We start from the raw sequence: 72,089 nt of genomic DNA on the forward strand, positions 1-72,089 counted from the left end.
GAAACGTCAGGAGAGAATGCTTCCGCAGCATGGCCGAAAACTCACCGCAACCCGTTAAGACAGTTCTTCCACTACTTCAACTGCCTTTAACATGAGCGTTGTGGTTTCACAGAGCCTTTAGCTTTTCCCTGCCAAAGAGTAGAGGGGTGCCTTATCAAACTACAAATCCCATGATTCCATAGCATTGAGCCATGTCGGTTAAAGTGGTATCAAAGTGCATCAGTTCTACAGTATAGATGCACCAACGTTTCCTCAAATCTAGAGGCATAGTACACCATAAATTGAAATGCTTAGCTAAAGCATCTCTCTATATATGTATAGATATATAGATATATAGATATATAGTGCTGTCGAAGGCTTTCATGGCCGGAATCACTGGGTTGCTGCGAATTTCCCCGGCTGTATGGCCATGTTCCAGAAGCATTCTCTCCTGACGTTTCGCCCACATCTATGGCAGGCATCCTCAGAGGTTGTGGGGCATATTGGAAACTAGGCAAGTGGGTTTTATTTATCTGTGGAAGGTCCAGGTTGAGAGAAAGAACTCTTGTCTGTTGGAGGCAATTGGTCACCTTGATTAGCATTTAATGGCCTGGCAGCTTCAAAGCGTGGCTGCATCCTGCCTGGGGGGAATCCTTTATTGGGAGGTGTTAGCTGGCCCTGATTGTTTCATGTCTGGAATTTCCCAATGCTAATCAATGTGACCAATTGCATTCACATTTACCTCCAACAGACAAGAGTTCTTTCTCTCAACATGGACCTTCCACAGATAAATAAAACCCACTTGCCTAGTTTCCAATAGGTCTGGCTGCTTACTGCCCGGGGAATCCTTTATTGGGAGGTGTTAGCTGGCCCTGATTGTTTCATGTCTGGAATTCCCCAACTTTCTGAGTGTTGTTCTTTATATACTGTCCTGATTTTAAAGTTTTTTTTTAAAAAAAATAATAATACTAGTAGCCATATTTTCTTCATTCTCATGGTTTCCTCTTTCTATTGAAATTGTCTACGTGTTTGTGGATTTCAATGGATATATAAGTGGATTTCATATATATATATATATATATATATATATATATATATATATATGATGAAAGACATAGACAAAGGATTAATCAAAGCACATCTGCAATAGTAGCTGAATTTCACCCTATCTCCAGTTATTATACTGAAAATTTACACTTGCAGCAATGGCTAAATGAGGGCCACTCTACAGTAATGGGGGAAAATACACTTATTGACTGTCAATTTATATTATAGGTACTTTACACACTTTTAATGGTAAGACTCACAGGGCTTTCCCAGAAAGTGTGCAAGATTATGGGAGCTGTAGTTCAAAATACCTGGAGGGGTAGAAACCTGGATGAGAAACAACTAATATGTTGGATAAACCCATGTCCTCTCCACCGACACAGGCTGAATCTACACTGCCATATAAAATCCAGAGTATCTGCTTTGAACTGGATTATATGGCAGTAGAGACTCATAATCAAATTCAAAGCAGATAATGTGGATTATCTGCTTTGATAATCTGGATTATATGTCAGTGTAGAAGGGGCCAAAGAGACCCCTTCCACACAGCTGTATAAAATCCACCTTGAACTGGATTATATGGCAGTGTGGACTCAGATAATCCAGTTCAAAGCAGATAATGTGGATTCTATAGCTGTGTGGAAGGGGGCCAGAGATGGATTAGAATGGTCCTTTTGGATCTATTTGTAATTTTTAAAGTCAAGTGCTCAAACCAAATGTCCTTAGCAGGGCCAGCCCAAGGTAATTTTCAAGTATAGGCGAACAGAATTTTGGCGCCCTCCCCCCCAACCAATCACTGAAAAATAAAAGCGTTGGATAAGTGAAAATGTTGGATAATAAGGAGGGATTAAGGAAAAGCCTAAATAAAGAGCAGCCAGAGGCAGGTGGCTGAGGCAGGAGTTGCCTCAATGGCGCCCTCTACAGGATGGCGCCACAGGCAACTGCCTAGTTTGCCTCGCGGTTGAACCGCCCCTGGTCCTTAGGAATGTACTACATACTAATGTGCATATGTACATATGGGTGTGTGTGTGTGTGTGTGTGTGTGTGTGTAGGGACAGCATTATTCTGGAGCTTCCTGAGGAATAATAAATAAAGGCTGCTTACAATCTATGCTATGCATTGGAATGAACAAAAGACACTTTCAGACACACATTCTGCTTCTAAAAGTCCTCATATTTAAGGGTGTTTTTAATGGTAATGGATAGAAAAGTCATCAGCCCTCCCACTGCAAGGACTTTCCCAGTAGGCCACCTGCCCTCCATTTAGAAGACCATTTCTGGTATTTATTCCCTGATGGTCATCCATCCAGGTTCTTAACCAGGCTGGACCCAAACCAGGCTGGGTTTCCAGATGATCATAAATAAAGAAGGCAGGGGAGGTAACCACACTCTTTATCCCCTTCAGGCCCAAGTTAAAGATGCCCCTTTAATTATATCGCCAGCCAGGCAGACTATTCATCTGGGCCATGATTTATTCATCCCCAGCATTAAGGTAATGAAATATGAGCTCACCGGGAGCAAACAGGTCTGAAAAGGAGGGAGATGGAGAGAACAGGGAGCTGGCCAGCCAGGAAAGCCATGGGGAGCATCTCCACTGTAGAATTGATGCAGTTTGACATCACTTGAATGGGCATGGCTCAATCCTGTGCCATGTGCAATCCTGGGAGAAGTAGTTCTACAACAGGCATGGGCAAACTTGGGCCCTCCAGGTGTTTTTGAAGCCTTGCAGCTTCAAAACCTGGCTGTTACCTGCCTGGGGGAATTCTTTGTTGGGAGGTGTTAGCTGGCCCTGATTGCTTCCTGTCTAGAATTCCCTTATGTTCAGAGTGTTGTTCTTTATTTACTGTCCTGATTTTAGAGGTTTTTTTTAAATACTAGTAGACAGATATTGTTCATTTTCATGGTTTCCTCCTTTCTGTTGAAATTGTCCACATGCTTGTGGATTTCAATGGCTTCTCTGTGTAGTCTGACATGTTGGTTGTTAGAGTGGTCCAACTTGTGTCCTCAAATAATATCTCCCACCCTGGACCTTCCACAGATATATACATCTCCCTTCCTTAGTTTCCAACAAACCTCACAACCTTTGAGGATGCCTGACATAGATGTGGGCGAAACGTCAGGAGAGAATGCTTCAGGAACATGGCCATACAGCTTGGAAAACTCACAACAACCCAGTGATCCCGGCCGTGAAAGCCTTCGACAACACAACTAGCTCTGAGTTTAGAAAAGGTTTGAGGGACGAACAATCTCCAAATCTGTGGGTTCTTGAGTTTTCCGGGCTGTATGGTCATGTTCCAGAAGCATTCTCTCCTGACGTTTCGTCCACATCTATGGCAGGCATCCTCACAACAACCCAGTGATTCCGGCCATGAAAGCCTTCGACGACATCTTCCGAATCCCTTCAACCATCCAAATCAGGGTTGTTGTGTGTTGTATGGCCAAGTGTCAGAAGAACATGGCCACACATATTCTTGGAACATGGCCATACAGCCCGGAAAACACACAACAACCCTGTGATTCCGGCCACGGAAGCTTTTGACAACACATCCAAACCAGAGCTTGGGAAGGTGCCTTTTGGAGAAGACACCTCCCAGACCCTTTTTAACGAAGCTTTGGGATTCTGGGAGGGCTCACCACAAAACCTTAACTGTCTGGAATGGAATTGTAGGAGTTTTTGAGGAGTTGTCCTCAATTATTAGGTGGATTGGTGGGGTTCTGGAAGTGGTCATCCGAAAAGTTTAGCTGGCTGGAGGAAATTATTCCAAGAGCTGTCACCCAAGGGATTCAGCTAGCTGTTGGGAGGGTGGGAGTTGTGCCCAAAGCTTAGCTGGCGAGAGGGGATTCTGGGGGTTGGGATCCAAAAAGGTGGCGTTGCCAAACTCTCCTTCTCGCCTTTCTTCCAAGCCACTCGTCCACTCTGCTGCCCGCCTGCCTGGCTGGCTCCTTGTGCGCCTGCGCCCTCCTCTCCTCTCCTCGCCTGCCTGGCTTGAGCTGCTTGGCTTTCTTTCTGTCTGTCCAGCCCTGGAGCGCCTGGCTGGCCCTCCCCCTCCCTCTAGGCGCCAGGGGCAGCCAATCAGCGAGCGCCCTGAGGCGGGGAACCAGGGGGAGGGGGGCGCCTTTAAGCCCGGCTCTGGCAAGACCAGCAACGGGAAAAAACATAAAGTTTCCTCCGGTCGAAGAGGAGACCTCTCCGGCGGCATCTCTTTTCCTGCTGTCGGAGGAGGAGGAGGAGGAAGAGGAAGAGGAGGAGGAGGAGGAGACCTCTCTCCTTGTGGGTCCTGCACTCGGGGGCAAACTCTTCCCCACTGAAGAAGGAGAAGGAAAAGAAGCAGTCTTGGGGAGCTGCTTTCTGTCGGTCTCCAAGGCTGCTCCAAGATCCCTTCTCAAGCCTTGGGAAGCTTCTTTCTCTCGCTCTTTGGAAAGGCAACATCTCCGAGGAGAGCGCACAGCGACAACCCTGGATTCTGGGCTTGATCTTGGCACGTTTGCCTCTCCAAACGGATCTTTCTCCTCGGACACTAAGCTGCTCTCTGGAGCTTGAAGGCTGTTTCGAGACCTCTTTGGAAACTGGCCCTTTGGAAAGGAAAGCTCCACAACAGCACCGGATTGGAGGCTTTACCTTTCCCTTTCTCTCCGAAGACTCTTTCCAAACTGGCTTTTCTCCTCTGAAGAAGAAGCCTTGCCCAGCCTCCCACGGGTGCTGCGAAATCCCTTTCGGAAAGGAAACCTCCCCGAGGAGAGCGCTTCTCAACTCCAGCCCGGCGTGGGGCACTTTCTTTCGCCTTTCTGAACGGATCTTTCTGCTTTGAAGGCGTCTGGGGAAGCCGGCAAGTACTTCAAGATATTCCAAACTGTTTCCTGTGAATAACCCCCGGGAAACGGCTCCGAGGCTGCCGCAAAACCCCTTCCCAATCCGGTCTTTGGGAAGGAAACACCCGCGAGGAGAGCGCATGAGGGCGACAGCTTCGCGCTCGGAACTTGAGCTCGGTTTCATCTTGGGACTCTCGCCTTCCCGAGCTTGTATTTCTCCTTTGAAAGAAGCCTTGGGAAGCTGCTTTATGTGTGGAAGAAACCTTAGAAATCCGCTTTCCCGAAAGCACTGATCTTTGGAAAGAGACGTTCCCAAGGCGAGCGTTTGGGACTCACTCTTCGGACTTCCCAAACTCATTTTTCTCCTTGAAAGTAAGTCCTGGAAAGCTGTATCCTCTGGGTCTAGAAAAGATCGCTTTCCAAACTGATTCCTTCCTTTTCTGAGGAAGTCTTGGGACGCTTCTTTCCCGGGGTGTCCCTCTCCGAAGTGGTTTTGGGGAGATAAGTCTCTCAAGAGTGATCTTTGGAAAGGGAGAACGCACAGCTCGCTCTTGGGACTTCCCAGTTTTCTCCTTGGAAAAAGGTCTTGGAAAGCTGTTTCCTCTGGGTCTGGAAAAGATCCCTCTCCAAACGGATCCCTTTCCTCTCTGAGGAAGCCTTGGGACGTTTCTTTCCCGGAGAGTCCCTTTCCAAAGTGTTTTTGGGGAAGAGAAGTCTCTCTTTGGAAAGGGACGTTCCCAAGGAGGGCGCACAGCTTGCTCTTGGGACTTCCCAGTTTTCTCCTTGGAAGAAGGTCCTGGAAAGTTGTTTCCTCAGGGTCTAGAAAAGATCCCTTTCCAAACTGATCCCGTTCCTCTCTGAGGAAGCCTTGGGGCACTTCTTTCCCGGGGTGTCCCCCTCCGAAGTGGTTTTGGGCGAGAGAAGAAGTCTCTCGAGGAGGAGCGCGCCGGGCTGAGCCGGGACTGCTTGAGGGGCTTGGCGAGGCCTCGCTCCCGTCCGGCCCCTCTTCCTCTTCCTCTCCTACTCCTTCCTCCCCGGGGGCCATGTCGCTCCTGCCCTCCTTCGGCTTCACCCAGGAGCAAGTGGCCTGCGTGTGCGAGGTGCTGCAGCAGGGCGGCAACCTGGAGCGCCTGGGCCGCTTCCTCTGGTCGCTCCCGGCCTGCGACCACCTGCACAAGAACGAGAGCGTCCTCAAGGCCAAGGCCGTGGTGGCCTTCCACCGGGGCAACTTCCGCGAGCTCTACAAGATCCTCGAGAGCCACCAGTTCTCGGCCCACAACCACCCCAAGCTCCAGCAGCTCTGGCTCAAGGCGCACTACGTGGAGGCCGAGAAGCTGCGCGGGAGGCCGCTGGGCGCCGTGGGCAAGTACCGCGTCCGGAGGAAGTTCCCGCTCCCGCGCACCATCTGGGACGGCGAGGAGACCAGCTACTGCTTCAAGGAGAAGTCCCGCGGGGTCCTGCGCGAGTGGTACGCCCACAACCCCTACCCCTCGCCCCGGGAGAAGCGGGAGCTGGCCGAGGCCACCGGGCTGACCACCACCCAGGTCAGCAACTGGTTCAAGAACCGGCGGCAGCGCGACCGGGCCGCGGAGGCCAAGGAGAGGTGGGTGCCACGCATCAGTCACGCTTTCTCCGAGAAGGGAAGCTTGGGGAATGGACCACAAGGCCCAGAATCACCCCCATACAGCGAAGCTGGCTGGGGGAGATTCTGGACCTTGTGGTCCCCCAAACTCTAGCAGAAACCCAAACTACTATCTGGATCCCCTTAAGATGATTTTGGGGATGTTCTGGGTCTTGTGGTCCTCAAAGGTATCTTCCACAAGCTCTAGAAGAAACCCAAACTACTATCTGGATCCCCTTAAGTTGACTTTGGGGACGTTCTGGGCCTTGTTGTCCCCCAAGGTCTCTTCTCCAAGCTCCAGCAGAAACCCAAACTATTTGGAGCCCCACTTGAGGGACGTTCTAGGTCTTGTTGTCCCCCAAGGTCCCTTCTACAAGCTCCAGCAGAAACCCAAACTACTATTTGGATCCCCTTAAGTTGACTTTGGGGACATTCTGGATCTTGTGGTCCCCCAAGGTCTCTTCTCCAAGCTCCAGTAGAAACCCAAATTATTTGGAGCCCCACTTGAGGGATGTTCGAGGTCTTGTGGTCCTCAAAAATAACTTCCCTGAGCTCCAGCAGAAACACAAACTTTTCGGATCCCCTTAAGTTGACTTTGGGGACGTTCTGGGTCTTGTTGTCACTTCCTCAAGCTCTGAGAGAAACTAGCTGGCTGAGGAAGAGTCTTCTGGCACTTGTCTTCCCAAAAGGTCCCATGAAAACTTAAGATGGCTGATAAGAATTCAAGGACTTGTTACAAAAGGCCACTTTCTTCAAACTCAAACAGATTCTGAGATCTGTCATTCCAAAAAGTCACTTCTCCAAGACCCAGCAGAAACTGAGGTCTCTTCTACACTGCCAACTAAGGCCCCATCTACACTGCCATCTACAATCTAGATTAGCTGCTTTGAACTGGATTATATGATTCTCCACTGCCATATAATCCAGATCAAAGCAGATTGTAGATGGCAGTGTAGATGGGGCCTTAGTTGTCTTCACTGTGGCTGAGGAGGATTCTAGGACTTATCTTCCCAAATGGTTCCTTTGCCCCAAGAACCTTAGTTGACTGAGGGAGGGGAGATTCTGGGGCTTGTAGTCCCCAAAGGTCCCTTCCCCAAGCTCCAGCAGAAACCCAAACTATTGTTCCGATCCCCTTGAGTTGACTTTGTGGACATTCTGAGTTTAGTTGTCACTTCTTCAAGCTCTGAGAGAAACTAGCTGGCTGAGGAAGAGTCTTCTGGCACTGGTCCTCCCAAAAGGTCCTATCGAAAGTCAAGTTGGCTGATAAGAATTTGATCACTTGTTCTAAAAAGCCGCTTTCTCAAACTCAGCAATGAGGGAAGATTCTGAGATTTGTCATTCGGAAAAGTCACTTCCCCAAGGCCCAACAGAAACTGAGGCCCCTTCTACACTGCCAGATAAAATCTGGATTATCTGCTTTGAAGTGGATTATATAATAATAATAACAATAATAACAACTTTATTTTTATTTCCCGCCATCATCATCATCATCATCATCATCATCATCTTTATTTGTTTACTGCCCTATCACCCCAAAGGACTGATTTCCAACGTGTAAGGCAAACATTCAATTGCCGCAAAGAAAACTGTACAGACAATACATTGAACTACACACATTCAAGAATATAACACAACTTCATTAACTTAACAATCAAAATATCATCCAAAAACCCGTTTAAACACACTAAAAGTAAAAATAAAATAAAATAAAACACCCATTTCATTGTGGCTCCATCAGTAAAAGGTGTTAACCAAGCCCAGCATAAACAAAATGCCCAAGCTAAACACACAATTAAAAACATGATAACATATAATATAAGGTAAACAAACTGATAAGAATAACATTTAAAAACAACAAAGTATAAAAAGCATCAAAACAACGTAGACAACTAGGAATATGGTGACAGGGCAGGGACTTGTGCAAAACGCAGACTGTAGGGCCAGGATTAAAGTGCTGAATAAACCTTCTCAGTTAATTAGGGCTGGGCAGTCAGGATCAAGGACTGAACCCTCATTCAAATGCACCAGATTTGAGTCTACACTGCTATATAATCTAGCACACAGTAAACAATCTAGATTGTATATGGCAGTGTAAATGGGGCCTGAGTTGACTCTGCTATGGCTAAAGAGGATTTTAGGTCTTATGTTTCCAAATGGTTCCTTCGCTGACTGAGGGAGGGGGGATTCTGGGGCTTGTTGTCCAAAAAGCTCCTTTCCTTCAGTTCTGACAGAAACGTCATTTACTGCGCCATGGAGAGTGCCATTGGAAACGGATCACAGTTAAGGCTCTTCTCTGTGCCTTGCTAGCTTTTATTCCCTTGACCACTTCTGCCCCTCTCCCTTTTCTTTGGGTACCAGAAACTCTGTTTCTAAACACTCAAATTTGCAGCCGGTAGAAATAAGATTCTGGGAGTTGTCGCTCCCAAAGGTCTCTTTTCCAGGCGTTGACAGAAATGGATTGGGTGGATCCCTGCAAAAGCTCTGGACTCAGAGCCGTGTAAAGCAACCCTCGGTTTGTTTTACATGAAGAAGGCCTATTATCTATAATTTTTACCCGCGTTGCCCTTAATGATATTAATAACAGGACAGGGAAGTCATCCGGGGTTTTGCTTCTCTGCTTTTGCCTTCTTCTCAACCGCTTTGTTATAAAACCGAATTGAGGACGACTTACTCATCCATGGATCTTTTTTGGTTTGGAAGTCTCCTTCAACTCGGAAGGGGTTCAGGGGATAATACAGAGCTGGGCTGTAGGATTAGAGGGTTTGAATGGAAACGGGGACCTTTCGGATTTAATTAATCCTCTTTTGGTTCACCCGGGTTTGTGAGTTTGCGCATCGCCAAGTCTACATGAGATAGATATTTCTCTCCTCCAAAACAGACCCTCCAGAAAGGCCACCAAAGCCTCCTTTGTAGTGGGATTCAGTCTCCGTCTTGAGTATAAAATCCAGAACATTGGGTTTTTACTATTTTACAGAGATAGCTAGTCTTATATTATAAAATCCCCAATTCAATCCATCACAGTAAATACTTGGGGTTTGGCTTCCTTCTGAAAGTGAGATACCTCACCTGGTTTCCTCAGACTCAAGCGGAGATGAAATTCGTTCTCTCCCACACTTCCTTGTCTTGCTTGGAAATAAAATGTGGAGTTTTCTTTCCAGCCAAGAGCTGTGGCGGAGGGAGATCTCGGCCTCTTCTACACTGCCATATAAAATCCAGATTATCTGCTTTGAACTGGATTATATGGCAGTGTAGAAGAGGCCTTTCAGAAGGAGAAGAGAAACTCCAAGACCATCCCCGACTGGGTCCCTTTCCTTGCCCCTTATGATCTGCATTGAATTGATAGAGTTTGACACCGATGCTATAGATTCATGGGACCTGTAGTTTTACAAGGCCTTTAGCCTTCTTTGCAAAGAGTTCTGCCAACCCTGGGATTCTATAGCAACGAGCCATGGCAGTTAAAGTCGTACCAAACTGCATTAATTCTACAGTGTAGATGACGTCTTTTTTTGTTTACTTTCCTCCAAAACCCTAGTTCTTTCATCCTCTAGACTCCTCTAGTATAAGATTTTCCTTTTATATCCTTTATTTTCTGAAAGTTCTGATGCCTCACCAAACTGCCAATCCTAGGGTTCCATAGCATCAATCCATGGCCATTAAAGTCGCACCAAACTGCATTAATTATACAGTGTAGATGCCTTTCTGGTTTACTTTCCTCCAAAATCCTGGTTTTTTCACCCTGGACCCCTTAAATATAGGGTTTTCTTTCTATATCCTTTATTTTCTGGAGTTATCGAGTTAAGAGAGGCGAAAAACTAGAGGAGGAAGAGGAGGAATTTTCTTTTTATATCCTTTATTTTCTGAATGTATGGAGTCAAGAGAGGCAAACTGGAGGAGGAAGAGGAGGAGGAATAGTTGTGTCTTTATGTTTGAATGTAGCCGTCTCTTTTTTTATGGTTCCTAAAGGTTTATTGCTTGGTCAAACCGTCTCCAGCTCGCCTTGTTGTGTCTCAGTTTGGGAGGGTTTGGGAAGCCAAAACAAGCGAATGTAGAGTTGAGCCGCAATTCTTCCTTTCTGCATTGCTTTCAAGCCAATAAGAATTGGAGACTGAGCACTGAATTTCCCTTCAGATTTGGAAACCCAAAGGATAGCTGCCGAGGCTCGGAGTTTAGGTTGACAGCCAAGTTCCCCTGAAGCCTCCCTCCTTTCGGGAAGTTATAAGAAGAAAGGTCGGTGGGGCGGTGTGTGTTTTTTTCCTCTCCAAAAAGTGCCACATGGTGTTTATGACTTGAAGTCAGCAAAAGGTTAGGCGGCGAGGTCGCCTTCTGGATAGGCCCCGGGGCGCTTTCCACATCTATACACACATACACAGCCACCCGATTTCTTCCTTTTTTTCCTTCCCTGATCTTTAGGAAAATAAAATAGTGGGATCCAGATGAACCCGGATAACCTCAGCTCCCCAAAGAGCCTTCTTAGTAGGTTGCCTTGGGAAGGGAGGACCATACTTTAAGGCAAATTTCAGGACGCTTGATCTAACAGATCAAGGCGAGGGGGCTGCAGATAATATACTTTTTTCCAAGGGAAACAAATCGCTTGTCTTTCTTACAACCCCGTCACACCCCCGTTAAATGGAAGTACTTGACTTGGAGGCGGTTTACATGTGTTTAGGATTAGGGTGTCAGCCCCCTTGATGGGTCCCAGGCCCAACCCACCCAGGACTGGGTTCAGACTCGACCCTATAATAAATCACAAGGAGAAAGAAGAGAGGAAAGTCCTGCCATGATGGAAACTGGAGGGCATTTGTTTCCATCGGGCCTATAAATAAAACATCATCATCATCATCATTATTATTATTATTATTATTATTATTATTATTATTATTTTATTATGACACAGCAAACAAGATAGATATGCTGGATTTCATATCACAAAATCACAAGTCGAACACTTCCCAAGTGTCTAGGACTGTGTGATGTATTATTATTATTATTATTATTATTATTATTATTATTATTACTTTTTTTGCTTGGCATGAAAGAAATATTACACTGACCAACACACATTTTAGTGTCTCAAATGTTATCTCTGCTAATGGGCATTTTTGACCAGCTGATTCCAAAATTGGCACCAGTTTTCCTCGATCAGCTCTAGCTTTTGAGATACAGAACATATGACATCTACTCGTAGAAAACGGTGACACCCATATCCAGATTATCTGTTTGAACCGGGTTATATGGCAGTCTAGTTCAAAACAGATAGTGTGGATTATCAGCTTTCATAATCTGGATTGTTGGGCAGTGTAGAAGGGGGCTAAGAAACTAGAGCTGAGACAGTCTCTCCAATGCAATTGTGTGAATTGGAGTCCCAAATAACTCCAGGAACAGGCCCCAATACCAAAATAATTTGTTGGGCTGGGAACTATCTACGCAAAGGAATGACAATCAATGCGGTTTGACACCACTTTGAGTCTGAAGAGAGGCATCAGCACTCTTCGGCAGAGAAAGATAAGGCTTGTGATGCCATAAACATTGAGTCATGGCAGCTAAAATCGTGTCCAACTGCATTGTTTCTACAGTGTAGATCAGGGGTCCCCAAACTTTTAAAGCAGAGGGCCGGCCTACAATCCTTCAGACTGTGGAGGGGCCGAATTATCATTTGGAAAAAACCCCGAACAAATTCCTGTGCACACTGCACATGTCTTATTTGTAGTGCAAAACAACAACAACAATGAAAGAACAATACTATATTTAAAAATGAAAACAACTGTAACCAACATAAACCTATCAGGATTTCAATGGGAAGTGTAGGCCTGCTTCTGGCCAATGAGATAGTCAAGTTAATTAGGATTGTTGTTGTTGTTGTTGTTGTTGTGTGCCTTCAAGTCATGTCAGACTTTGGGCGAGCCTAAGTCTAAAATTATTTATTTATTTGCTACATTTATTTATTACATTTATATCCCACCCTTCCTACCCCAAAGGGGACTCAGAGCAGCTGTATGTACATACAATATATGATATTATTAGCAAAGCACAATATTAGCATTATATATTACTATATTGAACTATACCACTATACTGTAATACTATATGTAATATATAACATATAATTAATATTATTATATGGTATTATTATTAGTACTGTATTATATTGTATAACATTATAATATTTTTATCAATATTATATGTATATACAATATATTATATTATTAAAACTGATATAAAAATATATTATAAAACTGAGGGTGGGGGCCAGGTAAATCACCTTGAAGGGCCGTATCCGGCCCCCGGGCCTTAGTTTGGGGACCCCTGGTGTAGATGCAACCACAGAAGTGGAGAAAAGAGGCAGGGTGTGAATGGAGTGAGGGGTAAAGAGAGGCAATGAAAATATTGAGTTGATGTGGGTTTTCCGGACTGGATGGCCATGTTCCAGAAGCATTCTCTCCTGACGTTTCGTCCACATGTATGACAGGCCCTCAGAGGTTGTGAGGTCTGTTGGAAACTGAGCAAGTGGGGTTTATATATCTGTGGAAAGTCTAGGTTGGGAGAAAGAGCTCTTGTCTGTTGGAGACAAGTGTGAACGCAATTGGTCATCTTGATTAGCACTGAATGGCCTGGCAGATTCAAAGCTTTACTGCATCCTGCCTGGGGGAATCCTTTGTTGAGAGGTATTAGCTGGTTTTGATTGTTTCATGCCTGGAATTCCCCTGTTTACAGATTGGTCACCTTAATTGGCAGTTAATGGCCTGGCAGATTCAAAGCTTGGCTGCTTCCTGCCTAGGGGAATCCTTTGTTGGGAGGTGTTAGCTGGCTTTGATTGTTTCTTGCCTGGAATTTTCCTGTTGTTCTTTATTTACTATCCTGATTCTAGAGGTTTTTTTTTAAATTTCGGTGGCCAGATTTTGTTCATTTTCATGGTTTCCTCCTTTCTGTTGAAATTGCCTACATGCTTGTGGATTTCAATGGCTTCTCTGTGTAGTCTGAAGATATTGTTTCCCCAAGAACATTTTCCTTCAGTTCACCACATATATAGCATCGCAGAGAGTGAGGATCCCATACAGAGTAGGCATGGGCAAACTTGGTCCCTCCAGGTGTTTTGGACTTCAACTCCCACCATTCCTAACAGGAATGGTGGGAGTTCAAGTCCAGAACATCTGGAGGGACCAAGTTTGCCCATGTTCTAGAACATTCGATTACACCGAAATAATTTACAATGAAACTTGTAACTCTGATGAAATCTTTCCTATAACATTTACTCTTCAATATCGGTGTGTTTACTCGGCCTTCAAATAATCACCATGGCTACTATCAGCCGCTAAAAGGTGTATACATTTTTCTGGGACAGGCTGTAGTTGGGCAAAGGAAGGGCTTCTTTCTTTTTTTTCCCTTGGGACTATAACTGCCATATAATCCAGTTTCTGAATGTAGATTATCTCCTTTGAACTAGATTACATGGCAGTGTAGACTCCCTAAGGGCACCTCTACACTGAGCCAATAATGCGGGAGGAAATGGGGTTTACACGGGCCCTTATTTCGAAGTATGATTTTGTGTATTCCGGTTTAAAAGGCCTATTATCCTACAGCCTTCAATCCATGGGGCAGCTGTCTAAACAGGCCAAACTGGGCAGCTGCAAAAATGAATCCATCAGGAAACTATGAAGCGCCCTTCTTCGGAGAATTGGAAACCCTTTTCTCTTTCTTCTCTTATTTTATAACAGACCAGAAGGTCACCATCCACTCATCAAAGGGTTTGGGAAGCCACTCATTTTGGGACTGACTCCAGAGGAGACTTAGATTTACAACTCCAGTTATTTCTACAAGCGATTCGCTTTGGGCTCTTCGAAATTCATAGAATAGAAACCAGGAAAAGACCATATATATATATGGCAATGGTGCTGAAAATCTACACTGATAGCCCTGCAGCCATATTTTTTATTTATATATATATAATATGGCTGCAGGGCTATCAGTGTAGATTTTCAGCACCATTGCCTTCTTGGATACTTTCATGATTTTTACAAAAAAGGGAAGAAAAATATTTTGTGCCGCCCTTGGAATTAATAATTTAGCCTCCATTCATTATTCATATAATCATTCATAATTATTTAGTTCCAAGAACAATTTCCACTCCCTTTTGAGCTCCATAGCCGCTTTGAATTTCCTTTATGAAAGGGAAGAGGGATGATAATGATAATAATAATAATTTCCCCCACTTTTTGTACATTTATATATTTGATTCTGGGGTCGGAATGGAGGAAAAGGAAGGTAGGAGATTCAATCCCTTTGATAACCTCTTCTCGGTTGGATATCCAAATAAATAATAATAATAATAATAATAATAATAACAACAGATAATCTCTTCCTGGTTTAATATCCAAATAAATAACAACAACAACAACAACAATCCAAGGTCCTTGAAAAGAGCCTGATATTCAGAGACGAATCTCAAACACTTATTATTATTATTTAATTACTACTGCTATTATTATTATATTTGAAATAATAATGTTGTCATTTAATAATAATAATAGTAATTAAATAATAATAGTAGTAATAATAATATTTTAATATTTATTGGACCCAATGTGCATGTGTGTTGTGTTGTTATGTACATGTAAAAATAATGTTATCATTTAATAATAATAATTAATAATACTTGATGATGATAATAATAGTTTTCCCCACTCTTCTTTGTACATTTACATATCTGATTCTGGGGTCGAATGGAGGAAAAGGAAGGTGGGAGATTCAGTCCCTGTGATAATCTCTTCTCGGTTGGATATCCAAATAAACAACAACTACAACAATCCTAGGTCCTTGGAAAGAGCCTGATATTCAGAGGCGAATCCCAAACACTTGAATCTAATGTGCAAGTGTGTTGTATTGTTATGTACTTTAAATGTACATAACAACACAACACACATGCACATTAGGTCCAATAAATATTAGATTATTATTATTACTACTATTATTATTTAATTACAATTATTATTATTAGATGATAATATTATTATTTTCAATATAATAATGTTATCATTTAGTAATAATAGTAGTAATTAAATAATAATAACAATATTATTAAATATTAAATTATTATTATTTAATTACTATTATTAAAGAATTTTATATTTTAAATGTAATAATGTTATCATTTAATAATAGTAGTAGTAATTAAATAATAATAATAATAACAATATTATTAAATATTAAAGTATTATTATTATTTAATTACTATTATTAAAGAATATTATATATTAAATATAATAATGTTGTCATTTAATAATAGTAGTAGTAATTAAATAATAATAATAATAATAATAATAATAATAATAATAATAATAATAATAATTTAATATTTACTAATATTGTTATTTACACGAAGGCATATTCTAAATGGATTTGGCTGGACCAAACGCGCCTTCTCTAATCCATATATTTTCATTCCTATTTCTTCATCTGGATTAATGTCTGCAATGGGTTTATTTCCACGGAATCCTTAAACCTAATTTACAAAATCGGGGAGAGGATCCATGCCAGGGGATGACTAAAAAGGGAGGTACAAAGCGAAAACGGACCTATCTTCGGAGCATAAACCCATCATTTGTTAAGAATCTCTATAGGTTTGTGACTGTGGGAAAAGCCTCCCATTGAGTTTGATGGGACCCCATCTACATTGATTATTAAATGCAGTTCGAAACTAGCTTCAAACTGCAGCGGCCAAACATCAAGTGCATCAGTGCTCTGTCCAGGCCACAAACTTGTTCCAGGATTTCCTCTGTAATCATCTACTCAGCGAAATCACTTTCTTCAAGAGGAGTTTGAAACTGCATTAAATGCTCAGTGTAGACAGGGTCTGGGTCTCTGTCTACACTGCATTATATGCAGATCCAATCAGTGTAGATACAACCTCCACGGAGCAGGTGCACTACTCTGCTTTTCATTTTATACACTTTTGTATAATCCAGATGATCAAAGCAGAAAACCCATATTACCATCTTTGAACTGGATTATATGAGTCTACACTGACATGTAATCCAGTTCGAAGCAAATAATCTGGATTTTATATGGCAGTGTAGACCCAACCTTAGGCCCTTTCTACACTTCCATATAAAATCCAGATTATCTGCTTTGAACTGGATTATATGACAGTGTGGATTTATATAATCCGGTTCAAAGAAAATAATCTGTATTATCTGCTTTGATAATCTGGATCATCGTAGAAAGGGGCCCATTATTTTACTTGGTGGGTTTACACTACTTTGCTTGGAATTTGAATACAGAAAATCTAATTTTCCCCTCCTGATCTACAACATGTAGTATGTTAGCAAGTGATTTTGGGGGGGGGGGGGGATTTTGTTTTGTTTTGTTTTCCTGAAACCAAATGTAAATCTTTTCTTCTGAGAGGAAGCAAGGAAACTCTCTCCTTTCTGTGGGATTTTCTTCCACCAGAGAAAAACAGCCTGGAGTTGAGTATGGAAGCATTTCCCACTTAAGGACTTAATTCTGAGTTAATTAAGTTAAGGAAGAGGATTTTTATACCTAACCTTACACCTGATCCCTTGTGTGTTTTCTTGAAAGTAAACCCAAGGAGGAAAATGGATCCTTTCCCCGTATTAAACATTGGATTGAGATCGATTCAGAGGAAATTTTCTCAAAAGGACAGTTTATTGGTTCCTTCTGACACAGAATATTCAATCAGTCATATAATCATAATTGGAAGGGACCACAGAGGACATCTAGTCCAACCCCTACCATGTAGGGAAGGCACAATGGTTGTATTTCTGTCTTCTTCTTTTTGTGTTTCTGTTGGAAACTTTTCCTTCAAAAAATGTAACCATCATAAAGGATTGGTATAAGAGAGGTTACATCCTTTCCTACCATTGATGATAATGGTGATGATAATGAGAAAGCTTTCTCAAGAGATGGTGCCTGCTATATTCATTATTCCCAGTCTGTACACCCAAGGATGGAGGGAGTTCTCTTTCTCTGGATGTATTTTAAGAAAAATTTTCAATTAGGTTTCCTTTGGGCAAGTAGCTGCCTTATTACAGGAATCGGGTTGCCCTATAATTGTCATGGCTTCATGATACAAAACCTAGGATTTGTAGTCTGTCTGGTGAGGGAATTCTTAGCCCCTACCTATACTACCATATAAAATCCAGATTATCTGCTTTGAACTGGATTATATAGCAGTGTAGACTCATATAATCTAGTTCAAATCAGATAATAACGATTATCTGCCTTGATAATCTGGATTGCAGTATATATCAGTGTAGATCCATCCTGGATCTCCAAGATGGACCTGTGGAGAGGGACTGCAGTGAAGTTCACTATCCCAATTTATATAGACAATTAAATGATTTATTATCCACTTCGTTTTACTTAGGTGTCATAGCACTCAGGTGCATGGAAATTAAACGATTTTTGCACTATTTGATTATTAAAGTTGGATTTACACTGGCATACAATCCAGATTATCTGCTTTGAATGGGATTATATGAGTCTATAATCCAGTTCAAATAAAATAATCTGGATTTTATGTGGCAGCGTAGAAGAGGTATTAGATCAAAATATAGCAATGATTCTTGTACCTCCTTGGCCCCATCTACACTGTCATATAATACAGTTCCAGGATGCAGATTAACTACATTGAACTGGATTATATAGCAGTATAGACTCAATGATCTCAGATTGTCTGCTTTAAACTGGATTATGTGAGTCTCCACTGCTAGATAATCTGGGATCAGATCTTGGGATATAGGGGCAGTGTGAAAGGGGCCAAGGCAGGCCCTACATCCCAGAATCTGATCCCAGGTTTTCTGTTTATCCCAGATTAACTGACAGTGCAGACTCATATAATCCAGTTCAAAGCAGAAAACCTGGGATTGGATCCTGGGAATAGTTGACTGTACCTCTTTGGTGTGGGAGGAGCTATAGACATGTGATTGTACTGAGCATGTTCAGACTCAGGACTCCATTTTGAATTCAGTGCGATTTTGGACCTCAATGTTATGTGTTTGCTTCAGACTTCAGTGGAAGTGAATGAATGTTGCTTTTTAGAGTCTTCAATGAATGAATGTATGCCTCTTGACTTTAGTGAGTACAACTATACTTAATGACTATGGATTATTGATTAAGAATGATACCCTGTGTACTCAATAAAGAGAGAAGCTATATCCTATCTAAAACTGAACTTTAATGAGAAATGTGCCTGTATGGTGAATTAATACAAGTTTTTTGGAAGTAAACAAGATATGTTATTTTTCAACTGAAGAAGACTTTGTTTTTAAAAATCTCTGAGTGTATACTTTAAAAGGTTTTTAAAGGGAGTGTTTTGGGCAATTACAACTAGAATTACAATTACAACTGCAATTTCAACTTTAAAGAAACAACCATCCTCTGCTAACCAAATATGGTAGTGGCATGTTGTCTTTGGCAGTTCAGATATATGGTTCTTCAGTTTAACAGTTGAGTTATCTGTTAAATGCTTGTGCATATTGTCAGAAATATTAAAAATCAACTAGGTATTTTTAATTACAAAATTGTGAGTCAAGCACTGAAAGGGTTAAATGGATGCAATGACTCAGCAAAAGCTGCAGTTCAATATAAGCAGGTGTGCCTATAGCTTAGTAGGCCTTAGTATAAGAAGGCCTCAGTGTGAGAAGATCTCTCTATTAGAAGGCCTCAGTGTGAAAAACTTCAGCAAGAGAAGCCCCAGGTTGAAGGCCTCATGTGTGAAGCTTCAGTGTGAAGGCTGCTGTGTATAAAGCTACTATGTGAAGCTTCTATGTAAGTTTGTTGTGAGAGGATGCTCTGTGAGAGCGAAGCTGTTTATCTGCATGTGAAAGAAGCCCAGAGTGAAAGCAAAGAAGGAAGTATAAATAACTTTATTTTTGTTATGGAAACCTTGTTTTCATAAACAGAGCAACCATATTATTTTGCTACAAAGAAAAGCCTCCAAAGGAAGAGATAACATTGGTCTGTGTTTCATTTTATCAGTTTTGACTACTGATGCTGGGTCATGCTGTTGCTAATAAGTTACTCTGCTGTGCATTTATGAGGAGGGTCTTTTGTCAGTAAGCCCACTGCCCAACAAATATCACTTGTTCAAAGAGTGGACTTCTAACAAGGTCATGCTTTTCTTGACTAGTGGTTTTCAAAAGGTGGTCTCCACATATCCATGGAGACTCACATTTGCTAAACCAGTGGTTCCCAATTTTTTTTTTTTTTTTACCAGGGACCACTTTGACCAGGGATCACTCTCCAACATTAGTACCAAAATGGTTACGAATCGGTTTGGTTATTTGGGGTGATGATTCAGAAAATTGCATTGGTTTTATCTGTGTAACTGTGCTTGAATCTGTTTTTATTTGATTATTATACTGTTATTGTTATTGTTTTCGCTTCATATTTTAACTTCTTTATACCTTGTTTTCTTTTGGGCTTGGCTCCATGTTAGCTGCCCCAGTCCCTTGGGGAGATGGTGGTGGGATACAAAAATAAAGTATTATTATTATTGTTATCATTATCATTATTATCATGGATGGCCATCTGTCGAGGGTGCTTTGAATGCGATTTCCTGCTTCTTGGGGGACTGGATGGCCCATGAGGTCTCTTCCAATTCTACTATTCTGTGATTCTATGATTCTATGATTATTATCAGTTCTAGTTTTTGATACAGAACATATGCCATCCAGTAGTTGCCATCTGCTCACTCACAGAGAACCATATTGAATAATCTAGAGCTGTGTTGTCAAGGCTTTCATGGGCAGAATCACAGGGTTGCTGTGCGTTTTCCGGGCTGTATGGCCATGTTCCAGAAGCATTCTCTCCTGACGAAAAAAAAATTTCGGGAGGGGTTTTGAAAATTTCGGGGGGGGGATTTGAACCCCTGACTCACCCCCCCCCCCCCCTTCAGACTTGTCAATATCTGCTTGAGATAGTGCCTGGAGGGACTCTTAATTTTTTTGCGTCTCATAGACTTAGCATGGGGATTTGGTTAACCAGTTAAAATTTATGAGTAAACAAGGTTTTATTTTTTTAACCTGAAAAATTTCGGGGGGGGGGTTGAACCCCTAAAAAACCCCTCTGGCTACAGGCCTGGTTTCCCCTGAGGTTAAGTCCAGTCGTGACTGACTCTGGGGGTTGGTGCTCATCTCCATTTCTAAGTTACCTTCCCGCCAGAGCGGTACCTATTGATCTACTCACATTTGCATGTTTTTTGAACTGCTAGGTTGGCAGGAGCTGGGGCTAACAGCGGGTTATTAGGCTGGAGTTACACGTGAAAAATGTACCTTTTCCTACCCTATGCCTGTAGGCGGAGAGGCTAACCCGTGCCGGCTTTGTCTCTCTCTTGCAGGGAGAACACGGAGAACAACAGCGCGTCCACCAACAAGCCCAACCAGCTGTCTCCCTTGGGCGGGGGGGCGAAGGCGCTGCTGTCCAGCTCGGAGGAGGAGTTCTCCCCCCCGCAGAGCCCCGACCAGGCCTCCTCCTCGTCGTCGTCGCTGCTGCTGCTGCAGGGCGGGCTGGCCCACGCGCGGACCCCCTCCTCGGCCTACGCCCTGCCCGGCCTGCCCCCCGGGGCCCCGCCGCCGCCCCACGCCCTCCCGCCCCACCACCCGCACCAGCTCCAGGACTCGCTCCTCGGCCCGCTCACCTCCAGCCTCGTGGACCTGGGCTCATAATCCCGGCCGAGATCCGCGTGGGAGGCTCCTGGCAGGCGGGGGTCTCGCCGGGATTCCTTTTTTGTTATGTTTTGCTTTCCCAGAGTTTACCAGGCGGTTCGGAAAAAGTGACTTTGGAAAACCAACAACCAACTCTTCTTGGTCTCTTTCTCTCCTCTCTCTCTGTCTCGATTCAGTACAGGATGGAAAACTCTTTGGACACAAACCTTCTCTCTTTCTTCAGATCCACCTCCCTTACCTGCGGTCCTCTCTGGGGGCATCCACACGGTGCAATGGAAACGGTTTGATATCACTGCATCTCCAAGGTGGAATGAACGCCTTTTGACACCACTTGGCTCAATGCTTTGGAATCATGAGTTCTATTATAAGGTCCTTCCGCGCCGCCAGATAACCCAGAATGTCAAGGCAGATAATTCACAATGCCTGTTTCGGATTATCTGAGTCCACACTGTCATATAATCCAATGTGGATTTTATACTGCTGTGTGGAAGGGGCCTTAGTGGGGCACTAAATCCAAATAGCCACCAGGTTTCTGCTTAGGCCCCTTCCGCACTGCCATATAATCCAGAATATCAAGGCAGATAATTCACAATGCCTGTTTTGGATTATCTGAGTCCACACTGTCATATAATCCAGTTCAATGTGGATTTTATGCTGCTGTGTGGAAGGGGCCTTAGTGAGGCACTAAATCCAAATAGCCACCAGGTTTCTGCTTAAAACCCTTCCGCACTGCCATATAATCCAGAATATCAAGGCAGATAATTCACAATGCCTGTTTCGGATTATCTGAGTCCACACTGTCATATAATCCAGTTCAATGTGGATTTTATACTGCTGTGTGGAAGGGGCCTTAGTGGGGCACTAAATCCAAATAGCAACCAGGTTTCTGCTTAGGCCCCTTCCGCACTGCCATATAATCCAGAATATCAAGGCAGATAATTCACAATGCCTGTTTTGGATTATCTGAGTCCACACTGTCATATAATCCAGTTCAATGTGGATTTTATGCTGTTGTGTGGAAGGGGCCTTAGTGAGGCACTAAATCCAAATAGCCACCAGGTTTCTGCTTAAAACCCGCACTGCCATATAATCCAGAATATCAAGGCAGATAATTCACAATGCCTGTTTTGGATTTTTTTTTTTCGTGTCAAGAGCAAATTGAGTAACTGCAAGTTGCTTCTGGTGTGAGAGAATTGGCCGTCTGCAAGGACGTTGCCCAGGGGACGCCAGGATGTTTTGATGTTTTTACCAGCCTTGTGGGAGGCTTCTCTCATGTCCCTGCATGGAGCTGGAGCTGATAGAGGGAGCTCATCCGTGCTCTCCCTGGGTTGGATTCGAACCTGGCAGCCTTCAGGTCAGCAACCCAACCTTCAAGTCACAAGGTTGTGACTGCTGTGTGGAAGGGGCCTTAGTGAGGCACTAAATCCAAATAGCCACCAGGTTTCTGCTTAGGCCCCTTCTGCACTGCCATATAATCCAGAATGCAAAATCAAATAATCCATATTAAATTCTACTTTAGGCTCCTTCCACACAGCTGTATAAAATCATCATTAAACTGGATTATAGGGCAGTGTGAACTCAAATAATCCAGTTCAAAGCAGATACTGTTGAATATCTGCCTTGATGCTCTGGTTATATGACTGTGAGGAAGGGTCGTTAGTGAGGCACTTCTACGCTGCCATATAAAATCCAGATTATCTGCTTTGAACTGGATTATATGACAGTGTAGGTTTATATAATCCAGTTCAAAGAAGATAATCTGGATTATATCTTTAGTGGGGCTTACTTGGTAGTGTAGGCTCACATAATCCAGTTCAAAGCAGATCATATGGATTGTCTGATTTGATAATCTGGATTATATGGCAGTGTAGACTCATATAATCCAATTCAAAGCAAATATTGTCGATTATCTGCCTTGTTATTCTGGTTTATATGGCTGTGTGGAAGGGCCCTACACTGTATAATTAAGGCCAGTTGGCTCTGCTTTAACTGCCTTGGTTCAATATTATAGAATTATGGGAGTTGTAGTTTAGCAAGACACCAGAATTCCTTTGGCAAAGAAGACTACATATATTGTAAAACTAAACTCTCACGATTAACCCCACTGAGTCATCTCAGTGCTCTTCTACACTGCCATATAATTCAGATTATCAAAACAGATAGTCCACATTATCTGCTTTGAACTGGATCATACGAGTCTACGCTGCCATATGATCCAGTTCAAAGCAGATAATCTGGATTTCGTATGACAGTGTAGAAGGGGCCACAGTTAAAGCAGTGTCAAGATGCAGTAATTCAACAGTGTAGATGCACGCTGTGTAATGGAATTGTTCTTTAGTGGAGCTATATCTAGATTCCTCTTAAATCTAGCACTAGGTGTGAATTCTAAGGCCTTCACCAAACTACACATCCCAGGACTTCCTAGGAGGGATCTGTGACAATGAAAGTTGAATCAAACTGCACAGTGAATACCACCAAGACAATTAGCCCCCACTCACTTATGGGGCACATTTCTCTCACTTGCTCCTCCTGCTTCCTTTCCCCCTATTAATATTCCTGAAGCTCTTATCACTTGGACTTACAGAGAATGAATTATCATTATTTTGAATGGTGGTTTGGTGTCTCAGCAAACTAGAACTCTCAGGATTACATAGTTCAAGTGGTGTTAAAATGCATTAATTTTGCAGTGTAGATGCAGCCCAAGTCTGCAAGTGTACTTAGGAGAGCACTCTTTATTTTTCTTGGTGGTGGGCTTATGATTCTGGTTTGATTTCTTAGCAAAGGGGAGAATGGGGCTAGGAATGGGACTAGTGCACCAAAACTTGCATTTTGAACCGGAGATCTGAAGAAGGCAAATTAAGTTTACATATTTTTATTTTTGGTTTGGGAGGGAGGCAGGTTTAGCATTCTGCAAGGATTTTGAAGTAGATTAAAAAAATAAAAACAAATGGTGCAGTATTAGGTGGAGAATGTAAGTGCCTATGTCTTAAAGCAGGTGTATGAAGCTTTTCTGTTAGAGCTCAATCCGAAATGTGACCATACATTCATGTCATTTTTATGTTTGTGGTGGATTTAGGAAATGAATCCTTACGACTCCTTTTATTTTTTAAGGAAAAGAAAACACATTTGAGAAAAGTAGGATCGGTTTACCCATAAGCCACACTCTTTTTATAGGTTTTTCTCTGTGTCTGTCTCTCTCTCCTTTTTTTTCCTCTCCAATAGTTCGGCTTGCAATTTTATTTTATTTTTTTTGCAGAAAACAAAGAAACTGGCAATTTGGTTTTTTGTTACCAATAGTAGCATGTACTTTCCTTTCCAGGTTTCTTGTACCACGGAAGTCTAAATTAAAAGAATGTTGAGAAGACTCAAAGGCTTTCTTTCTAAAAATAATAATTTATAAACAGAAAATAAGAAAATGGTGTTCTGTGTCTATTGTCACCTCTAATTGGGTCAGAAAGTTACAGAAGTTTCAGTTGCAGATATTTGTAATCCAGATTGATTTATTCATTGATTTAATGAAGGCTGTCTTTCACTATGGTGTTAAAATACAATCCATAATGAGTTTGAAGTTTCTACCCCAGTGATGAATGAATTAAAAGTAACTCTTTATTCATAGCTAGATAATAATAATAATAATAATAATAATAATAATAATAATAATAATACACTGTATTTATAGTCCACCTTTCTCCCCAAGTGGACTCAAAGTGGAAAAGTGGATTACATCATATACATTATATACAGGGCTGGGCTTTAGCACAGCAGGTTAACCACCAGCTACAATAAATCTTACCAATCAAAAGACTGTCAGTTCGAAGCCTGTGTAGGGAGTGAGCACCCGACCTTCAGCCTAGCTCACTGTCCACCTAGAAGATTAAAAACAGCTGCGAGTAGATAAATAGGTACCACTTAAGCAGAGAGGCTCTTCGACATGGAGGATGAAGTGAAAGCATTCCCCCCCCCCCCATGGCCAGAATCAAACACAACCTCCAGGACGCCGAAGATGGGAAATGCTTATATACCTCTATCTGTCGTCTGTCTTGTTTGTGCATAACGGCATTAAAATGTTTGCCGTATATGTGTTCTGTGATCCACCCTGAGTCCCCTTCAGAGTGAGAAGGGCAGAATATAAATGCTGTAAATAAATAAATACACAGACACAAGCAAAACCTAGTTACAATGACATACATTAGTGGATCTCAACCTATGGGTCCCCAGGTGTTTTGGCCTACAACTCCCAGAAATCCCAACCAGTTTACCAGTTTATCCATACCTCATAACCTCTGAGGATGCCTGCCATAGATGTGGGCGAAACGTCAGGAGAGAATACTTCTGGAACATGGCCACACAGCCCGAAAGACATACAACAACCCTGTGATCCCGGCCATGAAAGCCTTCGACAACACAGTTTACCAGCTGTTAGGATTTCTGGGAGTTTAAGGCCAAAACCTGGGGACCCACAGGTTGAGAACCATTGACATACATTGAGAAACAAACACACAAACAAAGGCAAAGGCTTCTCCTTTCATTTCCAGCTCTAGAGGCAGTGCTCATCTCTGGCTCTGAGGGAGGTGCTCTTCTCCCTTTCCAAGCCAAGGAGCCTGCGTTGTCCATAGATACCTTCTGGTTGTGTGTCCAGCAAAGCTGCTTGAAGCATCTTTTTGTCTTTTCCCACTGAGGTGATACCTATTTATCTACTCACATTTGCATGTTTTCGAACTGCTAGGTTGGCAGGAGCTAGGGTTAACAGTGGGAGCTCACCCCGTCCTGCAGATTCAAACTGCCAACCTTCAAGTCAGCAGTTCAGCGGCACAAGGGTTTAACCCATTGTGCCACTGCGGCTCCTCTACTTGTTACTTGTAATAATAATAATAATAATAATAATAATAATAATAATATGTCTTCCAACTCTATTATTCGATGATGATGATGATGATGATTATAGATAATCAAGTTACTGTAACATAATGGAGGATAATATAACTCCTTTTGTAAGACAATGGTCTTTGGTTAGAGTAAATAGTGGTGGGTCCACTACCTTGCTGCGTTTGTTTTATCCCAGACTAGCAATTTATAACCATTTCAAAAGGTTATTTACAAGTTATTTTCAAATAATAGAAAAAGGAAAAGCAATTTTCCAAGATGGAAGCTTTTCAACACAGGCCTTAAATGTGCAAGAGATGTCTCCAGTCTGGCAAACTATATATTTGACTATTTTTCTGTTCCTTATCATGGTGACTATATAACCAACTTTTTAACAGGCCAAAGCTCATTCAAGTGACCTTCTAAGCAAATTACACACCTCTTCAAATGTTTTGTTTATTATGCTTTGTTTAGGAAGCACTCATCCCCAGGGAGAGTAAACATTAAATGGGAAATGTGTGAACACTGAAGGGAAAAAAGTCAATAGAGTTGAACCCAGTCCCACTGATGGAGAGAGAAAAAGGCAATGGTCAATTATACTCATTGATAGAAGCAATGGGCCATTCATTGACATCTTGGTAAGTGTGTCTTGGGTACATCTACACCAGCCATGGGCAAACTTGGTCCCTCCTGGTGTTTTGGACTTCAACTCCCACCATTCCTAACAGCCTACCGGCTGTTAGGAATGGTGGGAGTTGAAGTCCAAAACACCTGGAGGGACCAAGTTTGCCCATGCCTGTGCTATATCTTCCACGTCTCCCTTTCCTCCACATTTGCTTCCCAATTTTATTTCTCACCCACCCTTCTTGGCCCAACTCAGTTTTCACTGAGAGCCAATGACCCTCATCTCCCCTGTTAGATGACCCCAATCTCCCTGGGAGTGTTTTGCATCATTAAGTGCCTGTTTATCTAAGTCCCGGACCTTGTTTACTCTCCGGATCTTGGGCTACAAAAGGGTGGACGAGTGGAAAGGGGGCTTGCTAATCTTGCCCATTCTTCAGGTGTGTTTGTTTTTAAACCACCCAAAGAAAGAGGTCGCCCAAAGAGACCCACAACTTAGGAGAAACAATTGCCCACAAATCGATTAGAGAAATTGGTTCAAATGTAAGGTGATCTGCATTGTACATTTAATGCAGTTTGGCAGCACTGGAACTGCCATGGCTCAATGCTATGAGATCCTGGGTGTTGTTCTTTGGAAAGGCACCAGCACTCTTTGGAAAAGTAAGCAAAAAACTTATAAAACTAGAATACCCACAACTCTATAACATTATGCCACAAAGTACAGTTGAGTCTCACTTATCCAAGCCTCGCTTATCCAAGGTTCTGGATTATCCAAGCCATTTTTGTAGGCAATGTTTTCAATATATCGTGATATTTTGGTGCTAAATTCGTAAATACAGTAATTACAACATAACATTACTGCGTATTAAACTACTTTTTCTGTCAAATTTGTTGTTGTACAGTAGAGTCTCACTTATCCAACACTCACTTATCCAACGTTCTGGATTATCCAACGCATTTTTGTAGTCAATGTTTTCAATACATCGTGATATTTTGGTGCCAAGTTCGTAAATACAGTAATTTCTACGTAGGATTACTGCTTATTGAACTACTTTTTCTGTCAAATTTGTTGTATAACATGATGTTTTGGTGCTTAATTTGTAAACTCATAACTTAATTTGATGTTTAATAGGCTTCTCCTTAATCTCTCCTTATTATCCAACATATTCACTTATCCAAGGTTCTGCCGGCCCGTTTATGTTGGATAAGTGAGACTCTACTGTATAACATGATGTTTTGGTGCTTAATTTGTAAAAGCATAACCTAATTTGATGTTTAATAGGCTTTTCCTTAATCCCTCCTTATTATCCAAGATATTCGCTTATCCAAGCTTCTGCCAGCCCATTTAGCTTAGATAAGTGAGACTCTACTGTACTTCAGTTCCGTCTTCAAAATATAGGCCACAGCACCTGTAATTCATCCAAGTACCAGCCAGAGCTGATCCCACTTAGCTGCCAAGATCAGATGGGATCTTATTTATTTATTTACAGTATTTATATTCCACCCTTCTCACCCCAAAGAGGACTCAGGAAGGATCACAATGCACATATGCATGGCAAACATTCAATGCCATTAGACAATACGACATATATAGACAGACACAGCGGCAATTTAACCTTACAGCTTCCGGCTTCATTCCGGCCACAGGGGGAGCTGCTGCTTCACCGTCCACTTGTGACACCGAGTCCTTGATGGAGTATTTCCTCATTCTTCCACATGCTGCTAGAAGGTTTTATGGTTTCGTAAATTATTTATTTATTTATTTATTTATTGGACTTGTATACCGCTACTCCCAATTTGGCTCGGAGCGGTTCACAAAATAGATAAAACAATACAGTTAGCTTTGAATAACAATAAGAGCAGACATAGCCCCAAGTTTTCACCCTTCGAAGGCTTGTCGGAAGAGAAAGGTTTTACAGGCTTTCCGAAAGGCAAGTAGGTCTCGGGTAGTTCGAATTCCAACTGGCAAGGCATTCCATAGATAAGGGGCTACAATCGAGAAGGCTCTCTGCCTAGTGGAAGACAAATGATAGGTCCGGATGTTAGGGACTTCAAGCAAATTTTGGTCTTTGGACCGAACTAATTTCTGGGGCTTGGTAAGGGGATAAGTGGGCCCTCAGGTACGCCGGCCCCAGACCATGTAAGGCCTTGAAAGTTAGTTAGTTAAATTAGCCTCCCCGCATAAAGTGGTACCTAAATTTCCTACTCAACAGATGCAACTGTCTGAAGGCTGCATAGGTCAACAGCAAGCTAGACTATTAATGGTCGGGAGCTCACTCAGACCTGGGCTGGGTTCGAACTCAGTAGTGATTTATTGTAGCTGGCTACTAACCAGCTGTGCCACAGCCTGGACCATTCCAAAATACACTTGCCTGGGGACAAATCCCTGTGTGTCTTCAGGGGGTTTTCTTTGGTGAGTTTCCTTATAAGTTAACACAAGACTCTCCAGCTTAATTCGCAGTTCAAAGCTGTGAGTCGGGGGGGGGGGGGGGGGAGAGAGAGAAGGGCGGAATATAAATACTGTAAATATTAATAAATAAATAAACACAGCCTCAGTTGTATAAGCATTCTGGACAGCAAATTCCGGATTTGCCAATGGTCCAGAAAAATGGAAGAGCTTGAACAAGGTTCTAGGTGATGTAATCCAAAAGAAACCTTTCCAAATGGAGGAATCTGCAATGGTGATAGATGGGTTCTATGTCATTGTCTCCACTCTATAATAGTTTAATACATATTTTAGATGACCTATTAATGGTACCGGACTATTACAAAATAGGGTCAGCGTCAAACAACAGCAACAGAAAACAATTACGAAAAGCAACACTACTTGGAAGATGCTGCATTACCCATAAATATCTGAACCTTGATAAGGTAGGCGAGGAGGAGACCACAAAGGTCACTTCTCAAATGAACTCACTCAAATGAACTGTCAGAGTAACTCATAATAGGACAGCGATTCCATAGGCATTTTGGGACTCTTCTGGAAAGAGAGGCTTGGGGTTTGCTGATATAAATAGCTGGAGCACAGCTCTCTGCTGGCAGGGGATGCCTTGGCTTTTCTTTTCCTTTTCCAACTCCAGATTTAAAAATGCAAAGCTCTGTCACCCTGGGGTCCTCAAACAGCTGGTCTACACAAATCAGCCAGGGGAGGAGGGCAGGGTCCTTCGGCTGTTTGGAAAGTAAACATACCACTGCTCTTTTCTATACATACAGAAAACAAAGGCTCCCATTACTGCCGGCCTCCTCCTCCTCCTAAAGCCCTTTCCCCAATTTCAGCCCTCCAGGCCAAAAGTGCCAAATAGCTTTGTCTCCTTCAGGAAAGGCTCTTTTAAAGACATTGGCTTAGGAAGGATAGCAATTTCCCTTCTGACTTTTCCCTTTAGTCTGTTGGAAGGCCTCACCTCAATCAGTCTTGTAAGAGTCTAAGGTTAGGCAGTTAATTAATCCTAACCCCTCCAAAAAAAACACCTTACACTTGTCCAAGGTCACGGAAGAGCTAGTGAAAGAGCAAGACTGCCATCTTCTTGTCCCTTGTGTCTTCTGTATATTAGTGCCTTCAAGTCCTATTTATTTATTTATTTACATCACTTTTACCCCGCCTTTCTTCCCCCGAAGGGACTCAAAGCGGCTTACAATAAATAGGCAAAGTTTCAATGCCTAAAAAACAATGTAAACACAACAATTCATATAAAACAATCTACAAAACAACAATTCATATAAAACAGATACCATTGCAAAATAAAATCACATTATATAAAATTTTAAGCATGTCCAAGATTAGAATCCATTCATCCAGAATCCTCAATAAATCTTTGTACAGGTCATGTATGACAACCTCATTGATTTCATAGGGTTTTCTTAGACAGGTGGTTTTGCCAGTTCCTTCCTCTGAAATATAACTTACTGGACCTGGGATTCCTTGACCTCTCCCAACCAAGTATTATTATACCTCACAACCTCTTAGGATGCCTGCCATAGATGTGGGCGACACGTCAGGAGAGAATACTTTTGGAACACACAGCCTGGAAAACATACAACAACCCTGTGATCCAAGCCATAAAGCCTTCGTCAACACATCAAGTATTATACTATTAACCAAGGCTGACTCTGCCTAGTTTCCTAGATTAGATGACATCTGATGCCTTTAGGGCAGTGGTTCCCATTTTTTTTTACCAGGGACCACTCTCCAACACCAGTACCAAAAGGATTACGAATAAGTTTTTGGTCAACTTTAGATTTGGTTTGGTTATTTGGGGTGCTGATTCAGAAAATTGCATTGTATAGACCACATCAGCTCTAGTTTCTGATACAGAACATATGCCACCCAGAAGTCGCCATCTGCTCACCCACAGAAAACCATATTTAATAATCTAGAGTTGATGTGGTCTATCCAAAGCAATTTTCTGAATCAGCATCTCAAATAGCCCTAGGAACAGGCCTAAAAATGAAGACATCAAGGCGCCTCCACTTCCAGGCTCCACATGGCATGGCTCTGCTTATGGGGAGTGAGGAGGAGGAGAAGCAGCAGTCAGGAGGCCTTTCATGGGTAGTCAGACTCTCCCCTCCTGACATCCCCATTGCTCGGCACTATAAGAGGGTTTCACAGAACCAGTCACTCTCATTGCAATGATGTAGTAGCAGTGAGGCCACAGACCATATTTTAGTTCTTGGTGTTGGGAATCACCCTGGACTACTCAAGTCTAGATGTAGTTAGATAGATGATAGAGTTAGATTGAGGGAATCCTTTCCCTGTTTCCAAAGCATGCCTAGATAGGCTTTACTGTGTTTCACTCTATCCTGTTTACGTCACATCCCTTACTTTGAAGTTAGTAGAAATGTGAATCTCCAGGGACACTAACTTCTCATTAGTCAGAATGTCTTTTATGGCCCCAGTAAACTGGACCATGAGGTTGGAACCATTTTTGTTCACTCTTCTCCCTTTGTTCTTCTAGCTAACAAGCAGCATCTTGCTGTCTCTCCTGGCAAGATGTAACTATTTAGATGTTTGTTATTTTTCCTTTCTTATTTTTTCCTTAGAAACCAGTCTAAAGTAGACTAGACAGCTCCCAAGCCTTTCTATCTACAATGGAATTCTTTTTACCTGAATAAATACTTTTTGAACTTTTACTGAGACTGTGCACTCCATTGCCATCCTAGGTTGAAAGGCTTCTCTTTGCTCGCCCCATGTAAGTAACTGTTGCATTTGAAAGCTTTTGCTTTTGCTACTCTGCTGTATTTTGGTGGAAAACGGCTGGCAAATTAAAGGATGAAGAACTTCCCAGGGATCCTATCAAAGGCTGAGACAGTTTTGCTTCTGGAGTTCAGTTTCTTCATCCTATGCATGAACTATTTACTGTGTTTTTTTTCCATTGATAGAGAACTCTCCAGGGGCCCCGGTGGCACAGTGGGTTAAACAGCTGAGCTGCTGAATTTGCGGACCAAAAGGTCGCAGGTTCGAATCCGAGGAGCAGAATTAGCTCCTGCTGTTAGCCCCAGCTTCTGCCAACCTAACAGTTTGAAAACATGCAAATATGAGTAGATCAATGGGTACTGCCCCAGCGGGAAGGTAACGGTGCTTCATGTAGTCATGCCGGCCACATGACCTTGGAGGTGTCTACGGACAACGCCAGCTCTTCGGCTTAGAAATGAAGATGAGCACCAACCCGCAGAGTCGGACACAACTGGACTTGATGTCAGGGGAAACCTTTACCTTTACCTTAGAGAACTCTCCTGATACTTTAACTACAATATTGTGTCCTTGTCTGGTACAAGAGGAGGTCTATGGGGGGTGGCACCATGAGTTGCTGCAAAAAGTGGCACCAACCGTAGTTGCATCACTGGAATTTTTGTGTGTGTGTCAGGAGCAACCTGAGTTGCTTCTGGAGTGAGAGAATTGGCTGTCTGCAAGGATGTTGCCCAGGCCAACCCCTAGGCCACTGGAGGGTCCGCATCACTGGATAAAAGCTGGCAAATTAGAGGAAGGCGAAGAAAATGGACTAAGGATCCTGTTGAAGATTAAGTCAGGGATATTTTTGGGGTCCAACTCCCTTCGTCTTGTGCATGAGATGATTGCTTGCTACGATTTCCAGTCATTGTGAAAGACCTCACCTGAAGGATGCAGGTAAATTATCCTTTGGGATAATCTGAAAGCCACCTGAGAACCTTTCTTTCTCCACCTTGCTCTCCCTCCCCTTCCTTTGTTTAATCTCTCTTTTTCTCCGGCACTGAACAGAAAGAGAGAGACAGAGAAGAAGGTATTCCATTACTTCTCTCCTGCCCAGTTCTGCCCCCTCCAGCCTTCCTCTCCCTGAGAGATTTCACACTGGGCTGCCCAGCCAAGGAAAGACAGGCAGGAAAGAAGGAGAGGCCAAGTGATTAATTTTACCTGCTTCCTCTCCTCCACCCCCAGCAATCACCTGCTCACATGGGGAGGGAGGGAGGGAGGGAGGGAGGGGGGCAAAGGACTGGCCACAAAGAGCAGGTAGCCCTCTCCACATCCTCAAGCCTGAGAGACTCATTTGTTTGGTGACAGCTGAGTGACAAGGCCTGAAACCGGAGCTCCCTGGGCTTAGTCTGATGGAGGATAAAAAAGCCCTGTCTCCCTCTCCCCCGCCCCTCCTTGCCTGCCCCACAGTCACCACCAAACATTTCAGGAAATGAAAGTTGTAACTGGATCCCCTGTCCACTTGCTCGCCCACATCTCCGCAGAGAAAGACAGGCAGGCGCACAAACAGGCAGCACAAGCTCCAAGGAACCTCCCGGGGGTTTGATGCTGCCCAGAGATTAGAGGAGGAAAAGAGAGACATAGGTTTTTAAAAACCTTCCACTTCTCTCCCCACAACTCCAGTCTGTCTCTTAGGGACGCTTTGGAGAGCAAGGACTTCGGAAGGTCACCCCAAGTGTTGCTTTGGGGGAGAAATAGGATATTTGCATTGTGAAACCTTATTACGGTTCAGGTTCAGAGTTTGGGAATAAACGTCAGGATAGAATACTGCTTGAACATGGCCATACAGCCCAAAAAACTCACTGCAACCCAGTGATTCCAGCCATGGAAGCATTCGACAACATATTGGAAGGAATGTTTTTGTAGCAGAGGGGCTTACAAACCCGATCAAGTGGACTTTAAACTGAGTTGTGTGGGGGAGGGTGACAATATTATTGGGAACAGTACAGTAGAGTCTCGCTTATCCAATCTTCGCTTATCCAACGTTCTGTATTATCCAACACAGTCTGCCTCCGATCAGGATCCACAGCTGTTATTCTAGACAGCAATGCGCAGTGGGGCAACACAACCAATAACAACACAAACAAGTGACAGACTTGTTGTAAAAAATGATGTTTTGGTGCTTAATTTGTAAAATCATAACGTAATTTGACATTTAATAGGCTTTTCCTTAATAATAATAATAATAATAATAATAATAATAAATTTATTTTTGTATGCCGCCTCCATCTCCCCAGCAGGGGACTCGGGGCGGCTCACATGGGGAACAAGCCCAATATAATCACATAAAATCATAAAATAACAATTTAGACATCAGGCAACACAATTTAAAAACAATTTAAATAAGTCATAGTTAAAATTGACATAGTTAAAATGTTAAACAATCATCCGGGCATTAAAGGTCCAATATAGGATAACATCTGGGCGATAATCAAAACTGATTTAGGGAGTGTCTATTACAAATACGACATACATCAAATAGATACAACAGGTAGAGAAGATAAATCTGAACGGGAATCAAACTAAAAAGTAAGCAGAGCAAGTTTCAGTGTAGATATGGAATCTCTCCTTATTATCCAACATTTTTGCTTATCCAATGTTCTGCCAGTCCATTTATGTTGGATAAGTGAGACTCTACTGTAGTTTGTCAAGGCCCAGATGAAACCAGGAATAGTCCTGGTTTGGACCCCTGTTCCCAGAATGCTATCTGGGGGATTTTGGGAGCTGTAGTCCAAAGAAAGAACACTGATGGTCTAAACCAGGGGTCCTCAAACTTTTTAAGTGGAGGGCCGATTCATGGTCCCTCAGATTGTTGAGGGACCGAATTATCATTTGAAAAAAAACACACGAACAAATTCCTATGCTCACTGCACATGTCTTATTTGTAGTGCAAAAAAAAAAATAACACCCCACAACAATCATTTATTTATATATTTATTTGCTACATTTATACCCCACCCTCTCTCACCCTGAAGGGGACTCAGAGCGGCTTACAAGTTGTATGTACATACAATATATTATATTATTAGCATAGTACAATATTAGCATTATATATTACTATATTTTACTATACCATTATACCGTAATATTATTAGTAATATTACATTTAATATATAATATATAATTAATATTATTATATTACTAGCTTTGCCCGGCCACGCGTTGCTGTGGCTTATGGGAATCCTTTGTTGGCCAGGTGGAATAGCATTGAATAGCCTTGCAGTCTCAAAGCCTGGCCATTTTCTGGAGTACCTGGAGCTTTTTGTTGTATGAACGTAGAGGCATGGATGAGGGGTTGTGCTGCCAAGTTTAGTGTTTCTGGGATGTGTAGTTTTGTTGTTTTGTCCTAGGCCGAAATTTCATTACCCTTTTATATATATAGATACAATATTATTATATTGTATTATTATTATTATTAGCCGCCCTGAGTCCCCTATTGGGTGAGAAGGGCGGGGTAGAAATACTGAAATAAATAAATAAATAAATATTATATTGTATAACATTATAATATTTATTATCAATATTATATGTATACACAATATATTATATTATTACCATATCATTCATTTACAATATTTCATTTACAATATTGGTAAATGAAAAAACAATACAGTATTTAAAAATAAAAATAATTTTAACCAACATACTGTAAACTTATCAGGATTTCAGTGGGAAGTGTGGGCCTGCTTCTGGCCAATGAGGTAATCAAGTAGGATTGTTGTTGTGCCTTCAAGTCATTTCAGACTTTGGGCGAGCCTAAGTCTAAAACTGAGGGCGGGGGCCAGGTAAATGGCCTTGGAGGGCCGCATCCGCCTAGTTTGGGGACCCCTGGTCTAAACCAAGATTATTCCCAATCGTGACCCCTTTGCACCCCAGAAAGTTTTACACAACTCTGGATATATAGATATAAAATAGGTAAAAAATTCAAACATTTACTGATAATAAACCAGTAGTTGCAAGGCTTGCAAAACAGGTTGATTTTCCTTTTTGTGGAGTACAGCTGAAGCATTTTCTACAGACTCCACTGCCAAGCACTGCATGTTGTTGCTAACAGATGTGTAGAGTCTGAACCCATGTGCTGTTCATGAGTTTTATTTGTATTGCCTTCTCTAACCAGGTATGAGTGGCTGTGGCGCAGGCTGGTAAACAGCTGCTGCAACAAATCACTCTGACCATGAGGTCATGAGTTCGAGGCCAGCTCGTGGCGGGGTGAGCACCAGTCAATTAAAAATAAAATATAGCCCCTGCTCGTTGCTGACCTAGCAACCCAAAAGATAGTTGCATCTATCAAGTAGGAAATAAGGTACTTATAAAAGTGGGGAGGCAAGTTTAACTAATTTACAACGTTGGAATGAGGAAGTGCCATCAGAGTGGATGATGAAGCAGCTGCTCCCCCCTGTGGCCAGAATCGAACATCCCCTCAGGAGAAGGTTAAATTGCCTCTGCGTCTGTCTGTCTCTGTCTCGGTTTGATGTGTTTATGGGCATTGAATGTTTTCCCTATATGTATATAATGTGATCCGCCCTGAGTCCCCTTCGGGGTGAGAAGGGCGGAATATAAATACTGTAAATAAATAAATAAATAATTGTTCTGTTTTACCAAATAATTTACTGTGATGCAAGGGTGGCCAATGTGTTGCTCATGGATGCATATGGATCCTATACATTTTTAAGGCCCCAGAGTTTTCAATTCCAGAAAAAGGGGATTTTGGGTGTGTGAGAGGGAGCTAGCATGGCATACTGGTTTGGGTGTTGAAGTGCGACTTAGAGGACCAGGGCTAAAATGCCCACTCAGATATGGACATCCACTTTGGGCATGTCACACTCTCTCAGCCTTAGAGGATAGCAAAGACAAACACCCGCTGAACAAATCTGGCAGCAATCATTTTGTTTAAGCAAACAGAAATATACTGGCATGGAAACAAGCACTTTCACACCTTATCTCCAATAATGTTGTGGTGCCAATTTGGTGTGCCTGTTCTTTGGATCAGCCTTCCATACTGATTCACTTGACCTCACATCCCTACCCATGTCTGCCCTGCACAGCACATGTGTGCTGTTTGATGTTTACTTTTTTGATGCTGCAATTGCACAATAGCGGTTTCAGCACTTCTTGCAAAGAAAGAGTCCTGTCGTAATTGCAACCTGCCTCGGCAGCGCAATTACAGCAAAACATGTTTTTAAAAAAAGAGGAAACAAAGTAAAAATGATGTTGTGTATGTACATAATGATGTCCTCTTTGTCTGGACATTAGAAGTGGAGTGACTTCATCCTGCTTGGGGATAGGAAGAGGCAAAGAGAAGAACCAGATACACTCCCAACATGGGATTGCTAGCAGATTGGAATGAAATGATTGCACCAGAAAAAAAGTTGAAGAGCAAAAATATTGGAGTCATTAATGGGTTTTCCCTCATCAATGAAAAGATGTGATCCAGCAGAAAGACAGTGCAACAACTGGGAGAGTTGGAAAGTTATTGTGTGATAAGTTCCAGTTTAATACACCATTAGTAAGCTACACCTCACACCTCTGAGGATGCCTGCCATAGATGTGGGCGGAATGTCAGGAGAGAATACTTCTGGAACATGGCCATACAGCCTGGAAAACATACAACAACCCAGTAAGATAAAGGTTTTCCCCTGACATTAAGTCTAGTCATGCCCGACTCTGGGGGTTGGTGCTCATCTCCATTTCTAAGCCAAAGAGCTGGTGTTCTCCATAGATGCCTCCAAGGTTATGTGGCCAGTATGATTGCATGGAGCGCTGTTACCTTCCTGCCAGAGCAGTACCTATTGATCTACTCACATTTGCATGTTTTTGAATTGTTAGGTTGGCAGAAGCTGGGGCTAACAGCGGGAGCACACCCCACTCCCCGGATTCAAACCGTTACCTTGCTGTAATTGCATTTTACTTCCTTGTGGTATAAAGCCCTTAGTTATACATCCTTGCAGTAATGAGTGGCAGGCAGACAACCAATTGTTGTTGTTATAATTAATAATAATAATAATAATAATAATAATAATAATAATAATAATAATAATAATTATTATTATTATTATTATTATTACCCACCTTATTTCCCCAGTTCCCATTCCACTGGAAAGATGAGAGTTATAGCTAAGACTGTTACAAGAAAAAGAGCATCTCCATTACAGATCATTACTAGAAAAAAACTTGTTACTAAGTAACTAGTTAAAACAAATTATTAATTAGCTCTCAAGTAAAAGGCTTATTCTCCCACATTAAGATCCTTAAATGCATTTAGAAGTTGCAGGCATTAATAGCTGTGTCAAACGTATTTCTTTTACTACAGGTAAAGATTTTTTGTTACATCTTTGAGACGCAAAAATGCTGAAAGAGGCTGTGAATAAGGAGGGCAGAGTTTTCTTTCTCACATGGGGAGCATGACTCCCAGCCCAGGCATTTAAAAAGCTTTGTGGTTTTGATTTCCTGGTAAGAACAATTGCATATCAATCTTTTGTGCAAGACACACACCGTTTATCTGAAATTCAGTTTGCAGCTCTTGTTTATCCATCAGGTCAACATGGGATCCTATGCAGTGAGGCAATGTGTACAAGAGAATTCTCTTTCCGTTATTTAAGCAGCCGCATTTTATTAATGGATAAGTCGAAAGTATTTTAACATTGTTTAAGTTATGTTAACATATTGTCTTGCCAAGAATGAAAGAGGTTTAGCTGTAGTGGTTTGAGCATTGGACTATGACTGAGGCAAAAGCAAATACCCTCTGAACAAATATTGCCCAAAAAACCCTGTGCGAGCTTCATCTTAGGGTCGCTAATATACTTTTGGATTGACTTCAGGTCACACAACAACAACAACAACAACAACAACAACAACAACAACAACAGGTTTAGAGGTGGTACACCTTTTGCAACTGTAATCTGCAAGAAAATGTTGCAGTATGAATTTTACCAAGTGTTCAAAAATGGGCCATCTAGTCCAACCCTCTGCCATGCAGGAAAAACACAACCAAACTCCTCCCCCACAAAACTCTGCTGCTTGCAGCGATGCGCAGCTGCGGAAAGGGGTGACCGGCTGGCTGAGGATGCAAGCGGCAGAGTTTTGTGGGGAAGGAGTTGCCAAGCTCATTCATCGCTATGATAAGTGCCTAGATTTGAATGGCGACTATGTTGAGAAGTGGTATTTGGGTGTGGCTTTCAACTGCATATGGTAAATGTTTTCTCCTATACTTTGTTAATTTTTAAGTCCAAAACGTAATCTACTTTCTGGATAACCCTCTTATATTTAGTTTGCAACTGCAGCAACAGAGCAGGACATATAGCTTCACTGCGCATGGTTGCATTCATGCATCCGCTGTAAGCATATAAAGTGCACATGAACATTGCAAGAGGTGCATTGCTCATTGAGAAACACATGCACATTTGTCCACATATGCAGTGGTGCAATGTCGTAATTCACAAACAAAGCCACATTTGTGCAAGTGTAATATAACTCTTGAGAGTAAAGTTACGCTCCGTCTCCTAGATGTACAATCTTGGCAGTCTTCATTATACACACATCCTGCTTTTACATGGAGTTTCCGGTGGTCCGCCATCCAACTTTCTGGGTAACTGGCACTGACAGATCATTTGCTTCATACTACATAAACAAATCTTTAAATTGCAACCAATAAATAATATGTGCATGCAATATTACGGCCAAGTGCGAAAGCGAGAGACTTTTTGTTAGCCCTTCAGCACCCGTCCAATCTGTATTGAACCTAAAAAAACACATGCAACACTCAGGGAAAAAATGTTCCTGTAAATATGCCAGTGATTTTTAAAATAGCAGCAGAATTCTCATTGGTACGCTCCATAAACCTTGCTGAAAGTCCAGGAAGTGGGACGCACTGCTAGGCGATGCTCGCTTCTGCGGCTGTTTCAGTTCATTGAGGAGAGAAAATATAAGACTACACTCAAGGGCCCAATGAAGCACAGCCCTTTATTTCTGTCCTCTAAATGGACGGTGAAAAGCGTGAAGCAGGAACAGGTGTCCCAACTGCAGCACCTCGAGGGCCGCTTTTGTTCTGCGTCCGCTTTTGCGCAAGTGTTAGCGCTATAAAATAAAGGGGATACATCATAAATATTACTTACTTATGTTATAGGGATCATACTGGTCTCTTGTTGCAACAGCTCCACTGGCTGCCGGTTGTTTCTGGGTACAATTCAAAATACAGGCTACCCTGTTTCCCTAAAAATAAGACATCCCCAGAAAATAAGACCTAGTAGAGGTTTTGCTGAATTGCTAAATATAAGGCCTCCCCTGAAAGTAAGACCTAGCAAAGTTTTAGTTTGAAAGCATGCCCAGCGCCCACCAAACAGAACACCAGAGCATGCAGGATTGGTAAATGTACACACCAGTTGTATATGGAAATAATGGTAGCAACAAGAAATTATTGATAGTTTGTCTGGTTATGTTGGTTTGTGATGACAACTACTGTACCATATATAATAAATGTTCATTTTTTTGTTCAACAATAAATGTGAATTCTTCATCATGGAAAAATAATACATCCCCTGTAAATAAGACCTAGCACATCTTTGGGAGCAAAAATTAATATAAGACACTGTCTTGTTTTCGGGGAAACACGGTATGACCAATAAAGCTCAATATGGCTCAGGTCCAAGCTGTTTGGCAGACCGTATCTCCTAGGTCCAGAAATCCACAAGAGGAGTCCTTCTTTCCGGGTGCATCTACATTGTAGAATTAATGCAGTTTGAGTTTGACACCACTTTAACTGCCATGGCTCAGTGCAATGGACTCATGGGAGTTGTAGTTTCACAAGGTCTTTAGCCATCTCTGCCAATGAATAATAGTGCCTCACCAAACTACAACTGTTTCATAGCATTGAAACATGGAACTTAACTGGTGTCAAGCTGCATTCATTTCACAGTTTATATCAGGTATGGGCAAACTTTGGCCCTCCCGGTGTTTTGGACTTGAACTCCCAAACACCGGGAGGGCTGAGGTTTGTCCATGCCTGGTTTAGATGCATCTTCAGTCCTGATACCTTTCCAGGCATGGCTGGAGGGGACTCAAAAGAGGGTCTTCTTGGTGGCTTCCCCTAGGCTCTGAAACTTTCTTCTGTGGAGGTAAAATAGCCCCCTCCAAAAGACCTCTGAAGATGCCATTAGCCACAGATGCAGCTGAAATGTCAGGATAGAATGCTGCTTGAACATGGCCATACAGCCCAAAAAACTCACAGCAACCCAGTGATTCCGGCCGTGGAAGCATTCAACAACACATTGGAAGGAATGTTTTTGTAGCAGAACCTGATTAAGTGGACTTTAAATTGAGTTGTGTGGGGAGGGTGACAATATTATTGGGAACAGTACAGTAGAGTCTCACTTATCCAACCTTCACTTATCCAACGTTCTGTATTATCCAACACAGTCTGCCTCCAATCAGGATCCACAGCTGTTATTCTAGACAGCAATGCGCAGTGGGGCAACACACCCAATAACAACACAAATGCAGCCATACTCCCAAACAAGTGGCAGACTTGTTGTAAAACATGATGTTTTGGTACTTAATTCGTAAAATCATAACGTAATTTGACATTTAATAGGCTTTCCTTAATTTCTCCTTATTATCCAACATTTTCGCTTATCCAACTTTCTGCCAGTCCGTTTATGTTGGATAAGTGAGACTCTATTGTAGTTTGTCAAGGCCCAGATGAAACAGCCTCAAGGCTAAAGAGAGAGTTGGACAAACAGAGCAAGTACCAAGCAATGAGAGGAAGGTAATCTCAAATAACCAGCTAGGGGGACTATCCCATGGGCTTAGATGTCTCTACAGTGATTTACAGAGAATGGGAAATAAACAAGATGAACTGGAACTCTTAGCATGACAAAACAGTTATGATGCAATAGGCATCACTGAAATCTGGTGGGATGAGTCCTATAATTGGAATGTAGTAATAGAGAGGTATAGCTTATTTCAGAGAAAAAGACCCAATGGGAGTGGGTGAGGAGTAGCATTATATGTTAAGAATGTTAACACCTGTGAAGTGATGGAGGACTTTAATCTTGACAATCAGGTTGGATAAGAATCACCTGGATAAGAATTAAGGGAGAGAGAACTTATTTATTTATTGTATCAGAAACAAATTGAGGATACAGTTATAAAAACACAAACAAAGTTAAAAACCTGACATTATACTAGATTTCCTTTGACCAGAAGCTGGCCACTTGTAGTGCCTCTGGTGTCACTGTGAGAAGGTCCTTCATTGTGCATGTAGAAGGGCTCAGGTTGCATTGTAGTCAGTGGTTGGTGCTTTGCTCTACTCCACACTCGCATGTCCTGGACTGATGGAGCAGATGAGGCAGATGTTTTTCTGTTTTCACCATCTGCTTCTCAGACCCTGGAACTCAACAAACAAGCTCCTGTTTTGAAGCAGATTTCCTATGAAGCAGGTGAGATGATAGGTAGTCCTTTACGATATTATTTTTTTTTCCTCAGGAGAGGGCAATGATTTACAATATCATATGCTGCTGACAGGTCTATGAAGACAGTTCCTGTAATCTGCTGCCTTTCAAAACCATCTTCTATGTGGAGTCAGGTTCAATACTTGTGATGTGCAACTTTTCCCTTACCTGAATCCAGCTTGCTGTGGGATCATAAATGGGTCTATTATTTCCACAATTCTGTGCAAAATAATTCTCTCCAGATGGCACAACAAGGAAATTGGTCTATAGCAGTAGTTCTCAACCTGCGGTTCCCAGATGTTTTGGCCTACAACTCCCAGAAATCCCAGCCAGTTTACCAGCTGTTAGGATTTCTGTGAGTTGAAGGCCAAAACATCTGGGGACCCACAAATTGAGAACCACTGGTCTATAGCATTTTGGATCATTATGGTCTTTGCCTTTGGAGAGAGAACCGAAAAAGGTGTAGTTGTGTTGGGTATACTACAAAAGCAGGTTATGAAGAATTCTGAGAGGATCTATTCAAACTGTATAGTCAAATGGCAAATGAGATTTAAATTAAGCAAGTGTAATTACCTATTGGGGCAAAAGAAATAAGGAAGGAAGGAAGTCAGGTAGCAGTGAATTATGAAGAAAAGGATACTTGGGTTGTGACAGATGAACTTGTTGGGCCAAAGCACAGCTGGTGAAAAAAATCACATTCTGTGTCAGGCCTTACAATTTTGCTCTTATAAAAAGTCTTTGTCTGTAGTCACACTTTGAATTGTGGTCATAACATGTGACAAAGGATATTCTACATCTGAAGAAGGTGCAGGAAAAGGCAGGACAAGTGATAAAGAGTTTGGAACTCCCTCCTTTATAAAGGGCCATGGAACTATTTTTGAGAGAAGGTAGAAAGGAAGGATTACAAGTGAATCTGTTTAGCTTTTTCTCCTGAAATTACAAATGTCAGGCAGCTGGTTTGTTGTTTTCAAAGGCAGCCCTTCCTTGGAGCTTGAGTGTCCTCTGCTGGTAGGATCACCTCATTTCAATACTATTACAGTAGAGTCTCACTTATCCAAGCCTCACTTATCCAAGCTTCTGGATTATCCAAGTCATTTTTGTAGTCAATGTTTTCAATATATCATGATATTTTGGTGCTAAATTCGTAAATACAGTAATTACAACATAACATTACTGCGTATTGAACTACTTTTTCTGTCAAATTTGTTGTAAAACATGATGTTTTGGCGCTTAATTTGTAAAATCATAACCTAATTTGATGTTTAATAGGCTTTTCCTTAATCCCTCCTTATTATCCAAGATATTTGCTTATCCAAGCTTCTGCTGGCCCGTTTAGCTTGGATAAGTAAGACTCTACTATATTACAGATTGCCTTGCCACCATTAGTTTGTTTTATAATGACAAGGAAAATGTATTGTACATTTATTTATTTATTTATTTATTTATTAGACTTGTATACCGCTACTCCCAGTTTGGCTCGGAGTGGTTTACAGAAATAGATTAAAACAATACACTTAGCTTTGAAATAACAATAAAAACAACAATAAACATGCAAGATATTTGCACATTTTATCTTATGTGGAGGCTCCATTTATTTTGTTTTATCTGCATCACACATTTCGGCTTACTGTGTGCAAAACAAGATATAGACATGCAAAATAGGAACCTAAAAATACAAGAGAAGTGCAAAGAGAGTGTTGTGGTTTGAGCATATTATCAAGGTTTGACTCTCATTTCAGCCATGGAAACTCATTGAATGACCTGAGGAAAGTCACACTCTCACAGCCTTAAAAGAAGACAAAGGCTGGCCTCCCGAGAAAAAAAAAATTAGAAAAAAAATCCTGATAGCTTTGCCTTATTATGGTCATTATAAGTAATAAATGATTTGAAGTTACACAACAGCAACAACAAAATACAAGAATAATATGTCTTTTGCTGAGGGAGAAGAAGGAAGAAGAAGATATGCATAATTCTTCATTTTCTTTATTGTAATCTGCACAATTGTCTTGATTATGGGCAGGTCTTACTTTACAAACCTTTACGATACATACTAGCTATCATGGTCATTAATTAAATTAATGTGGATGTTTGCTTAGATTTCATGCTATTATATAATTTTGTCTGACTACGTCTGGTTTAATTTATTGATGTTAGATTTATTTTACTGATGTTAGGTTTCAATTTGAAGTTAGGTTTTAAATGTTATTTTCATTTGCGGGGTTTCTCTGGGATTTTATATCAGTATTTGTTTGTTTTATGGAGGCATTGAATGTTTGCCGTTCTATGTTGGAATTGGCCCAGAGTCCCCTTGGGGAGATAGGGTGGAATACAGTCAATTTTGGGGAGGGAAAATCATTTTTTTCACCTCCCTGAATCTTTGAAAAAATGAAAAAAGTGGGATATTTTCTTGTAGGCTTCTGAATAAACCTTTAAATACAATTCATTTTTCTGCTTCTCATTTTGAAGCTATATTGTGAGGAAAGGTTTTAAGAATAAAGTTTTAAAAATTTTGAAATGAGATTTGACCATAGACCTATAAATATATGCTCTTTGACTGTCAACCTTTTTAGGCTGCGCATAATTTGATAAAGACATTTTTAGAGAAAGCTTTTCCTGACTGGTAGATTTCGTGAACCTTGTCTAAATGAAATACTTCTATTTCTATTAATCTTGATTATGTATGTCACCATAATGGGCCCGGGCTGTGGCGCAGGCGGGAGAGCAAGCCAGTGCAATTAACTGCAATGAATCACTCTGACCAGGAGGTCATGAGTTCGAGCCCCGCTCGGAGCCTATGTTTGTTTGTCTTTGTTCTATGTTAAAAGGCATTGAATGTTTGCCTATATGTGTAATGTGATCCACCCTGAGTCCCCTTTGGGGTGAGAAGGGCGGAATATAAATGCTGTAAATAAAATAAAATAAAATAAAATAATAATGGAGAAAACTTTTGAGAAACAGGTTTTTTGATATGTAGAGATATGCAGCCATTCCTTGCCCCTTTCCTTGACTAGAATGTTTGAATGGAAGTGGAACAGGTTTGATGTAAATAATAACAGGAAAATATGCTAATAATATAATATTGTATGTAAATTTAGTTTGTAAGCCGCTCTGAGTCCCCTTCGAGGTAAGAAGGGCGGGATATAAATGTATTAAATATTAAATAATAAATAAAGTTTTATTATATATTATATTATCATTGAATACTGAAAATGGAAGAAATCCTGTATTGGAACGGTGTAACATAAATCTCTCCTGTTAGAGTTATATATTAATTATCCTATGCAGTCCTTATATCAAAATGGCAGTGTAATACAACTGGACCAAGGCATCAAGGGTGCAACAGAATACACAACCAATTGTGCATGTGGACTTGTGTGCAGGCAACATTGCACACCCATATCCTGTGTGCATCCATACACAACGGCACTGCATGAATCAATCTGCTTCTGTAGCCTTGTAATTAATGTAATAATTGTGGACCTTCTCCTTTAGACCAGAATGTCCATCTGCCTCCACTTATGCATAAGGTGCCAACATATTCTGGTTAATAGCTGATAATTTGCCACATTGGGGATGATGAGAGCTAAGGTCTTGCAAGAAGTGGGAGGGCTGCATTCTGTTAATTTGAGCTTTAACATTACATCTTAACAGGCAGGCAGTCAACAATAGGAAGGCTGTATTATATGAAGACGATGGAGAATACCAGGGGCAGCCATTATAATTATGCAGGGCAGAGTGAGACCTCCTCGACATTGTCATAGAATGCAGTTTGGAACTGTGTTATGAGGTCAGTGTAGACTAATATCATGCAGTTCAATGCATTTCAACTTCATTATATGAGTCTACCCTGACCATTTACTGCCATTTCTAACTTCCATATATACTTGAAGATAAGCCAAGTTTTTCAGCCCTTTTTTTGAGATGTAAATTGTAATTTTTTATGATTTATAATAGTCTTTTAGAGTTTATTGAAAAACCGCAAAACAGCGAATCCGCAAAAAGCAAACTGCAAAATACCCTGTTTCCCCTAAAATAAGACATCCCCAGAAAATAAGACCTAGTAGAGGTTTTACTGAATTGCTAAATATAAGGCCTCCCCTGAAAGTAAGACCTAGCAAAGTTTTTGTTTGAAAGCATGCCCGCCAAACAGAACACCAGAGCATGCAGGATCAGTAAATTTACGTACCATAAAGTGTTGTATATGGAAATATTATTAGTAATAAGACATTATTGATAGGATTCACAGTTTGTCTGGTTATGCTGGTTTATGATGGCAACTACTGTACAGTATATAAAAATGTTCATTTTTTTGTTCAACAATAAATGTGAATTCTTCTTCATGTAAAAATAAGACATCCCCTGAAAATAAGACCTAGAACATCTTTGGGAGCAAAAATTAATATAAGACACTGTCTTATTTTTGGGGAAACACGGTAGTGAGGGAACATTGTATAGGGGTTGCAAATATTGCAGGAGGGAAATGCCCATATAGAGAGGATTTGCAAGTGTTTCCGAGGAAAATGCATATGTGAAATTAGTATAGATAATTATAGATCTATATCTAGTTCTGCATTGTTTATATAGGAATTGAATGTTTGCCTGTTACTATGTTGGAAGCTGGTCTGAGTCTCCATGGGGAGATAGAGCAGGATACAAATGAAGCTTTCTTCTCATTAGGATTACAGTATAGTCTCACTTATCCAACGTTCTGGATTATCCAACGCATTTTTGTAGTCAGTGTTTTCAATGCATTGTGATATTTTGGTGCTAAATTTGTAAATACAGTAATTACTACATAGCATTAATGTGTAATGAACTACTTTTTCTGTCAAATTTGTTGTATAACATGATGTTTTGGTGCTAAATTTGTAAAATCATACCTATTTTGATGTTTAATAGGCTTTTTCTTAATCTCTCCTTATTATCCAACATATTCGCTTATCCAACATTCTGCCAGCCCATTTATGTTGAATAAGTGAGACTCTACTGTATAACGTTATTGTTGATACCGTATTGTTTTTGTTGGCCCTCTTTTCCCCTTATAGAGCTAGTGTCAAGGACAGAACGCCACAAGATTTCAAGTAACAGAGTTTATTAGATTACAGAACTCAAAAATGCCCGTAAAACACAAGGGCCAGGCAGTTTTTGCCTTTAGGAGCAAAAAGGGACAAAAGTAAATGTTCAAAAGATAAACCGGATTAAACCGGAGTTTAATCCGGGTAAAAACAAACTGCTTGCTTCAGCCTGGGTATAAACAAAACGAAAGCCAAGGAACAAAAGATACAAAGAATGCAACTAATTGGCAGCAGATTCCTCTCTGCTGCCAACACTGTGCTTAGAGTAACTTGCGTCGCTCCCACACACACACAGCAGACAGGATCTCCAACACGAGCAGATCAGCCAAGGATTGTAGCAGTAGAGTAGACCAGTTCCGTTCCGTAGATCAAAGCCAGAAGCAGACGTTTGTAGTTTTTCCAAGTCCAAGAAGGGGGGAAGACAAGCCGTGGTCAGTTCAGTCCGAGTTCTCAAAGCAGGAGATGGCGTCCGTCAAGAAGACGACGGAAGGTCAAGCTAATAAGAGTAAGCACAGGTTTGCACAAACAAATGCCCACACAATTCCTCCCGCCGTCTGACCCTGAATTCCAAAACCACTTACGTCTCAGCACAGGAAAACACACCAGTCTTCAGGAAAGCGTCCCACACACACAGATCCCAAGCGTTTGTCCAGATTACCTTGCCCAACGCAATTTGCAATTGCTCCCAAGCCCCATTTTATGCCAGTTACAAATCCTCATCACTGTCAGCTGTCCTCCTTAACCCGGGCGTTTCCTCATCACTTTCCTCGTCAGAGCTGGAACACCTCTGACTACGCCCAACAGCATCTCCAGCTGTGGATCCTGTCCCATCCCTCCAGCTAAGCCATGGGTCTAATCCTGAAGGTCCCCATTCATCTTCTGTCCCATCATGGCCAGTGGCACCCAATTCCTCCCTTACCCGAGTCCAATCCATCTCATCCTCCTCCGAGCTAACCAGCCCCTCCTCCATTCTCTCCGTAAACCCCTCGAAAGACTCTTCGTCAGATGGTGCTGCAAATATGTCTCGCAGTCTTTTTCTCTCTCGCTCCTCGAGAGTATCTGACTCTCGAGGAGTCTTACGCCCACGTCTGTCAGTAACAGAGCCATGAGGCTCAATCATAACACTATCCCCTCTCACAAAGGCCTCCTCCCCCGATGGCGGAGAAGTGGCAGTGATACCCTCCGCTATAGCACCACGACGACTAGAGGTATCAAGTTTTAACAGCGAACGATGAAAGACTGGATGGACCTTTAAACTAGACGGTAAACGCAAACGAAACACAACAGAAGAAATCTTTTTAACGATAGGAAAGGGACCCAAATACCGAGGCGCAAACTTTCCCCCAGCCTGTTTAATATGTTTGGAAGATAACCACACCAAATCCCCTTCTTCCAACTCCTCCCCTGCCTGCCTGTGGCGGTCAGCCTGAGTCTTCTGCGTTGCCTTAGCTTCCAACAGTAAGCGACGGGCAACATCATGCAATGCAGCCATTTCCGAAGAGCGGTACACAGGGTCCGAAGAGACCACATTGGTCGACGGCACCACACCTCCCCGTGGGTGAAAACCATAAGTTAGCTCAAATGGCGTATGCTGACTAGACGTGTGCACCGCATTGTTGTAAGCAAATTCCGCCACCGGTAACCACTTCACCCAAGCCGTGGGTTGATCTAAACAAAAACGACGCAAATACTGCTCTAAGAGCCCATTAACCCGTTCCGACTGTCCATCCGTTTGCGGATGAAAGGCTGAAGAAACGTTTAACTTAGTCCCCAAGCACTCATGGAAGTGTTTCCAAAAGCGTGACACAAATTGCGGAGCCCTATCTGAAATAATCACCTCGGGTGCTCCGTGCAAACGATAGATGTGCTTAGTAAATAGTAAGGCCAACGTAGGGGCCGCCGGAATGGTTGAACAAGGAATAAAATGAGCCAGTTTACTAAATAAATCCACCACCACCCAAATACAAGTATAACCCCCAGACTTAGGCAAATCTGAAATAAAATCCATGGAAATGATTTGCCATGGCCTCTCCGGAACAGGTAGGGACGACAACAACCCTCTAGGGCGCCCAACAGGCGTCTTACTCTGCTGGCAAACGGCGCAGCTGTCACAAAAGCGCAAAATGTCTTGCCGCATCTTTGGCCACCAGTAGCTCCTGGTGATAAGCTGTACGGTCTTGAACCTGCCAAAGTGCCCAGCCATGGGTTCGTCATGGTGGGCTCTAATCACCTCCAACCTGAGGGCCCCCACTGGTACGTAGACCTGCCCCCTGCGTACCAATACTCCGTCTTGATCTTGTAGATGCGGCAGTATGGTACGGTTACCTGCTGAGAGCAGCATCAGTTGCTCCTGTGTCCACACATCATCCCTCTGAGCCTCAAGGATATGGTCATGTAACCCGAGCTCATTATCTACAACACACAGAGAGGCAGTAGGCAAGATGGTCTGACATACTACCTGCTCATTGGTCTTAAACTCCGGCTTGCGGGATAAAGCATCGGCCCGCAAGTTTGCCTTCCCCTCCACGAACTGCACCTTGAAGTTAAACCTGGAGAAAAACAAAGCCCATCGGATTTGACGCTGGTTTAACTTCTTTGCTGTTTGCAAGTGCTCTAAGTTCTTGTGATCAGATCTGACCACGATCTGGTGCCGTGCCCCTTCAAGCCAGTGCCGCCACACCTCAAACGCCACCTTAATCGCCAACAACTCCTTCTCCCATATGGTATAGTTCTGCTCGAAAGGTGTTAGTTGCCGCGAGTAAAATCCACAGGGACGCAAGGTCCCTGAGGAATCCTTCTGAGACAATACAGCCCCCAACGCGTAGCTAGAAGCGTCCGCTTCTACCACGAACGGTTTGTCAACATCAGGATGGGTTAGTATGTTGTCCGATTGAAAACTAGACTTAAGTTGTAGAAACGCCTCGTGAGCTTCCCGCCCCCACACAAATGGCTGTTTCTTGCGCAGAAGCTGCGTCAAAGGTACCGTGAGTTTTGCAAAATTCGGAATAAACTCCCGGTAGTAATTAGCGAAACCTAAGAACCTTTGTACATCCTTCTTAGTCTTCAGCTCCTGCCATGAGTTGACGGCGTCAACCTTATGTGGGTCCATTTTAAGTTCCCTACCTGACACTACATGACCTAGGAACTCCACTTCAGGCACATGAAAGACGCACTTGGAAGCCTTGGCGAAAAGCCCATTAGCCCGCAGACGGTACAGAACCTGCTTGACATGTTGACGATGTTCTTTCTCGTCCTTAGAAAAAATCAAGATATCATCCAAATAAATCACTAAAAATTGGTCAATTAGGTCCCTGAACACATCGTTCATGAACCTCTGGAAGACCGCAGGAGCATTACAAAGCCCAAAAGGCATGACTCGGAACTCGTGGCATCCGAAACACGTGTTAAATGCCGTCTTCCATTCATCCCCTTCCCGTATACGGATTAAGTTATAGGCCCCCCGCAGGTCAAGCTTGGTAAAGACCTTAGCCCCTTGCACCCTTGATAACAGTTCCGAGATTAAAGGGAGCGGGTACCTATCCCGAATGGTGTATTTGTTTAGGATCCGATAGTCGCAGACCAGCCTAAGTTCCCCAGTCTTTTTGGCTACAAAGAATACTGGTGCCGCAGTTGGAGAACTAGATGGGCGAATAAACCCCTTGGCTAAATTTTCATCTAGAAACTCCCGCAAAGCTTGCCTTTCCGGTACAGTCAAGGCATACAGCCTCCCTGCTGGCAGTTTCGCACCTTCTGCCAACTTGATGGCGCAATCATATGGCCTGTGCGGTGGTAATTTGTCCGCTTCTCTTTTACAAAATACATCAGAGAACTCCCCATACTCAGCAGGCACTCCCTCCATATCAGAATGAGTAACATTTAGAGTGCAACAATCCTGCCTCTTTAAGATCACTTTACGTGTTGCCCAATCTACTTGTGGGTTTACTACAGCTAGCCAATCCATCCCCAGGATCACATCATATCTAGGCAAGCTCGTTATATCCCACACAAACGTTCCCGTTACTCCCTGCACCTCCCACGTTACTGCTGAGGTTTCATGGTTAACCACCCCAGTCTCCAGCAGTCTCCCATCTGCTCCTTCCACCCACACGTCGCATGCCTTGCGCACTCTAGGAATGCCATGCTTCTTAGCAAACTCAATATCTACATAAGAGACCGTAGCCCCTGAGTCCAGCAGTGCCAAAGTAGAAACAAGTTCCCTTCCCCCAACAGATAATGTAATGGGTACGAAAACATGCTTCCTCCCCTCAGTTGACTGCTTGAGGAGCCCTAGTGCGTTGGACTCACGTCGCACTAGGGCTGGCCTTTTCCCGAAAGCTGGGAAGGTTTCACATTACAATTTTTGGCAAAATGCCCAGCATTCCCACAGTACAAACACAAGCCCAGCTGCCTCCTACGGCTCTTTTCCTCTGTAGACAGCTTTTTAAAGACCCCAAGCTCCATGGGCTCTTCCCCCATCACCACAGGTGCCCTGGTTACATGCATGGGTGGCGCACACATTGCTTTTGAGTGTTTACGAGCCTCGAACCTTGCGTCTAAACGCAGCACCTTAGCTACTAAGGCGTCCCAGCTTTCAGCCGGCTCCAAGCGTGCTAATTCATCCTGGAGCATATCACTTAACCCGGCAGTAAATAAAAGCATGAATGCATTTTCCCCCCAATCCAGCTGGTGGCGATACAGGTTAAACTTATTTAAGTAATCCAAAACAGTCCCCTTTCCCTGTTTCAACCGATACAGAGCCCACCCAGCGTTCTCCGTGCGGAGAGGATCCCCAAAAGTATCAGTTAACAACTTTTTGAAATTATTCAAATTGTCCTTGACTGGGTCATTTCCCAAAATTAAATTAGTGGCCCATTGTCCTGCGGGACCGGTCAACAAACTCAAAATAAAGGCCACCTTGCTAGTGTCTGTAGGAAAAGCATGAGCACTGAGCTGAGAAAAATAAAGCTCCACTTGTGCCAAAAAGGTTGGCAACTTGCACCTGGTTCCGTCAAAGCGTTCAGGAGTCAAAACATGTCCTTTCACAGCATGAGCTGTTTGGCTAACGGTAAAAGCCGTTTGCAATTGGTCTAATTTGGCCCTTAACTCATCCATCGTCTTCCTGACGGGTTTATTGCTGCAATAAACTTTTTATGGGCGTTGGGCAATCTGTCAAGGACAGAACGCCACAAGATTTCAAGTAACAGAGTTTATTAGATTACAGAACTCAAAAATGCCCGTAAAACACAAGGGCCAGGCAGTTTTTGCCTTTAGGAGCAAAAAGGGACAAAAGTAAATGTTCAAAAGATAAACCGGATTAAACCGGAGTTTAATCCGGGTAAAAACAAACTGCTTGCTTCAGCCTGGGTATAAACAAAACGAAAGCCAAGGAACAAAAGATACAAAGAATGCAACTAATTGGCAGCAGATTCCTCTCTGCTGCCAACACTGTGCTTAGAGTAACTTGCGTCGCTCCCACACACACACAGCAGACAGGATCTCCAACACGAGCAGATCAGCCAAGGATTGTAGCAGTAGAGTAGACCAGTTCCGTTCCGTAGATCAAAGCCAGAAGCAGACGTTTGTAGTTTTTCCAAGTCCAAGAAGGGGGGAAGACAAGCCGTGGTCAGTTCAGTCCGAGTTCTCAAAGCAGGAGATGGCGTCCGTCAAGAAGACGACGGAAGGTCAAGCTAATAAGAGTAAGCACAGGTTTGCACAAACAAATGCCCACACAATTCCTCCCGCCGTCTGACCCTGAATTCCAAAACCACTTACGTCTCAGCACAGGAAAACACACCAGTCTTCAGGAAAGCGTCCCACACACACAGATCCCAAGCGTTTGTCCAGATTACCTTGCCCAACGCAATTTGCAATTGCTCCCAAGCCCCATTTTATGCCAGTTACAAATCCTCATCACTGTCAGCTGTCCTCCTTAACCCGGGCGTTTCCTCATCACTTTCCTCGTCAGAGCTGGAACACCTCTGACTACGCCCAACAGCATCTCCAGCTGTGGATCCCGTCCCATCCCTCCAGCTAAGCCATGGGTCTAATCCTGAAGGTCCCCATTCATCTTCTGTCCCATCATGGCCAGTGGCACCCAATTCCTCCCTTACCCGAGTCCAATCCATCTCATCCTCCTCCGAGCTAACCAGCCCCTCCTCCATTCTCTCCGTAAACCCCTCGAAAGACTCTTCGTCAGATGGTGCTGCAAATATGTCTCGCAGTCTTTTTCTCTCTCGCTCCTCGAGAGTATCTGACTCTCGAGGAGTCTTACGCCCACGTCTGTCAGTAACAGAGCCATGAGGCTCAATCATAACAGCTAGTTTATTGTTTTTCTTTGAAATATGGTAAACGTTCAAAAACATTTAACCTACTGATGTATCAATTAATGTCATTTTATTGGTATTTATTTTGATCTTGAAATCTACCAGTAGCTGCTGCATTTCCCACCTTCAGCTTATACTCGAGTCAATACATTTCCCCAGTTTTTTGTGGTAAAATTAGATGCCTTGGCTTATATTCGGGTCGGCTTATACTTGAGTATATATGGTACATTATATGCCAGTTTAGATGGGGCCTTAGATACAGAAAGGGGAAACAATTACACTGTTATTGACGGGACTGGGCTGGTAACACAATTATAGCACTATGATTCCAGTATGCTGTCACTACATTCAACAAAACATCATCACTTAGAGCTTGAAATCCTGCAATGTATAGTTTGGGGAGGCCCTAAAGCTCTCTGGCAGAGAATTCTAACTACTCCTTCCTAAACTACAGATTCTAGGATTCTGTGGGATGTCCATGGCAATTAATAAGGAATCAGGATGCTATACTGTCCATTGATTCTGTATCTGCAAAATTCATGGCTTGGTTAGACCTGATTAGTACATAGACGAGAGACTGCAATCTACCAGTTGCTGTAGAGCAGGTATGGGCAAACTTTGACCCTCAAGGTATTTTGGACTTCGCTGTTAGGAATTGTGAGAGCTGAAGTCCAAAACACCTGGAGGGCCAAAGTTTGCTCATGTCTGGTGTAGACTATATTTCAGACTGTATTTCTTCTAGCTGCTATGCTTTCGCAAAAGGCTACAACCTTTCCTTTGCAGGAATTCATAACTAGAGCATTCCTGAGATATACACTTCTTGTCCCAAGCGTTTAGGATAAGGGATACTCAACCCATATTGGGACACAAAGGCTGTCCACATGAGGGCACTATTGGCCTACCTCAAAGGAAGGCTGACTTGGATCCCTGTCTTTTATGGGGAGTCTTACCATAAGTAGATACCAGAGAATAGAAACTGGCCTCTTGTTGGTATCTTACACATGTGTAAGCTCCTTCAAGGATGCAAAAACTCTTTTTGGCAGATGTACACTGAAAACTGAAAACTACAAAAGTCTCTGGGAGCTGTACTTTTGGATGGCCAAAAAATTCCCTGCAGCACTGGCTAATACAGTAATAACATTTTTTTTCTAATCATGTCTCCAAATCCACAGTCCACCAGGTGGCACTCATGTTATTCTTGATCCAAAACTGGCAAAAAAAAATTGAAGATTCTTTAGAGAGGATTCTTTAATTGGTTTGAGGAATCCAAAGGCTGTAATTATCTGATGATTTGATAGTTTCTTAAGAGCTAGCTCTGATTGCAACAGTCTGTGTGGATGTCAACCCTATGGAGATAAGATTTTGGAGGGGAAAACAGGTTGTTCTTAAGGAATCCATGTGAACAACCATGTGTTCACATGGAAGCCATCAGGCTTCTTCAGCATGCTTCTTCACCAAATATCGCTGTGTTGTCTTCTTCTACCAGAATTATAAGGGTAGTATTTTAATGCCTACTTCAAGGTCTTGTAATGTTGGTCCAATTACACTACATATTTGTTCCTAGGTTATAAATATCATTTCCTAGTTGGTTCTGTCATAAAAACATGGGAAAAGTTTATTGAGCTGCAAAAAATGGTTTTTGCAGGACATCCTGCAGTCACATTTTGCTATAGGTTTTCAATGAATATCTTTTAAAGTCTCAGCCAATTCAACTTAGTTTGTGGCAGCCACAAAAATGAAGTTTCTGGAGGATAACTACTTTCAAATAAATACTACAGAATTAAACAGAAAGTAACACTTTCAAATCAAGAACAGAAAATATTTCATTTTTTTTTACATACTGTTATTACTAAGAGCTCATCTCGACACTGTTGTTGCTGTAATGTAGCCTTGAAACACCTCTTCACCCAACACCACACAATGTTCAGAAAGTCCAATAAGTAAAAGTTTATTAATGATCCATAAGTGTAAAAGAAAAAAGCAAGTCAAAAAAGAAGCAGCAAAAGTACAAAAAGTAATTCCCAATCAGGTCAAGAGTTCATCAGCTTTTGAATTAAGGCATCAACAAGCAATCCACAGAGACTTGAGTTAACACAAAGCAAAAGTATACTTAAGCAGGGCATTGTTCAAAAGTTATATCCATAAACATGAAAACAAGAACATAAGAAAGGCAAAACCTCCAAGAACATGAAGTCGTAAACAGGAATCAAACCAAGAATCTTGAAATACAGGAACCGGGAATTTAGGACTAGAAACGGGAGCTGTTTTCCCTTTTTACAGCATTTCTTACTAAAGGCCTGAGAGCCCAGAAACCACTTAAAATGCCTCAATTCCTCTCATGACATCATTTCACACACACTTGCTTTTTCTTTCCTTATCTCTAAGCCTCTGAGAAAAACGAGTTTGTTTTTGTTTTACATTCTGCCTCATAATTTCAAGGCAACTCGATCTGACAAAACCTTTGTATCCCCCATTCTCCTCTGAAGGCCAGTCTGGTCTATTCTCATGGGAACTGATATCACTTTCTCCCATTGCTGGAACGGCCAGGAGATTCCAAAACATCTATCACCAGCCCCCTGCTATCTTCCCCAGATTTCTTGGAAATTACAGGTTGCAACTCATCATCCCCTTCCTCATCCTCTGAGCACTCAAAACTCTCATCTGATGCTTGCCTGGCTAGAAAGCTGTTCTATATGCAGAAAGTCCTCAGGAATCTCCTGATAAAAAGGCATCAAGTAGCAAGTGTTTGGAAAGAATAAGGCTGTTGTACTTTGGATGTGTCATGATATGATGTGACTCATGGGAGGAAATGTGGCAGTTCTTAGTAGAGTGACAGTGAGAGCAAAGGAGAGCAGTGTAAGTGGATAGAACTTGGACCTCTCAACACTCCCAAAATAACACAGTGGTAATTCACATTAAGAGCCCCCGGTGGCTCCGTGTGTTAAAGCTGAGCTGCTGTACTTGCAGACCGAAAGGTTGCAGGTTCGAATCTGGGGAGCAGAATGAGCGCCCGCTGTTAGCTCCAGCTTCTGCCAACCTAGCAGTTAGAAAATGTGCAAATGTGAGTAGATCAATAGGTACCGCTCCAGCGGGAAGATAACAGTGCTCCATGTAGTCATGCTGGCCACATGACCTTGGAGCTGTCTACAGACAACACTGGCTCTTTGGCTTAGAAATGGAGATGAGCACCAACCCCCAGAGTCAGAGATGACTAGACTTAACATCAGGGGAAACTTTTACCTTTACCCTGAATTCACATTATTCTGCCCTGGATTCACCTTGTTGACGCCACACCTACTTGCAATATACTACACTGAAATTGTGTTGCTGTTCACAAATTTGAATCAGCACCATTTTAGTGGATTACTCAGGAAGACCTTGTGTTAAAATAGTAATGGCATGGGTTGAATAATCCAATTTGCAGGTGGCATCAAATTGGCAAGGATAGTCAAGAGGACGGGATGAGGGTCCAAAATGGCCACAATAGATTAGAAACCTGAGCACAAACTAACAAAATGAATTTCAACAAGGAGAAATATACAGTACTATACTTTGGCAATAAAAATGAAATGCATGGTTATAGAAAAGGAGAAAGCTGGCTTGAGGAGAGTCCATGGGAAAGGGATCTAGGAGTCTTAGTAGACCACAAGCTGAACATGAGTCAACAGTGTGATGTGGCAGCTAAAAATGCCAGTGTAATTCTAGGCTTCATAAATAAGACTATAGTGTCAAGATCAAGGAAGGTAATAGTCCCACTCTATTCTGCCTTTGGTCAGATCTCACCTGGGATAAATCTTTCAGTATCTTGTGCATCTATATGTGCTTTCAAATTGTTTATTGATTTATGGTTTTTAATATTTTTGTGCATTTCTAGGGGCAACACAATTCAATAATTATGGACAAGCTGGAAGGTGTCCAGAGAAAAGCCATCAGAATGGTAAATCCTATGAGGAGTAGCTTAGGGAGCTGGGTATGTTTAACTTGGAGTAGAGGGGGCCAGGGGCCAGGCTGTGGCGCAGGCTGGAGAGCAGCCTGCTGCAATAAATCACTCTGACCATGAGGTCATGAGTTCGAGACCAGCCCGTGGCGGGGTGAGCACCCGTCAATTAAAAATAAAAAATAGCCCCTGCTAGTTGCTGACCTAGCAACCCAAAAGATAGTTGCATCTATCAAGTAGGAAATAAGGTACCACTTATTTATTTATTTATTTATTTATTTTTCAAACTTATATGCCGCCACTCCCCTAGGGCTCGGAGCGGCTTACAAGAACCGGCTAAAATCAACAATTTAAAAAACATTTTAAAAACATCATTTAAAAAAAAAATCTTTAAAACATCCTAAAAGCACCTTTTAAAACATCAGCAACAGAACTCAAAAGCCTGCCGAAACAGGTGTGTCTTACATGCCCTGCGGAAGGCCAACAAGTCCCGCAAGGCACGAACTTCAGGTGGCAAGGTGTTCCACAGAGATGGCGCCACTACTGAAAAGGCTCTGCATCTAGTTGCAGTTAGACGCAAGGTCTTAAAACTGGGGACTTCCAGCAGGTCTTGGTCCTCAGAACGGAGGGATCTCTGGGGTTTGTAAGGGGTGAGGCGGTCCCTCAGGTACATCGGCCCTGGGCCATGTAAGGCCTTGAAGGTAAGCACCATCACTTTGAAAGTGATCCGGTGCTCAATTGGTAACCAGTGCAGCTGCCGTAAGATTGGTGTTATGTGGCATCTTATGGGGACTCCCGCAAGGAGCCGGGCAGCTGCATTTTGCACCAATTTGAGCTTCCGGATCACCGACACAGGAAGGCCAATGTAAAGGGCATTACAGTAATCCAGTCTCGAGATGACTGTAGCCTGGATCACTGTAGCCAGGTTGTCCCTAGATAGATAGGGGGCTAGCCGTCTAGCCTGCCGAAGATGAAAAAAGGCAGTTTTGGTAACGGCGGAGACCTGGGCCTGCATCGTCAGTGAAGGGTCCAAGAGGACTCCCAGACTCTTTACTAGTGAAGACGGGCGTAGCACTCCACCATCCAGGGTTGGCAACTGGATATCCCCACTGCCCGGTCGGCCCAGCCATAGGAACTCCGTCTTTGCTGGATTCACCCTCAAACTACTGGAACGCAACCATCCAATAATGGCCTCGAGGCACTGGTGAAAACTGTCGGGTACAGACTCCGGTTGGCCTTCCATCTTTAACACAAGCTGAGTGTCGTCAGCATATTGATAACACTCGAGCCCGAAATCTCGGACCAGCTGAGCAAGTGGTTGCATATAGATGTTAAACAACAGAGGGGAGAGAATGGCCCCCTGAGGAACCCCACAATGTAGAGGGGACCTCTCAGAGACCAGGCCCCCCCTCTCCACTCGCTGTCCACGGTTGTGAAGAAAGGAGGCCAGCCAATTTAAAGCTGTCCCCCTAACTCCAGCAACAGCAAGGCGGTGGGTCAGAAGATTGTGATCGACTGTGTCAAATGCTGCTGTGAGATCCAATAACACAAGCAACACCGACCCGCCCCGGTCAAGCTGGCATCGGAGATGATCTGTGATGGAAACCAATACAGTCTCTGTCCCATGCCCCGCACGGAAGCCAGACTGGAAAGGATCCAGTCCGGCTGTGTCGTCTAGGAACTGCTGCAGCTGCACCGCTACTGCCCTCTCAATCACCTTGCCCAGAAATGAAAGATTCGAAACTGGGCGGTAGCTGGAGGGAACCAAACGATCTAAATCTGGTTTTTTCAGCAGAGGAGAGACCACTGCCTCTTTTAATCCCTCTGGAAAGACTCCTTGCTCAATAAAAGTGGGGAGGCAAGTTTAACTAATTTACGACATTAGAATGAGGAAGTGCCATCAGAGTGGATGATGAAGCAGCTGCTCCCCCCTGTGGCCAGAATCGAACATCCCCTCAGGGGGTGCTTTGAATGCGATTTCCTGCTTCTTAGCAGGGGGTTGGACTGGATGGCCCATGACGTCTCTTCCAACTCTAGTATTCTATGATTCTATGGAGAAGGTTAAATTGCCTCTGTGTCTGTCTGTCTCTGTCTCGTTCTATGTGTTTATGGGCATTGAATGTTTGCCCTATGTGTATATAATGTGATCCGCCCTGAGTCCCCTTCGGGGTGAGAAGGGTGGAATATAAATACTGTGAATAAATAATAGAAAAGTGTCAAGGACAGAACGCCAGTAGATAAGATTCAACACAGTTTATTAAAGATACAGAACCAAAAATGCTCGTAAAAAACAAAGAGCTAGGCAAACACTCACCTTCAATATGTAAAGTCACTCAAAAACGGTTCAAAAGATAAACCGGATTAAACAGGAGTTTAATCCGGGTTAAACCAAAAATGCTTACTTCAGCCTGGGACTATAAACAAACAAAAGCTGGTAAACAAAGATTCAATAGAACACAAATACTGGCAGCAGATTCCTCTCTGCTACTCAACAGCTGTGGTTGAGCAACTAAGTTGTTACTCCTCCGTGCAGCGGGCGAACTCCGGGTCCAAACACATCAATCAAGGGTTGCAGCGGTCAGCGGGGTCCCAATCCGGTCCGAGGTCGATTACCAGGTGCAGGCGTCTTAGGTTCCACGAAATCCTCCGATAGTCAAAGAAAGGGTCGTCCAAGATCGTAGTCAGTCAGTCCAGCGTCAATTCCGAGTAGGTAAATAATGTCCGTCAAGAAGACGACGGAGGTCCAAGCTAATAAGATTAAACACAGGTTGCACAACAAAAGCCCACACAGTTCCTCCCGCCGCCTATGCCCAGTGTCCTTGGTAACTTACGTATTCAGCAAACGAAACACACCCGTCTTCAGGAATTTCCCAACAAGATCCCAAGCGTCCGTCCAGATTACCTTGCCCAACGCAATTAGCCCTGGATTCAAGACCCCATTTTATGCCAGTTACAACTCCTCATCGCTATCAGGTGTTACCCTAATTCCAGGTGCCTCATCATCATCCTCATCAGAACTAAAACATCTTTGACTACGCCCCACAGCATCCCCAGCTGTGGATCCCGTCCCATCCCTCCAACTCGTCCACGGGTCCGATCCTGCAACCCGCCAGTCGCTTCCCATGCTATCATTACCAGGAACACCCAAATCCTCCCTCACACGAGTCCATTCCATGTCATCCTCCTCTGAGCTAACCACCTCTTCCTCCATTCTCTCAGTAAAACCCTCAAAGGAGTCTTCGTCAGATGGTTCTGCAAAGATATCCCGCAGCCGTTTCCTCTCTCGCTCCTCAAGAGAGTCTGACTCTCGAGGAGTCTTACGACCACGTCTCCCAGTATTGGAGCCATAAGGCTCAACCATAACACTATCCCCTCTCACAAAGGCCTCCTCCTCCAAAGGTGGAGATACAGCAGTGATGTCTTCAGCTACAGTGTTACGGCGCCCAGAAGTATCTAACTTTAACAAAGAACGGTGAAAGACAGGATGGATCTTAAAAGAAGAAGGTAAACGCAGTCTAAATGCCACAGAAGAGATTTTTTTAGTAATAGGAAAAGGCCCCAAATACCGTGGCGCAAACTTTCCTCCAGCCTGTTTAATGTATTTAGAAGATAGCCAAACCAGATCCCCTTCCTCCAACTCCTCCCCGGCTTGTCTATGGCGGTCGGCCTGAGTCTTCTGCGCTGCCTTAGCTTCTAACAACAGCCGGCGAGCAACATCATGTAAGGCAGCCATTTCAGATGAACGGTACACCGGATCAGAGGAAACCACATTAGTCGACGGCGCCACCCCTCCCCGCGGATGAAAGCCATAAGTTAACTCAAAGGGAGTGTGTTGACTAGACGTGTGTACAGCGTTATTATAGGCGAACTCAGCCACCGATAACCACTTAACCCAAGCAGTTGGCTGCTCCAGACAAAAACAACGTAAATATTGTTCCAACAGCCCATTCACTCTTTCAGATTGACCATCTGTTTGTGGATGAAAAGCAGAAGACACATTCAATTTGGTTCCCAAGCACTCATGGAAGTGCCTCCAAAAACGAGACACAAACTGAGGAGCTCTATCAGAAACAATAACCTCAGGAGCTCCATGCAAGCGAAAGATATGTTTGGTAAACAATAAAGCCAATGTAGGAGCTGCAGGAATTGTGGAACACGGTATAAAATGAGCCATTTTAGAAAATAAATCCACCACCACCCAAATACATGTATAACCCCCAGACCTAGGCAAGTCAGAAATAAAATCCATGGAAATAATCTGCCATGGTCTCTCAGGGACAGGCAAGGAGGATAATAACCCCCTAGGGCGCCCGGCAGGCGTCTTACTCTGTTGACAAACGGCGCAGGTGTCACAAAAGCGGAGAATGTCCTGACGCATCTTTGGCCACCAATAGTTTCTGGTAATGAGTTGTACGGTCTTAAGTCTGCCAAAATGCCCAGCCATTGGTTCGTCATGATGTGCCCTGATAACTTCTAACCTAAGCGCCCCTGCCGGTACATAAACCTGACCATTACGTACTAATACCCCCTCCTGGTCTTGTAAATGAGGCAGCATAGTACGATTTCCTACCGAAAGTAGCATGAGTTGTTCCTGGGTCCAATTATCATCTTTCTGAGCCTCTAGGATTTGATCATGTAATCCCGTCTCATTGTCCACCACACATAAAGAGGCAGTAGGCAAAACTGTCTGACACACTGGCTGCTCGCAAGTCTTGAACTCCGGCTTACGAGACAATGCATCTGCCCGCAAGTTTTCCTTCCCTTCTACAAACTGAACTTTAAAATTGAACCTGGAGAAAAACAAAGCCCATCGAATCTGACGTTGATTCAATTTCTTGGCAGTTTGTAAATGTTCTAAATTCTTATGGTCAGATCTGACCACAATTTGATGTCATGCGCCCTCTAACCAGTGCCGCCACACCTCAAACGCCACCTTGATAGCCAGCAACTCCTTTTCCCAGATGGTATAGTGTCATGCAGCCAGATCCCAGGGCTGAATTTCCAAGCCCTGAATCTGACTTCATAACATAAACATGCGAGCACCTGGCGGGAGAAGATAAAATGAGCCTGGGAACTCAGGGGTGAAAGTATAAACAATTATAATTGCTGTAGTGTGGGGGGGATAGAAACCTTGGTGGAAATGTGATCCAGAAGGTGGGGTTTGATGATGATATTTGCGTGTGATATTACGTTGCATCAGAAGTGATAAAATTAGATGTATGTAAACATTAGGTCATTCTCGACTTTTCCAAAGTCATGTATTCTTCAATAAAGATTGTGTTTGAGAGCAGCTGTCTTTGATCTGCGTTCAGACTGGTCCTTTGAAGTAAGCCTGACATTAAAGTCGAGAATCCCATTTCTCACCCTCCTGCGGAATTCGCAGTGAAGTGATAATGAGCGAGGAAGAAGATCAAAGCCCAAATGAGGCAGAGAGGCCTTTACAAGGGGCCCGGCCGAAGAGAGAAGAGACGCTGCAAGCCATAGCTTCCTCTACGGGGTACCCCAAGCCGAACGGCGTGACCCAGAGAATTCCCAGGCTCGGAAGAGGCGTCTCTGCGGCTGCAGAAACCAGTTGGGGATCTGGAGGAAGTATGCCGGAGACCGTGGCCCTGCGGTTATCCATCCTGGAAACTAATTTATCCAGGCTGTCGGAAACCGTGGGGAGATTGGTGCCATTATTGGAAGAGAATCTCCAGAAGGAGGCCAGCCGATATGGCGCCGAGAGAGAACCAAGCAAAGAAGGAGATTGGAGCCAGAGGGGCCAGCGGGCGTCAACGCAGAGCCCCGTGGCGGCAAGGGACGAGGGAGATGAGGAATACTGGCAGGAGCTGCAGTTCCGGGACAGCATGGCGCGAGAAGTGGAGCGTCAGCGAGCCCTGGGGACCCTGAGGCCGCCGTCTCCAACAGAGCTCCCAACCCCCCGAATGGGCGTCGGGGTGGAAAGGCCACTGGGGCCAGGGATCGGGTCCAGTGGATTCGCAGACGAAGGCGGAGAGGAGCGGGGGTCCCAGGAAGAGGAGGAGGATGTGCCGTACGACGAGGAAAGGCGAGATGAGGGGGCTACAGCTAGGCCAGTATGCGGATGGGCGGAAGAGCCGACAGCGGTGGCAGACTTCCAGGAGCCGCGCAGAATGACCACCGGAGTGGGGCGCGGCGTGTTCCAAGGAGCCGCCCGAGGAAACCTGATGCAACCCTTCCCCATGCCGCCCAGACAACATCAAAGGGCTGCGGAATGGATGCCTAGAAGGGAAGATCTCAAGCTGGAATACGGAGGGGAATCAGATGAACTGAACTTTTTTCTGATTAGCATTAGAGGATACATGGAAGACAACGCACACACATTTCCCTCCGAAGCAAGCAGGGTTCGAGCCATCGGCAACACACTAAAGCGAGGAGCGGCCAGCTGGTATGTGCAATTGCATGCCAGACGCGACCCATGCCTGAGGTCAGTGCCCCGCTTCCTCGCCGCACTGGAGAACCGGTTCAGAGACCGGCTAGAGCAATTGAGGGCTCGAGACCAGCTGAAAGGAATAAAACAGAGGGACAAAACGGTGCCCGAGTACGCAGAGGAATTCCTCCACCTCGCGGAAAGGGTACCGGAGTGGTCCGAAGTAACCAAAGTGGAACTATTTAAAGAGGGACTACGCCCCGAGATTTTCAGCTGGGCAGCGCACAGAGACGACCCCGAGACGCTCCAGGGATGGATTCAACTAGCGGGGCGCGTCGAATCTACCCTGGCCCAAGTAAAGCGCTTCAGGAGCAGCAGCGGCCAGCAAAGACCGGTGGCGAGAGGTCGAGGAGAAACGAGGAAGCAAGAAAGACCCGGAGGGAGGCCGGGGATTCCCTCCAGAGGAGACGACAACAAACCTAAACCGGGATGCTTTGTATGTGGGAAGACGGGCCACCGAGCAGCGGAATGCTGGGCCCGGAAGGGGGAGCCGCCAAAAGCCCCAAAACCCAAGCCAGCAACCGGGAGGCGTGCGGAGGAGGAGGTGCAGGCCCCAGAATCTTCGGAAAGATTGGTGAGTCGGGACAAACGCATGATAGTAGTACCAATTTGCCTTTCGGGGCTAGAAAATCGGGCCACCTGCAAGGCGTTTGTAGACTGCGGGTGTTCTAGGAACATTATAACCCCAGAATTAGCAGGAGCGCTGAAATGCCAGCAGATGGCACTTGACTCCCCAATTGCATTTTCGCAGCTAGATGGATCAGTCGCTGCTGGGGAAGTATCTACAAAGGAATTACGGGGAGTTCCATGCAAAATAGGCAAATGGGGAGGAAGAATATCCTTTGTGATAGCCCCTATTGCCACATACCATGTAATATTGGGGATACCATGGCTCGAACAAGCAAATCCTGAAGTAGATTGGAGAGGAAAAAGCTTAGCATTTAAAGAACAGCAGATGCAATGGGAGATAAGCAAAATTGCAGAAGAGGAGGACGAGGAAGACGAAGCAGGGGAAATAGACCCACAGCTATTGCCACCTGAATACAGAGACTTTGCGGATGTTTTCAATCAGAAAGAGGCCAGTAAATTGCCTCCCAAAAGAAATATAGAAGTAGGGATTGAAATAACCCCAGGAGCAGACTTACCAAAACCAAAAGTGTATCCCATGTCTGTGCAAGAGAAGGAGGAATTGAGAAAATACATTGATAAAAACCTGGCTCGAGGCTTCATTAAGCCATCTAATTCTCCTCTCGGGGCTCCAGTGTTATTTAGGAGAAAGAAAGACAATTCCCTAAGATTGTGCATTGATTATCGAAATTTAAACGCAATTACCAAGGACAATAAATACCCTATGCCCTTAGTCAAGGATTTAATTACCGTATTGAAGAAAGGGAGCATATTTACTAAACTGGATTTAATTGAAGCGTATCATAAATTAAGGATCAAACCGGAGGATACTTGGAAAACCGCATTTTCCTGCGCATTCGGCCATTTTGAATACGAAATTTTGCCTTTCGGGTTAAAAAATGGAAGCGGCTGCTTTATGCAGCTTATAAATGAAATACTACACCCGTTATTGTACAGAGGGGTGTTCATATTCCTTGATGATATCTTGATCATTTCTGAAGATAAGGAAAAGCACGTAAAATTGGTCCGGGAAGTTTTGCAGAGACTAAGAGAAGCAAAGCTGTACGCAAAACTGTCCAAATGTGAATTTAATAAAACTCAAATTGACTTTCTGGGATATCGGATGTCTCCAGAAGGGTTAGCTATGGATCCAGCTAAAGTAGCAGATGTGAAAGAATGGGGAGTGCCTCAAACAAGGAGGCAATTACAATCATTTCTGGGGTTTGCAAATTTTTACAGACCCTTCATAAAAGGCTTTGCACAAATAACCGCACCCCTTACAGAACTTTTAAAAACAAAAGGGAAAGGGGAGACAGCAAAAGTGAAAGCTCCCGGCGCCAAACTGAGTTGGACGCCAGAATGCCAAAAGGCATTCGAGACCTTAAAAGAATGCTTCACTGAAGGACCCATCTTAAAACACCCTGATATCAGGAGCCCTTTCATAATCCATTGCGATGCCTCAGACTGTGCGTACGGGGCAGTGCTATTGCAAAAGGATCAAAATGGGAACTTAAAACCCTGTGGATATTTGTCATGGAAGTTCAGCGAAACTGAAAAAAGTTGGCCAATATGGGAAAAAGAGGCATTAGCCATATTAAAAGCCTTAGAATGCTGGCGACACTTCCTCGAAGGAAGCGGAATCCCATTCGAAATTTGGTCTGACCATAAGAATCTCCAGTATTTAAAGTCTCCTAGAAAATTGTCCCCCAAACAAATCAGATGGGCGCAATACTTCAGCAGATTCGATTTCCAATTAAAGTTTTTTCAAGGGAAACAGAATGTCTTGGCAGATGCTCTTTCACGCATGCCTCAACACGAAGGCCTAACCACAGCAAAGGAGGGGACAATATTCTCTGACAAACAATGGGGCTTAGCTGTCAGGACAAGAGCACAAACCCAAAAGGAGGACACGGCTTTTGTCGAACTCGGCGGGGAAGATAACTGGGGAAATGAACTAAAACAGTCTTATAAAGGAGATCAATGGATCGCGTCCAACGCAGAAAAGGGGGACCAGAAGGGGGGATTTTGGTTTGTAAACAAGAAACTGTATATCCCAGCAATATTAAGGATTAAGATTCTGCATCGTTTTCACAACAACCAGAGTGCTGGTCATACAGGAATTACCAAAACAACAAAGGCAATAGCAAAACATTGTTGGTGGCCAGGAATGAGGAAGGACATAAAGAATCATGTTGTCCAATGTGATGATTGTGCCAGAAATAAATCGGGAGGAGGGAAGCCTATGGGATTGTTACAGACAGTAGCGGAACCTACCAGGCCTTGGGAATGTGTAGCTATGGACTTTGTGGGAGAACTGCCAGTCAGCAAAGGACATCGTTATATTTGGACAGTATTAGACCTGTTTTCTAAACAGGCCCACTTTATAGCACTGACGAAGCTACCATCGGCTGAGAAACTAGCTGAATTGTACATAAACCATATTTACAAATTACATGGATGTCCAAGTAGAGTAGTCAGTGACAGAGGAGTACAATTCACAGCAAAATTTTGGGAAAAATTCTTGGAAATGCTAGGAGCAGAAAGGAGTTTAAGTTCTGCTTTTCACCCCATGACAAACGGGGCGGTAGAACGTACTCAGCAAACGCTTGGGCAGTTCCTTCGAATGTACTCTAACATGAGACAAAATGACTGGTCTAGGTGGTTGGCGTTTGCGGAACTAGCCTTTAATTCAACTATACATTCAGCAACAAACAAAACCCCCTTTGAAGTAGTTTACGGGTATGAAATACAACCTTTACCCCAATTGCCGAGGTGGACAGAAAATGAAGGAACAGAGGCAGGGAAATGGAAAACGCAAATGATGGAATGTTGGAATCAAGTGACTGCATCGTTAAAAGAAGCACACAAAAAGTATAAAACGTTCGCAGACAGAAAAAGGGTGGAAGGCGATAAATTAGATAAAGGAGATCTGGTGTGGTTAAGTACCCAAAACATCAAATTGGGGTTACCTTCAAGAAAACTGGGCCCCAAATATATTGGACCATTCAGAATACAGGGGGTGATCAATGAAGTGACTTTCCAATTGGCATTGCCAAAAAGTTTAGGGAAAATACACCCAGTCTTCCATCGCAGCTTGCTGAAAAAATATATGGGGACTCTAGACAAAATGGACCCATAGAGTTATTGTTTGATTTGTTTCAGGACTATGGTGAAAGAAGAACCGAAGAGGAGGACGAAGAAAACGGGGGCGCCATGTCATGCAGCCAGATCCCAGGGCTGAATTTCCAAGCCCTGAATCTGACTTCATAACATAAACATGCGAGCACCTGGCGGGAGAAGATAAAATGAGCCTGGGAACTCAGGGGTGAAAGTATAAACAATTATAATTGCTGTAGTGTGGGGGGGATAGAAACCTTGGTGGAAATGTGATCCAGAAGGTGGGGTTTGATGATGATATTTGCGTGTGATATTACGTTGCATCAGAAGTGATAAAATTAGATGTATGTAAACATTAGGTCATTCTCGACTTTTCCAAAGTCATGTATTCTTCAATAAAGATTGTGTTTGAGAGCAGCTGTCTTTGATCTGCGTTCAGACTGGTCCTTTGAAGTAAGCCTGACAGTATAGTTTTGTTCAAAAGGTGTTAGTTGCCTGGAGTAAAATCCACAGGGACGCAAAGTCCCTGAAGAATCTCTTTGCGATAATACAGCCCCCAATGCATAACTAGAAGCGTCTGCTTCCACTATGAACGGTCTATTAATGTCCGGATGGATTAGTATGTTGTCAGCCTGGAAACTAGACTTCAACTGTAGAAATGCATCGTGAGCCTCCCGTCCCCACACAAACGGTTGTTTCTTTCGCAAGAGTTGCGTTAAAGGTACAGTGAGTTTGGCAAAGTTTGGGATAAACTCTCGGTAATAGTTAGCAAAACCCAAGAATCGCTGTACATCTTTCTTAGACTTGAGTTCTTGCCATGAGTTGACTGCGTCAACTTTGTGCGGATACATTTTGAGTTCCTTTCCCGAAACTACATGTCCCAGGAACTCAACTTCAGACACATGAAACACACATTTGGAAGCCTTAGCGAAAAGCCCATTACCCTGTAGACGGTGCAGTACCTGTTTCACATGCTGCTGGTGTTCCCTTTCATCCTTAGAGAAAATCAATATATCGTCTAAATAAACCACCACAAATTGATCAATTAAATCCCTAAACACATCATTTATGAATCTTTGGAAGACCGCGGGCGCATTGCAAAGTCCGAAAGGCATTACTCGGAACTCGTGACATCCGAAACACGTGTTAAATGCCGTCTTCCATTCATCACCTTCCCGTATCCTAATCAAGTTATACGCCCCCCGCAGGTCGAGCTTGGTAAAGATCTTAGCCCCTTGCACTCTCGATAGTAATTCTGAGATCAAAGGTAACGGATACCGATCACGAATGGTGTTTTTATTAAGTACCCGATAATCACACACTAATCTAAGCTCTCCCGTCTTCTTGGCTACAAAGAACACAGGTGCGGCAGTTGGAGAGCTAGATGGGCGGATAAAACCTTTGGCTAGGTTCTCGTCAAGAAATTCCCTCAAAGCTTGCCTTTCTGGTACTGTTAAAGCGTACAACCTTCCTGCTGGTAATTTAGCACCCTCTACTAGTCTAATCGCACAATCATATGGTCTATGAGGCGGCAACTTGTCTGCCTCCCTCTTACAAAACACATCTTGAAACTCTTTATATTCAACAGGCACACCCTCCATGTCAGGCTGAGAAGGACTAAGAGTAAAACATTCCTGCCTATTAAAAGCTATAGTACGCTTTACCCAATCCACTTGAGGATTTACCAAAGTCAACCAATCCATTCCCAGGATTACATCATATCTTGGTAAACGTGTAATGTCCCAAACAAACTTTCCCGTTACTCCGTGTACCTCCCACGTTATTTCTGAGGTCTCACGATTAACCACCCCAGACTCCAATAGTTTCCCGTCCGCTCCTTCCACCCATATATCGCATGCCTTTCGTACTGTAGGAAGCCCATACTTCCTTGCAAACCCAACATCCACATACGAGACCGTAGCCCCTGAGTCCAGCAGTGCCAGAGTAGAAGCAAGTTCTTTTCCCCCAACAGATAAAGAAATGGGTATAAAGACATGTTTCTTCCCCTCAAGTGACTGCTTTAGAAGCCCTAGTGCGTTGGACTCACGTCGCACTAGGGCTGACCTTTCCCCGAAAGCTGAGAAGGCTTAACATTACAATTTCTAGCAAAATGCCCAGCGTTCCCACAATACAAACACAGTCCCAATTGTCTTCTATGGTCCTTTTCTGCCGTTGACAATTTTCTAAACACCTCAAGTTCCATAGGTTCCTCCCCTTTTGCTACAGGTGCCCTAGGCGCAGATACAGTTGGCGCATACATTGCTCTAGACTGTTTGCGAGATTCGAACCGGGCGTCTAAACGCAAAACTTTTGCCACCAAAGCGTCCCAGTTTTCTGCCGGCTCTAAACGCGCCAATTCATCCTGGAGGTAATCATTTAAGCCCGCAATAAACAAGAGCATAAACGCGTTCTCTCCCCAGTCAAGTTGATGGCGATAAGAGTTAAACTTATTTAAATAGTCCAAAACAGACCCCTTTCCCTGTTTCAACCGATAAAGAGCCCAGCTAGCATTCTCCATACGGAGGGGATCCCCAAAAGTGTCAGATAGTAACTTCTTGAAATCATTTAAATTGTCCTTGACTGGGTCGTTTCCCAAAATTAAATTCGTGGCCCATTGTCCCGCAGGACCGGTCAATAAACTCAAAATAAATGCCACCTTACTGGTGTCCGTAGGAAAAGCCTGAGCACTAATTTGGGAAAAATAAAGTTCAATTTGCGCCAAAAAAGTAGGCAACTTATTTCGAGACCCGTCAAAACGTTCGGGAGTCATAACATGTCCCTTAGCTGGCTGTGCTGCTTGTGCAGCGTAAAATGCGGCCTGCAGCTGGTCAAAACGAGCCTTAAGCTCCTCCATCGTCTTCTAAACGTAATTACCTAACTAGAAAAACTTCTTTCTGGCGTTGGGCAATCTGTCAAGGACAGAACGCCAGTAGATAAGATTCAACACAGTTTATTAAAGATACAGAACCAAAAATGCTCGTAAAAAACAAAGAGCTAGGCAAACACTCACCTTCAATATGTAAAGTCACTCAAAAACGGTTCAAAAGATAAACCGGATTAAACAGGAGTTTAATCCGGGTTAAACCAAAAATGCTTACTTCAGCCTGGGACTATAAACAAACAAAAGCTGGTAAACAAAGATTCAATAGAACACAAATACTGGCAGCAGATTCCTCTCTGCTACTCAACAGCTGTGGTTGAGCAACTAAGTTGTTACTCCTCCGTGCAGCGGGCGAACTCCGGGTCCAAACACATCAATCAAGGGTTGCAGCGGTCAGCGGGGTCCCAATCCGGTCCGAGGTCGATTACCAGGTGCAGGCGTCTTAGGTTCCACGAAATCCTCCGATAGTCAAAGAAAGGGTCGTCCAAGATCGTAGTCAGTCAGTCCAGCGTCAATTCCGAGTAGGTAAATAATGTCCGTCAAGAAGACGACGGAGGTCCAAGCTAATAAGATTAAACACAGGTTGCACAACAAAAGCCCACACAGTTCCTCCCGCCGCCTATGCCCAGTGTCCTTGGTAACTTACGTATTCAGCAAACGAAACACACCCGTCTTCAGGAATTTCCCAACAAGATCCCAAGCGTCCGTCCAGATTACCTTGCCCAACGCAATTAGCCCTGGATTCAAGACCCCATTTTATGCCAGTTACAACTCCTCATCGCTATCAGGTGTTACCCTAATTCCAGGTGCCTCATCATCATCCTCATCAGAACTAAAACATCTTTGACTACGCCCCACAGCATCCCCAGCTGTGGATCCCGTCCCATCCCTCCAACTCGTCCACGGGTCCGATCCTGCAACCCGCCAGTCGCTTCCCATGCTATCATTACCAGGAACACCCAAATCCTCCCTCACACGAGTCCATTCCATGTCATCCTCCTCTGAGCTAACCACCTCTTCCTCCATTCTCTCAGTAAAACCCTCAAAGGAGTCTTCGTCAGATGGTTCTGCAAAGATATCCCGCAGCCGTTTCCTCTCTCGCTCCTCAAGAGAGTCTGACTCTCGAGGAGTCTTACGACCACGTCTCCCAGTATTGGAGCCATAAGGCTCAACCATAACAAAAAGCTTAAGAGGGGACATGAGATCCTAGGTTAAATATTTTAAAGGATGCCATATTAAGAAGCAAAGAGACTTGTTTTCTGACAAACCAGGGACTAGAATACAGAGCAATGGATTTAAGCTGCAGGGAAAGAGATCGTAGAATAAATTCCTATGATTTGAGCTTTCTGACAGTGGAATCTGTTTCTCTGGAGGCTGTATGGTCATCTGTC

General features: G+C 43.2%; 2 protein-coding genes across 2 annotated transcripts; both read left to right on the forward strand.

The window, feature by feature from the left end:
- Positions 1 to 4,076: 4,076 nt before the first annotated feature.
- six1 (SIX homeobox 1) lies at positions 4,077 to 22,355 on the forward strand. The gene is made up of 2 exons (XM_062968587.1): positions 4,077 to 6,438; positions 20,810 to 22,355. The coding sequence occupies exons 1-2, from the start codon at positions 5,879 to 5,881 to the stop codon at positions 21,135 to 21,137; spliced, it is 888 nt and encodes a 295-aa protein (XP_062824657.1). The 5' UTR covers positions 4,077 to 5,878; the 3' UTR covers positions 21,138 to 22,355.
- Positions 22,356 to 62,596: 40,241 nt separating this feature from the next.
- LOC134295598 (uncharacterized) lies at positions 62,597 to 68,281 on the forward strand. The gene is made up of 2 exons (XM_062968588.1): positions 62,597 to 64,647; positions 67,863 to 68,281. Exons 1-2 carry the CDS (start codon positions 63,019 to 63,021, stop codon positions 67,968 to 67,970), a joined length of 1,737 nt encoding a protein of 578 aa, XP_062824658.1. The 5' UTR covers positions 62,597 to 63,018; the 3' UTR covers positions 67,971 to 68,281.
- Positions 68,282 to 72,089: the final 3,808 nt, after the last annotated feature.

The sequence above is a fragment of the Anolis carolinensis genome, chromosome 1 (assembly GCF_035594765.1).
Source record: "Anolis carolinensis isolate JA03-04 chromosome 1, rAnoCar3.1.pri, whole genome shotgun sequence".
Lineage (NCBI taxonomy): Eukaryota > Metazoa > Chordata > Lepidosauria > Squamata > Dactyloidae > Anolis > Anolis carolinensis.

Excerpts from the sequence above, each read along its gene's own strand:
- six1 (XM_062968587.1), top strand. The coding sequence starts at position 5,879 with ATGTCGCTCCTGCCCTCCTTCGGCTTCACCCAGGAGCAAGTGGCCTGC. Across the intron at positions 6,439-20,809 it reads GCCGCGGAGGCCAAGGAGAG|GGAGAACACGGAGAACAACA; the intron begins GTGGGTGCCACG and ends TCTCTCTTGCAG.
- LOC134295598 (XM_062968588.1), top strand. The coding sequence starts at position 63,019 with ATGAGCGAGGAAGAAGATCAAAGCCCAAATGAGGCAGAGAGGCCTTTA. Across the intron at positions 64,648-67,862 it reads CAGAATCTTCGGAAAGATTG|GACTATGGTGAAAGAAGAAC; the intron begins GTGAGTCGGGAC and ends GATTTGTTTCAG.